This window comes from Trachemys scripta, chromosome 1 (genome assembly GCF_013100865.1).
Source record: "Trachemys scripta elegans isolate TJP31775 chromosome 1, CAS_Tse_1.0, whole genome shotgun sequence".
Taxonomy (NCBI): Eukaryota; Metazoa; Chordata; order Testudines; family Emydidae; genus Trachemys; species Trachemys scripta.
Genome location: NC_048298.1, coordinates 56,082,529 through 56,154,617, shown reverse-complemented (window position 1 = coordinate 56,154,617; position 72,089 = coordinate 56,082,529). Strand labels below are relative to the sequence as shown.

The window sequence follows — 72,089 nt, the reverse complement described above, 5'->3', positions numbered from 1 at the left end:
CTCAAAGCTGACATAATCACAGTTAAGTCACCTTTAAGTCACCTTTTGTAGCCCTAGATTAGTGGAGCTAACCAGGCACCAGCCTGGTCCCTGACATAAATCAGAGCAGATCAAAAGTTGCTCTAACTTACGTCAATTTGCCATGACCCCAAGAAATGTTCTGGCAGCTGGAAATAGCTAAACTGCAGAGTCATATCCACTTTCCCCCAGGAATGGCCCCTGTGCTGGAAGCCAAGAGGATGGCTGGCATAGAGTTGCTGCATTGGCTGTATGCCATTCAGGCATTTCCTTGCACAAGAGAAGTACCCATGTATCCTGTTAAACCAGCATTCCTCCTGTTTTGTGCCAGAAGAGTAGGGGCAAGAATATGGGCCAATATTACCAGGGCAACAGAGACAATAACAGCTCTTTATTTTCTTTGCCTATCAAGCTTTTGATAAGTCACTTAACGTTATGGAATTCAAGCCATCATGTGTGGAATGGCAAATAATGTCTTATTAAACATTACAAAGACAAAAATATTTGAGAATCATTGGATGGAACTTTTAACATATGTAGTTATGTGTCAAGCTACACTATTAATGGGATAAAAAGATTTTCTGTTACATCAATTTAGCTAGAAGACAGAGGTTTTGATATTGATATTTAAAAATTACACCCAGTATGGAGTTAGATGATGCTGATTTACTCCCCATGTTTATATGTGATTAAACATGATTTGGACTGATGGAAATATGTACCTTACTTAGTTTTTGGAAGGCAAACTGCGATGAAAATGATGATACACACAACAAGGATTTAATACTTACAGCCAGTTTCTTCACCAATTTGATTGATTAAATTACTGGCTCTTGACTTCTGTGGGATTAGCTTTCATACAGGACAAGACCCAAATGTGGATCTGTTTGCCCAGTTTTTTATTGTATTGAATAAATAAGTTGAGATAACTGGAAATTTAATTTAACTAAAATTACATTTTAAAATGGCGCAGTGATCAGTCACTGATTAATTTAAAAAATGAGTTATGCTTTGTTGCTTTTGGTGGAATTGCTGATTTACAGCAGCCAGCTAAGATGTAAATCCACTAAGCAGCTTGAAAGCCTTGCTCCACTGACTTCAATGGGGCCTAGATTTCACACTATAAGTGTACACTATTTTATGGTGGAATATGGTGGAGGTTCACTAGCTTTTTTATAGTATGGACCATAGCTTAATAGAAAAAATGTCTTTTCATAACTGCAGTGACCACATAGCCTCCTAATGGTGATTGAATAACATCCCTGTGGCAACTACAACAATTGCTTACTTGCAAAACTAATGCTAGGAAAGTACTGAATGTATTTAAAACTTCTTTTAATGAGACTTAGCAGATGGAAACAAAGAGAGCCAGCCCCATGTGCCCTCCCCCTCTCCACAAGCCACCAGGGAGTGCTCTGCAGATAACTGGTGGACCATGACCACAGTTCTGGAGCCACCAATATAAAAGATTTCTTGGCATGAGTTTGGGATGGTCGTGTTGCTCACAAGTGTGTTATATGGATCATCTCTACTGAATGTTTATATAATTTGATATCACATCATCATGTGTGCTGTACAGAGCATGCCACATTCTGCACAAGAACTATTTTACAAATTTAATAGGGTTTTAGCATTCAAGAATATATGCAAAATTGGGACAATCTATATTGATTGCGGGTTCCATAAACCTGTAAAGTCATTTTGGCATCTTAAATGAAATACCCATGCTACACAAAGGTACATATATGCCCATGTTTCCCAGATGAGAGCTTTGAGACTCCAGAATGTCAGATGCACCTTTAGCACTAATATCTACACACTGTTCAGCATTACCTTTAGAAACATCCCAGTGGATACAGTTTCCTTTACATTGTTTTCCAACCTTTTTTTATTTATAAAAGAGTACAAAAAATAAGGAAGTTGCTTATCCAAAGGGTGAGAAGAGACTGGAGCATTTTGTGGTATATAAACTAATCAAGTGAAAAGTAATTGAGATGCACTTGCTTTTCACAGGCTAGCAAAAATGTATCTCCGTGTGCTGGGGAAGAAGGGAGTGGGAAGTGCAAGGAGTTGTGAAGCATAAAGGTAGAACTATCTACAACAGAGGACTCCCCTACTGTGGGAGGGGGGGCTGTGACAGGATCCCTGGGATACAAACTGGAACTGTAGGACCACTGTGGCCCCTTAACTCTCCACCCTGGGCTGTCTCTCATGATGCTTTGCTAGTGACAAGCAGCAAATCCCTCCAGGTGCTGTGATCACTTGGTGACGAGCATGCAAAGATACACCAACCGCAGTTGCATGAATGCTCTCCAGGCCACTCATGAACTATACAGGGGAAGACACCAGCAAATCCCCCCAACCCCCAGCTTTGCATCCCAGAAATGTACCCTCTTACACCGCTCAAGACCTTCTCTTGAACAATGCAAACTCATTCATTAGTTCGCCGCTTCATCAAAGGATAGTGGACATGGACCAGCCTTTGTAATCTCAGCTGATTCCCCAAGCACTTGAGACAAACTCACTGGTAAGGATAAAACATTAAAATAAATGTATTAACTACAGAAAGATCGATTTTAAGTGATTATGTGGTAGGCATAAAGCTCAGCGATAGTTAACTACGAAAATTAAAAGTAAACAAGCATTATAAAACCTAAACGTTCAGACTAAGCAAGATTTGAATCAAACAGCTTTTCTCACCCCACTGGATGTTGCAGGTAGGTTACACTTCTTAATACACAGGCTGAATTTCTTTCTCAGCCTGGGACCAGTCTCCTCAGTTCAAAGTCTTTGTTTTCCCAGTGTTCTTGTTGCCTCCAGCATAGGTGGGGGAGAAGAGGAGAAGTCTCGATGCCACTGTCCCTTATTTTATACTCTCAATTCATGTCCCAGGGAAGATACTGGTCCAGACATGTCTCGGTGGGCCTTGCTGAGTCACAGAGTTAAGCAATCCTCATTGTGTGATGCTTGCGGAACCGTCTCTTACAGAATTGTAAATCTCTTGTTTACAATTTCCCTGCTGGTCAATAGCTCATGATGGTTGCTTAACGCCCGTTTGGGTGTGTGTCACTTTCTTTGTTGCCACTACAGAGCTAGCCGTGGACGTCTCCCAGACATACAACATATTCAATATCAACCATATAGCAGAATGACATAATTCCATATACAATGATGATACACATTTCTTGACAGAACACTGAGTTTCAGCAGATCATGAACTTTCATATGATACCTTGCAAGGCATGTGCCATATGAAATATCACACCCACATACCAATGATGAATGTGGGGGTTACAGGGTGCTACTTTGAGGTACAGTGTGTCAGAGGGGGAACTCTCAAGCTAAATGAAACAAAGGGATTGTAGCAGAGCTGAGAGCCCCCCAAAAAACAACATCAAGTACTGTATTTTTTATTTATTTATCAGTTGTCTTTTTGTGAACAAGTGATGTTGCTGTAGCAACTGCCTCTGAATAACTGCCCTTAATTTCTGAAATGGGCTTGTTTTGTTCATATTTTTCTCTAACTCAGAAAATCATTTTTGCCCAATAATAATTTTAATGACTGAGGCACTTTGTAATTAAGCAATCAAGACACTCTGCAACATGGAGGATGAAGAGCTGGGAGCAGCAGTGGAAAACCTGAAAGGGCTATTTCGTTAAGAGAGATCTGTTCTTTGCAACTAAAGCATTAAATATTTTGGGGTCAAAACAGCTTTTTTTCCTTCTGTATGGAATTCTTCCTGGTAAATCAAGAAGACAAAATTAATATTTTAGTTACTCATCTACATTTCTACATGTTCATGGTTGAAAAATAAGCAGAGGGCTTTTTAAAGACTCCTAGACTTTAAGGTCAGAAGGGACCATCATAATCATTTACTCTGACCTGCACATTGCAGGCCACAAAACCTCACCCACCCACTCCTGTAATAGATCCCTAATCTCTGACTGAGTTACTGAAGTCCTCAAATCATGATTTAAACACTTCAAGCTATAGAGACTCCACCATTTACACTACTTTAAATCTGCAAGTGACCCATTCTCCATGCTGCAGAGGAAGGTGAAAATCCCCTGGAGTCTTTGCCAATCTGACTTGAGGGGGGAAATTCTTTCCCAACCGCCAAATTCACTCAGTTTGATAATCTAAGGCCTGGTCTACACTGGGGGGAGGAGGGGATCGATCTAAGGTACACAACTTCAGCTACGAGAAAAGTGTAGCTGAAGTCGACGTATCTTAGATCAACTTAGATTGACTTACTTTGGGTCCTCGCGGTGCAGAATCGACGGCTGCCGCTCCCGTCAACTCCACTTCCGCCTCTCACAGCAATGGAGTTCCGGAGTCGACGGGGAGCACATTCGGGGATCGATTTATTGCGTCTAGATGAGACGGCAATAAATCGATCCCCGATAGATCGATCACTACCCGCCTATCCGGTGGGTAGTGTAGACGTACCCTAAAGTTTCAGTCCTACATCAGTATCTGTTAGCATGAGCCCTGGCACTCATGTGACATGGTCCTGATACAGGACTGGGGCATTACAGTTAACTAGACTTCACACAAGAGCAAAGGTCTACACAAGGCCACGATCCAAATCTCATTGAAGAGACTAGGTATCCCACTGATTGTAGTGGCAGTTGGATCAGGCAGAATCAGGTCTTTAAGCTGCCATTTTCTCTAATAATCACAAAAGGTTACAGTAGGCCAGGATGTTCAAAGGTATCTAGGGGAGTTCAGTGCCCAATTTATATTGAAAGGCATGTTTGGTTAGATGAAATTGCCTCGGGTGAAATGAAGCACTGTTTAGCAATTACTACTGAACCAATGATCCTAAAGCTAGGGTTTTCAAAGCGGCACTCAATTCCTATTGAAAACCAATCATGATTTTCATTACTTGCATGCTTAAAGTTAAATGTGAGTTTAAATGCTTTTCTAGATCAGGGCCAGAGTAATCAGCACCTGTGCCCAAGGAATGGACCTATGAAACACTGGCAGTTGATGTTGCCTGATCAGTTGATTGTATATGAATTATATTGACTGTTTAAGAATTCCCCGTTAACACTTTGAGGTTCTTGTCCCAAGATGAGGCCTAGTATTATTAAAATTACTATTCAGTTGGGAACCCCAATGTGCGGGGGGGGGATAGCTCAGTGGTTTGAGCATTGGCCTGCTAAATCCAGGGTTGTGAGCCCTATCCTTGAGGGGGCCACTTAGGGATCTGGGGCAAAATCAGTACTTGGTCCTGCTAGTGAAGGCAGGGGGCTGGACTCAATGACCTTTCAAGGTCCCTTCCAGTTCTAGGAGATAGGATATCTCCATTATAAAACAAAAACAAAAACAAAAAACCTCACACACTTAGGAAATCATACATTATATTTATATTAGTTTTTTTTAATACAGTCACAAACACTCTAAACCAGCAAGGTAGATGGAGATAATACAGAATGTATATGTGAATATCCATATACTCATACCATCCCTTGCAAAACAACCTAAAATGTTAGTCATTATCTTCCTCATCATCATCTCCTTTCTCATCATCATCACCATCACCACTGGTCATCATCCTGGCATCTTCTAAGGCACACAGGCCAGGATACAGCTTTTATCATGTGTTATACTGACACCACTATGCCTAGCACATATTCAGTAGGGGGTTCAGCCCATTTACCATATTTGTAGTTCTTCACCCACTAATGTTGGGATGCCTTTCTCCCATAGGTTATTAATCCTTTCCCCTCAAGCTTATTAGCATATATGTCAATTAGTTGCCATGGCATGCTTGTGGTCAGATATCTGGGATATCCCTAAATTAAAATACCCCAAGCTGGTATAAATTAGCATCTTGTGGTTATCTATCAGCAGTTTAGTTATGATCTAGGGTTACTCTTAGTTAGCTACTTCTGATAAGGCTTGGGAGCATTATGCCTTAATTAACCTAGTTTAGCTAGTATCTTACAGGTCTTGAGGTTTGTAGGCTCATTGCATTACTGCTTTAACTTATACCTGTGCCTTACCTAGCAAATATCTATATCTAAAGGCTACATGGCCTTCTGATCTCAGTGGATCCACTCCAATAGTGCAAGTAGTTACAAATATGGAATGCATTCCAAAACCATTACCTGCATGTCAAACTAGTCTTGGATAGAAATATCACCTAAAAGCCAGCTAAGCAACCTACTGTTTGTTATTTATTGTTTTTCAGACTGCCTGTAAGCACAATGTAATTTTTGTTATAACCTTATCTTAATTATTTTAGCAACATGTGTTATTACATTTGACACGAAATGAAATTATATTACCCAGGGAACTCAAACAAGTCTAATGAAACTTTCTGGCCTCAGAGAGACTACTCTAATTCAAAATCTCGTATAACCTGAGAAATATTGAACTGTAGCACTCAAATATTTGCTTTGGATCAAGAAAACTAGCAAGATTTACCTTTCTTCATTCAAAATTGTTTTCTCAGCTGTGTTAATTCTATGCTTATTTTAATAGGAGAAAGAGCAATATTTAAGGAATTGACTGACTGATTCAACAACAAAAAGAAGTCAGACTTCCAAGACCTTGCTAGGGCTTCTGTTTGAAGGCAACAAATGAATCAGACATTCACAACTAATACAGACTGTACACGTGTGACCATATCAAAACAGTTTAGAAATAGTGCTGCTAATGCAGAGTTCAGATGTTTAAATTAAATAAAAGCACCACACTACAGAAATATAAGTTCCCTACATAGGGAATAGAAATTTGACAATTGAGGGTGTGCTGATTTGTGTAATCTGTACAAAGAATGAATTCTTTATGAAAATTGTTGTACCATGGAATGCTTCTATGTCTATGTGTATCCACCCTGGCTGACAAGGCTATATGCATGTCTCTCCCAGAGTAGATTCAATGGAGAGTAGTCAACAACTACACTCTGACCACTCAATAGGTGCTGGGAGAAGCCACTTCCTCCAGCTTGCCTGTAGGGTGCTGGGGTTTGTATAGTGGACGATTATCAGCAGCAGACCAAAAGAACCAGCTCTTGGTGGTGGGACTCGACGGACTCACAGAGTTGCACGGCAAGTTTTGGGCAGGGAAGGGGAAGAGATGGGCACACTTTCATAACAAGGGACTTTGGTTTAATTGCAGGATCAATCAAGGCCAAAGCAAGCTGACCTGGAAAAAGAGAGGCTCTGTGATTGAAAAGACAAGCCAGACACTGCAGTAGAGGACTCTGACCCCAGACCAAAGCATGCTCTAGAGTGGTGAGGAAACAGAGACCAAGAAATTCATGTAGGGCTAATTATTTTTGTATAGATCTGTGTATTTCTCCTTTGATTAAGAGCAATGGTGGTTTAGAATCCTGTGCAAAGTCTGTATTTGTTGTGTGTTACAACTGCCACCTGCCCTTGAAGAGTTAACCTTTGGACCCAGAACCCCACACAACTGGAGTTCTGGGAGAGGGTGTGTTTAAGCTACAGTGGAGTCTGAGGGATCAGTACTGGTAACAGGGGAGGGGAAGTTGGACTGTGATGTCTTAGCTCTCAGAAGAGGGTGATTAGATGGAGGATCTGCGCACTCAGTAGGGGTCTTGGGGCATGGGACCCCAAACCAGGGGCAGTGCCTGTATTCAATTCAGACTTCAGAAACTTAAATAAAATGGCAGCCAGTGGTTCTTTCACAGTCTGGTTAGTGCCCAGGACAGGGAGCATTCAAGCAGATCTGTGGCAGAGGACTCTTCAGACAAAGGTATAACCAGATCCAATAGCTGGAAACTGAAGTTAGACAAATCAGACTTGAAATAAGATGCCAATTTTTAACAGTGAGGGTAATGAACCATTGGAACAACTTACCAAGGGCTGTGTTGGATTCCCCAACACTGGAAACTAGATTATCACAAGGGTCCCTTTTGGCCTTATAACTGAAGCTGTGAAAACTGACCTGGTGTGCAGGAATAGTTACTGTATTTGTGGTATTTTATATCATTAGTTTATTACAATGTTTTCAACATTATTATGAATTCTGAGATGCATAAATTATTTTTTGCGCATTAAATGAATTTAAGAGCTTATTCTTGATATCATGGATTCTTGAATCCTTAGAAAACAAACTAAAATAAAATTGCAAATTTTGTATCAATCAGGGGCAACATTCTTATCTCGCCTTACTTAATTTCAGCTACAAAACTTTAAAAAGCCTCATGGTATGAGTGGAGTGGCTGTTCAAAGTATTCTTTATGCTAGCAAATAAGAACTACATTTAATGACAGTTGAGGTTGTAGTGGGACACACTTCTCACACACAAAACCATAAAAGCGTGGAAATAAGAAGTGAAGAGGAAAGGCTTGTGCAGTGCTTTCCAGCTTTATATTGCATTTGACACTCTTGATAACACACTCCATAAGGCTTTCACCTCCAACAGATATCCAAAAGTAATTTGTAACCAAATGCAATACACACTCCAACGTCACCAAACTTGCTCTCTCACACAAAACCTTAACAGTGACCGCACATGCTCCTGTATCAGCTATATCAACAGATCAGTACATCGGACTGACACACAGTCCATGAATTTGAGAAAGTTATTTTGCCTCAACCATGCTGAGGTGACTGTGATGAAATTTCACAGTATGAAGGTAGAAAGAATGCACAAGTTCTTAAGTAATAAAAAATGTGTAAAGCCGAGTTCTGTAATGCAGTCTTAACTACAGCAGAGCTGCCACAACACCATAATATGTATAATTAGCCTAAAGTAGTTGTGTTGACTATTTGCCTGGCTAACAAAGTTCTCTTAGGTTGTGTCTACACTGGAGGCTTTCACAAAGAAAAATTCCCACCAATTTTGCTCATGCAGACAAGGCTCCAGGGGCTCATGGTATTTTTATCACTCAAGTAGGTTTAACTGATAACTCTGAAGTGCCCCTTACCTCATCCTGTCCCTTTTGGCACTGACTCAAAATGTCTCCACCACTATCCCCATAAAACCCAGCTTAGTCTCCAACTCTGTCTTTCTCCTATCCCTGCTCCCAGTACCCATTTCTCTCCTCACTACCCCTGTGCCCTGTCATCATCACCTACATTTTTCTGTCCAGCTGAAACTGTTGTGTGGCTATAGGTGCCACCACCAGTGTTAGATCTATATTATAGTCTGTAAAATCCTTGTGTTTTGAAATAATTAACGTGATTCACACCTGTCAAAGCTGGGCTGCCATCATTTTCCAGGAGAACTGGCCAAACCTTGCTCACTTATTCACTTAAGGTCAGATTTTGATGCCCTTACTCATGGTGAGCAGCATCTTACACCAGCAGTTGTCCCACTGAAATCAATGACACTTCTTATGGTAGGATCTGGTTCTGGCCGTTAAGCTGTCCCAGTGAAATCAGTGGAACTGTCTGTGTGAGAAATACCAGCAGAATCTGGACCAATACTGCTAAGTTGTTGTGTAGTGCTCAGATATACATTTTTTTAAACCAAGATGGGATGTTTTTTCTAAAAGATACGCTCTTGGGATTATTTGGGGGAAGTTCTATGGCCTGTGGTATACAGGAGGTCAGACTAGAAGATAACTGTCCCTTTTGGCCTTAGATTCTATGAATATTTTGAATGTCATATGCATCATAATGTATGTGGGTTTCTCATGTCGTTCAAAGGGGACAGAGACACAAATCCTGTACTCGGTTACAGGGTCAGTCCAGAGCAATTCCGCTGAGCCAAATCCAGCTCGTCTTACTCAATATCCTACAAAGTGGTGGCCCACGTTATAATAACAGCATGAATCTATTTTAATTAAAATTGTACTTTATTGGAGTTACTCCCAGTTGTAACCCATTGAACTGAAAAATGCATTTGGTGCCAAAATTCTTATATGATCGAACTAAGCAGTCTTCAGCCTCAGCCCACTCTCACTGATGCTGGTTACAAAACACCCCAGGAAAAAAATCCAAGATAGAAATCAGTGTTTTATTTATTTTGGCAATCCAAATGACTAACACTTTTCTAACCTAGCAGTTTTTATATTGAACATGGCCAAACCGTTCTCTTACTCAGTCTTTTTATTCATGAAGATCGAGCTATTTCTCCCTGAAGGTGTTTGAGAGTGACTTTTTTAATTAGAGAGGTTGAAAGATGAAAGTATTTATAGTGAAATAGACAATGAGTCTACTGATCAGCATGAGTGATGAGATATATATGAAAGTGAAAGGCAATGCGGTGCAGAATACAGCATCAGGCAGATTGTCAGATATTTCTATGGGCTTTAACAGGAACTTTCAACGTGGCAGATGTTTACTGTGTGTCAGAGGTACGTTACCTGCCCTGCTAAAATATCAGTAACATTTCTGCTCTAGTTTAAAAGAAGAGAATGAGATTATGCAAGTAAAAATGGCATCAGTGATTGTATCAAAACAATTCAATATATGTCAACAACAATGTTCTCCTCTCAGTTATGTAAGAAAGGAAACTGAGTTATTGTTCTCTTCTATTTATTAAGTGCCAAAAATGTGATTGGTGCTGTACATGACACAGAAGACACAGTCTCAGTCCTGAGTAACTTGTAATCTAATACAATTACCTTAGTTGCAGTGCAGGCATTTAATGTGGATTGGAAAAGAACAAGTTGCCCTAAATATTGCCACTTTGTACATGATAGGAGTCAGCCAGTACAGTCACACTGAAGTGTTTTGCCTGTATGAAAAGAAAAAAAAGGGTCCATTAAAGATGGTTGGGACCTTGTTAGCTAATAATACAGAAAAGTTTCTTATCTGTGACTAGAGTTCTTATATTGTCCCCCAACTTTATTTTTTAAGAACAGCATAAATATCAACCCAGCCAGCTGCTAGCCAAATGGAAGTGGATTAACATGCTGTGCTAAGTACAGTAATATGAATCCTTCCTGTTAGCACTAACAACCTGCATCCTGTACAAACTGTTTGCCTGTCAGTTTCAGGAGTTTCAAAAATCTATTGAAGCATAAAGTTGGAAGCTTTGTTGGAACTGTGATAAGAAGCAGGAAGATTGTCACACATTAATTATATCCACTACTAATTGTTCATCACTTGGGAAATAAACAATACTACTGTTCCTAATGAACAAGACATAAGAATGTTTAAACTGCAGATGGGAGTGTGGGCATAATCAGTTGCTCACAGAATGTTTGGAGAAGCTCAAGTCTGACAAGTGACTCTCTCATCCCATTATTTGTTCTTGCTGCTGCTGGTTTACGGTAATTGAACGAAACAAATCAGAGATGAAAGTTGTTTCTTGATGTGAATACTTCACTATTAATAAGTTATAAAACAAGCAGGCAGAGTTATACAAAATGGTGCTTTATTAAACACACCAAGCCGGATTCTGCCATCTTGACTCCTACGTGGGTATAGGGAGAGTCAACTGAGCCTGAGCATGTAATACTGGACCCACTGGGACTACTCATGGAATGAATGAACTAGTCAACATGAATAAGAGACTCAAACCCACTGTATGACCAGTATTTTCTCAGGCCTCTCACTGGCAGCAGGGTTTTTGTCTTACCTTAAACTACGCCAGGACTGCATCAACGCAGTATGCTTTGTTTTGTTATGTCTTTGTTATGTCTGATCATTTTCTGCTAGGATTGTTGAAAACAGGATCCACTTTTGAGGGTACAATTGATTAGAATAGTTTCTTCACTACTTTCACTCTTGGTTCCATTTTCCAAACAATTCAAATGATGCCAGGTGACATACAGTGGACTTCTCCAGTGCTACCAGAAGGAGATCAGCTACTGTTAAGAGTGATTGCTAGTAGTGTTGACATGCTGATTGGGGCATTTGTGGCAGGCACTTGTGAGACAATGTCTGAGTGAATTTTCTCTAAAACACTTCTGGGGCTGGGTATGATGGCTGGTGCTCATTGAAGTGTCACCTACTGATTAGGGGGTTAGGCCCTCCTTAATGTGGAGGGAGATTGGTAGGGGAGCCGGGGTTTTCTCACTCCATTCAGCTCTGGCCCAGGGTCCTTTAAGGGTTAACAAAGATCCAGCACCCAGGAGCATCTTAACGCTGCCCTCTGTGGGTCGCTTCCTACCACATACTTTACTGTCCAGGTTTTGCAGTCTATTGTGAACATGTAATAGAAAAGTTACTAACTGTACCTTCAGCCTGTCTGGGCCCAGCAGGTAGTCTCCTCTTCTCCAAGAGAAGGTTCTGCAGCACCCCTCTGAAGGTGCTTCCAGACCAGGTCCTTTTCCCTGACTTGTCAGACCCCTTCTGATCTGTCTGCCTTCCTTTAAAGCTCTACCTCTATCTGGACATGCTCTGTAGGTGTGGCTGGGTGGGGTCAACAAGCCCAGAGTTGCTTTTTAACCCCTTCAGTTCTAGTGCAGAGTTTATATGCCCTGTCACACTGGGCTTATGTTAATTCACCTGAAAGGAGAGCTGGTCACATTGTTTGGGGGGTTGGGGGGGGGAGGTCAACACATTTAATAAAAGTGGCTTTTCAACCAAAATGAATTGTTTAGTTGTTGTTGTTTTTTTAATTTTATTTTGTCTGGGTGAAAATATTCTGGGGTTTTTTTTTTCAACAAAAAAACTAGAAACACAAAAATTAAACCAAACAATAGTTTTTGGAAACTGAAACATTTTCAAATTTTAGGGTTTTTTTGGCTGAGAAACCAAAAATTTTTTTGGCAGTTTTAAAATAGTTTTTTAAATATTTACTACAAAAATAATTGGCATTTTTCAACCAGCTCCATTGTGCAGCTACGTGCAGTGTCCAAAGGCTTTGTGAAGATCAGCAGTTTAAATAATTATTTAACCAGCTTTATAAGCCAGAACTCATTCCCAACATCAGACTATAAAGATTCTGGCTGAGAAAAGTTCTCACAGAATAGCCTCAGTTGTGGATAGTGGCTTCCATCAACCAGTGGTTTTAGATCTATGAAGTTCTCTAATTTGCATAATGATTTCTTTATAGTCACCCTACTGCTCATCCAGACTGTATCAGTATCTCCTGATTCAATGCAATCGCTCCTCTGCAGGTTTAGTTTAATTCCAGACTGGGTCACACAATGCCATGGACTTTTGCTCCATGATGAACACCCCAACTCAGGCACCAGATCTACTTTTAGTTATTACTGTCTTTCCACAGTGTCCTCACTCTTGAAAAATATCCCTATACTTTAAAATCTCCTGTGTGGGGCTGGTTGAAAGTTTTCCATCAAAACTTTTTTGTGTGAAACAAAATGTTCAAGGAAAGCATATGCTTTCCAATGAAAAATTAAGTGTTGGTTTTTCTTTTCTTTCTTTTTCTTTTTAATTTTTGGTCCAACAATTGCTGAAAAACTTTTTGATGTTTCCCATAAAAAGTTAATATTTTCTACTGAAAGTGTTGACAAAATAACTTGTCTTCAATTTCATCAAAGTTTTCCATGGAAATTCTCCACATAAACACATGCTCTACTCCTATATTGCCTCCCTGTATTGCACATATGAAAGTCTGCTCTACCCCAGTAAGATCTATGTCCTGAACAGCTGTATACCCTCAGTAATAATACCTGTCTCTTATGTAACGCTTTTCAGCTGTACATCCCAAAGCACTTTACAAAGATCATTATCTCTGTTTTACAGATGGGAAAACTGATGCACAGGGAGGTGAGGTGACTGGCCCAAGATCTCACAGAAATGGATCCAAGATCTGAACCAAGGTCTCGAGTACCAATATGGTGCCCGTTCCACTAGGCTACACTGCCTCCGACTTGCCATTTCCTACCACAGGTTTCAATTGGTATCAGTTGGTTTTTGGGGTTGTTACTGTAAAATTACATTTTCCCACCAGCTGCACGGTATGTTAGTTGTTTTTTATCAGGCAGTGGTTTCTTGGTCTAATAGTTGCATCTGGGTCCAGTTCAGCCTAGGAAATTACACTGCTTGCCAACTGCCTGGCTGAAATATAATCACATGATTCCTTATTAAAGGGGGGTTTGGCATTGGTTAAAGTGCTAATGTAAGACTGAAGAGAGCTGGTTCCCTGTTCTACCACAGACTTGAGACCCTTGGATAAGTCTCTTATTCTCTCTATGCCTGTGTTCCCCATGTTATGAAGGGGATGGGGATCAATTGTTCTCCATGTTCACTGCAGGTAGGACAAGAAGTAATGGCCTTAATCTGCAGCAAGGGAGGTTTATGTTAGATATTAGGAAACACTTTCTAACTAGAAGGGTAGTTAAACTCTGGAATAGGCTTCCCAGGTAGGTTGTAGAATCCCCATCACTGGGGCTTTTTAGGAACTGGCTGGACAAACATCTGTCATGGATGGTCTAGGTTTATTGGTCCTACTTCAGTGCAGAGGACTGGACTTGATGACTTCTCAAAGTCCCTTCCAGCCATACATTTCTATTATTCTAACTGTAAAATGGGGTATTAGTACCGCCCTACTTCAAAGGGATACTGTGAGGATAACTACATTATGTCATTTTGGTTGTGAGTCACTCAGATACTACGGCAATGGGGACTATATACTTGCCTAAGATTGGAAGACATTATTGCCTGTGCTGATGTTGGGACTGTGTCCTATTAATTTCCTGCCCCAGCTGTCTGACCTCCATAGGCTTTTGTACTAAAGGAGAGAGTCAGAATAGTCTTTGCAATGTTAGATGTACTATTCCCTTCTCATAAGACTCATAAGACTTTGATGAGCCTGCTTCCTGAGTCACGTACTAATCAATAAGAGTAAGAGCAGCTGACCCTGACCTGCTCCAAGCCCAATATTACATTTTCTATTAAATATAAAGCTATATTTTTCAGATTTTTATAACCTAATCCATTTCTATAGACTTGCAAAGTACCACAGTAAGTGCTTTGTCATTGACTTCAATAGAAATAGAATTAGGCTTCTATTAAATTGCATGATAAATTTTCTTTCTATGGAAAAATACAGGATCTTGTAGTCACCCTAGGCATGAAACTCATATTTAAGTCAATGGGACTTCTGCACACAGGTCATTTGCTAGATCAAGCTTTATGATAATTCTTTTCTTATACATTAGGGGTTGTACCTACATAATTTGATCCTAAATCCTTTCATTCTAGTTTCATCTTTCATCTGCATGTATAGATTTAAATTGTAGACATTCTTCAATCTAGTCATAAAGTCTTATCGGAAATTGAAATGTAGGTTAGAGCTAGCTGGTATTGCACAAAGACATTATGTATTGCACCATATAAGTTAAATTACCACTAACATGCTGCACTTCTAAGCAGTTCCTTTTTGTTTATTATAAGACAGTTGAAATCGATGCCTTCACCAGTGTTACTTATGGTATGATACATTTTTGATAGGATCATTTGACTTGGACAGATCAAAAATACTGTCAAAGGTATTAAGTGTCAAAAGTTTTAATTTTTTAGATTTATGCAGCACCCAAATGTATGTTAGACACGTCACAAAACAAGCATCTGTAAAACTGTACAACAATCACTTTCTTCAATCTAAAGTATTGCTCTGCAATGGCTATGCAATTTCCGATGGACTTTTCTTTGTTTGGTTTTAAACACAAACCATTGTAACCTCTAGAACAGTAGCCATATCAAAAAGACTACAGATAACATGCACATGAAGCATCTAACCGCATCTTCAAAATAGTTATTGCCCCAAAGAAAAACCAACCCAGCATTCACAGCCTTGAGATTTGCCAACACCCTTGCCACAAACATTTATGAAAATACAGGACGCAATGTAGTCTTTAGACTGCATGCTCTTTGGGGTGGGGACTGCCTCTTTGTCATATATTTGTACAGTGCCTACCACAATGGAGCCTTGACTTCTAGACCCCACCATTGTACAAGCAAACAAAAGAGGTGACTGATGGAGAATTAAGTCTGCTGTAATTAATGCACAAACTTCCATTTATAATCTCCCCATTTCAGTTTCTGAGGCACTCACATTTCTAAACTAAACACTTCACTCTTGTATCACCCAGAAGGAGCCTGTAACCAGGAACGTGCACAGAAGAAATCTTTCGTGGGTGAATACTCACTTCGTCAGATGCATGTGACATGCATCCGTCAAAGTGGGTATTCACCCATGAAAGCCCATGCTCTGATACATCTGTTAGTCTGGTGCCACGGGCTCTTTGCTGCTTTTACAGATCCAGACTAACACAGCTACCCCTCTGATAGAAGAAATCTTGTGGACATGAGTTGCACAGAAACTATGTTTGAATTTGCAGAAGACACCAAGTGCCAGCTTCTCCCACATTGCAGGGAAAAGCTCATCTGCTCACTGAATTCCCACCTTTCTTTGTGAAAGCTAGGGTAGCTCTACCTCTTCTCATCATACTTGCTCAAAGATGGAACACTGAAACTAAGAAGGGGAGGACAGAGGATGTGGCACTCTATGGATATAACACCATCCCTTACAGAGCCCTGTAGTTCCACATTGAACTTCAGATGGGAGATAATACATCTCTGAACTGTAATACCTCTGACAGGTTCTCCTGTCTGGCTGCTACTGAGCACCCACAAAGAGAACTAGGGTTTATCTATACCTGGAGTTTATCTATCTCTGTAGCATCCCCAACCCTCCACCAACCTTTCTGATCAGAAAGAATGTTTCTGGAGATACTCGGTGGGGTGTAACTCATGAAGTTTTACTCCTTCTGACCCCTTCTGTGAGATTTTTCATTATCTAGATTCATTTTACATAGAATCATAGGGGGAGTTTTCGAGCTGGTCAGAAAATAGAAAAAAATCACAAAAAATCATGAAAATATTGTCCTTTTTTGTCAAAATTTCAAAATTTGAAATTTTCCAACCAGCGCTATTAATTCTGTTCGCAAAATGCTACCATCTGAGACCTTGTGCCACATATTTATATGGTATACTAGCAACATTGCAGAGTCAAATGGACTAAACCCCTGCCTCATTTATACCAGTGCACATCCATCGAAGTCAAAGGCAGTTCATCAGGATATAATTAAGATGAGATTTGGGCTCAAAAGGTTTAGTTGCAGGGAAGAAACTGCAGAATTCCTGTTCCTGGTTGTAGCTCTAGTAAGTATGAAAAATAGAAAGATATCAGCTCCCACAAGTCTTGATTGTAATGTACCTAGGAAAGATTACAAATTTAACTAAGATGCCAAGCTCATGGGTGAAGATATGTGTTTTATCTAAGGAAACTATTAATTTTAAATTGAACAGACCTTCGTTACCTCTTAATTTACCTGTCTTTTCAACCTTAATAGCTTCTATAGTGCTCCTGTAATTAGATAGCTTCTCTAAATATTCTCTGTCTTCTTCTTGAAGTTTAGGGAACTGAACTGTTTTGAGAGATTTGTTCTCTGCATGTTCCACTAAAAGTGGAAATATACATCTACCAGTAAAAGGGTATCTCTTGATTGTGTGTAAAAATAACCCCCAGAATTCCAATTTCTCCTAACAATATAGCTTAAGCTTGTTGTAGTATAATTTTGTTGGCCACCCATTTACCAGCTTTTTTCTCACTATCTTAATACAGATAAAACCAGAAAAATAGTTTCAGCCCTGTAATAAAACAAGATTTGAATTTCCATTCTTTACCCTTTGTGCTGGTTTTGTTTGTTTGTTTTGTTTTTAATCAGTGTAGTAACTGGGGTAGCTTTACTTTTCCCCATGGCTCTGTAAGTGTGCTCTCAACTGGAAACGGCTTCTAGGGTAAAAAAATCCATCCACCTTTGCCTTCGCAGCTACAGAGTACCCCTTGGCACTGGGACATGTATGCAAAGGAGAGATATAGCGAGGAGGTGCCCCACTGCCATAATGCAGAGCCCTGCTCTGCATAAGCTCACTGTAGAGCAGTATGCATGGGGGGTGCAGTGAGTATCAGTCAGACAGGGCATCTGGCTGGAATAGCCTCTGTGGAGCAGATTTGTATCTGCTCCACAGCCCTCAGGGAGGATTTCTCCTTCCCTCGCCCTCCACACATCTGTTCAGCTTGAAGTGCAGGGATCCTAAAGTAGAATTGTGTTATACACATGCTTTGAGAACTGCAGAGTGCACTATTCATGGGTTCTTATGAAGGGCACTTAGATAAAGCGGAGGGAGATGGTTACTTATTAGAAGCAAAACCTAGACCACCCGCAAAGTCTGACCTCTCTCTGTCCAAGTCCATGTGAGGTGGGAGGGTCCCAGAACTTGGGCGGTAGCCCGAGCCTGGAAGTCTACACTGCAATTAAACAGCCCCGGAGTCAGTTGGCATGGGCCAGCCACAGGTTTTTAATTCCAGTGTAGACATACCCTGTGTCACAATGAACCTCCTTGTGCTGTGCCAAACTAGGCAGAGCCGACTGCCAGGACTGGCTCTCTTACAGAAGTATCCTCACATTTCCCCTTTCCAAATAAACATAATACCCAATTGTATGTATACAAATAAAGAAACCTAATTGCTCACTAACAATTTTCTATTAGTCTTTGAGGGGCCCTGCGCAGTCTCATGGATTTGCGTGTCATCCCTACACTCTCTGCAGTGTAGGATGACCAGATAGCAAGTATGAAGAATCGGGATGGGGGTGAGAGGTAATAGGCCTCTATATAAAAAAGGCCCAAATATCAGGACTGTCCCTATAAAATTGGGGCATCTGGTCACCCTACTGCAGTGCGGTGCTCAGTGCCACCATGCTCACTGGTGCAGTCTGTTCTGTGGATTCCTCCATGCCACTTTCTGGTTCCGTCACTGAAGACTTGGACTCTGCCTTCTTTGCTATCTTCCTTCATCCTGAGATTTTATGGCGGGTATCTCCTGTTCTGTCTGCATGTCTGTTCCTCAGGAGTGACAACTTCATAGGACCTTCTGCCTTCTGGGTTTTTCCATCATATATACATACATGATCGTGTTGCTGCAAATGCTCAAGTTCTCATGACCCTCTGTCATAATAAACTTTATCTTTCTCAGTTTTCTCATACATAGTTGGATCATTTTTATCTGTATCTACAAAATTAGGCATTCTTGTTTTCAGTTTTCTGTTGAACAAATCGTCTGCTGGTGACAACCTATACTTTAAGGAGGCAGCCCTATAATTCAGCAATGCTAGGTAAGGGTCCAAGTTAGTCTTCTCTGCTTTTTTTTTGGCAGACTTTTGATTATTTTTATACCATTTTCCACTACAACATTAGACTGTGGATATCTAGGACTAGATGTAATGTGCTTAAACCCATACTTGTTAACAAATTGTCTGAACTTATATCCATCAGATTGTGGTCCATTATCTGACATTACCACTTCCGGTATACCATGTCTAGCAAAAATGGACTTCATGTGCATAATTACATGCTCTGCAGTAGTCTCTTCTAGCAAGGTTATTACTGGGACATGCGATAAATAATCCAAAACCAGCACAGTTTTTTCCAGTATATGTGAACAAATCAATGCCCACTTTATACCATGGAGCTGAAGTCACCCTGAGCTCTCTTACTTGACTAGATATGTATTTCTTGCATGTTTCATAAGCTCTAATGGTTTCTTCTATGTACGCATTCATTTGAGGCCACTATAAAACATCTCTAGCCCTCCTTTTACATTTTTCTATTCTCAAAGTGTCCATGTATTTAGCGTATCTATTTAACATATCTTTCTGTAATGTTTCTGGAACAATTAGTCTTGTGCCTTTGAACAGAATCCCATCCAGTACCAAAAGTTCTCCTTTAAACTGATAGTAAGGACTGGATATATAATGTCTAGGCCACCATGTGCACATAGCATTGATGACACTTTGCAATGTCTCATCCTCAGCTGTGGCTTTGGCAGTTACAGTCCACATTTTGTCAGACACTGGCCATGTGTTCCTTATGAGGTTTACATGCACAATATCCAAGTGTGGATGTTGTTCCTCTACAGTTCTATCAAAAGGTCTGGAAAGTGTGTCTGCCAGCACTAGGCCTTTCCAGGCTTGTGTACCATTTGTAAATCAGATAACTGTAAACTGAAAGAATAATCTTGGTATCCTAGGCAGGGGAATGTCTGCTTAACCTTTTTTTTTCCCCCCATAGCCACTAGAGGCTTGTGGCCAGCTATTACTGGTTTCCCATAAATAAAAACATGAAACTTTTTACATCCTTGAAACAGGGCGAAGGCCTCCTTTTTCTGTTTGAGCATACTGACACTCTGTTCTGGTTAGTGTCCTGGAAGCATATGCCCCAGGTCTCCAGTGTTCATCATACATTTGCATGAGTGCTGCTCCAATGCCTTCCTTGAAGGCATCTGTATACCACATTGTCTGGTGGTTTCTGTCATCATCTCTAAGGATTGGAGCCTCCTTTATTCATTTTATCATGTTTTCAAACTCCTTTTGATCATTGGTATCCCATGTCCATTGGTCATTTTACACAGGAGTACTCTCATGTTGCTGGTTTTATCAGCCACGTTAGGTACAATTTTCCCTACAATATTTACCATTCCTAGGATTTTTGTACCCTGTCTTTGTTGGAGCCAGCATATTGGTAATGTTCTGTCAGTCTTGCTCCCAGATGTGTTATTTCATTGACTCTAAATTTATATTTTTGTTGTTTTAGCTTTAACCCTGCTCAACAAGCCCTTTCTAGAGCACTTTGGAGCCCCCGGTCACATTCCTCCTTCTAGCATATGTGCTCATATCAAAACATCATCCATATGTACTTTGGTACCTTCAATACCATCAAATATCTGTGGTACTTTTCTGTGGAACACTTCAGATCGAGAACATCACCCCAAAGGAATTCTGCAAAACGCTGTATCTCCCAAAAGCTGTGTTAAAAGTGCAAAAATGTGGGCTACTTTTTTCTAAGGGAAACTGCCAAAATACAGCTGATGCATCTCGTGTTGGGAAATATTTGGCATCAGCCATTTCTCCAAAGATTTCTTCCCTTTTAGGTATAGGAAAATGTTCCCTTTCTTACATACTTATTAAGTTGCTTTGAGTCTAGACATAGGCAAAGGGTTCCATCTTTCTTTTCAACAATTACTAAAAAATGGAACCACTCTGTCAGTTCTACTTTCTCTTTTATGCCTAGCGCAACTAAATTGTCCAATTCCTCTTTGAGTTTCTGCCTAAGGACAAGAGGTACATTACTGGGGGCACATATTGTGGGACTATTGGGCTCAGTCGACTCTATCTTGTACTCTGTTGACAGTTCCAATCCCCTTGAAGCCATGTGGAATGTATGTGATCACCTACCCCTCTAAAGAGTACACTCTATGTATAAGGCTCAGGGGCTTACATCTTTTCAACCCTCGTAGTGGTAGTCTTTTCCCTTGCAGTTACAAACATTATCCTTTCCATATTGTCTTTCACCTTTAGTTCAATCAGCTCCCGACTGTAAGCGCTGAGCTTTCCCTGTTTTGTTTTGTCTTTTCACTGCGCTTGGCTTATCCTTAAAGGCCTGTATAATAGATTCGGACACCACCTTTGCTTGTGCACCAGTGTCCAACTTAGAAGTCACAAAGTTTCCATTTGTTTCTAAAGTAATAGTCCAGTCGCATGGTGATGCTGTTTCATGTACTGTGTAGTTCCTATGAAGAAGAATTCTTCATTGGTGCCTTTGCTGCTCTTTTCTTGGTATAGGGTGTGCATGCTTTATTTCTGTTTGCACGCATGATGTTCCTGTTTGCAAGCTCTTGCAAAAGCAATTAAGCTTTTTGCTGTTGTTGAAGCAGTTTTCCAAAAACAGGACATTGTTGTGGCCCAGGTCTGCCACTACACCATGTACAGCATTATGTTCTGCCTTCTACAAGCTCAATATGATAGGATTTTTTTTTCCAGATTTCTCTTTAGATTTCTCAAACCTATTTCGCTTCTTAATTTTTCTGTAGCTTAGAGGAGCTGTCAATCTGTCCACTGCCTCCGTGTATTGTTTTCCATCCAACAGCTCCCTTTTAGCCTGAATAATTTGATTCTGATTACCTTTTCTAAATTCTAGTCTGGATCTTCCAGCTGTCTCTTTCCGAGCTTTATGTCTCTGATCTCCATAACAATCTTGTCTCTAATTAAGGAATCTGTGAGCTCTCCATAATTACTTGATTGTCTCAGGAGTCTTAGATCAGTCACAATTTTTTTAATAGCCAAGAAGCACAGCTCGAGATGAAAAAAACTGAGACAGAGGTTGAACCGGAACTTCATGACAGTGTGGTTTGATCACTCTACTGGGTGTTTCTTGAGATTTCTTTTTTAAATCAGTGCATTTGTAATTGTTTGAAAAATACAGACACTAAGGGAATGGAGTGAGAGTTTATAATAGCATCTTGAGTGACTTTAGTTATGGTGAAAACACTGACCAATTCAGCATTATCTGTCAGGGAGGATTATGTACATTACATACAAAGTATGCGTCATGCGTCTGACGAAGTGGGTATTCACTCACGAAAGCTTATGCTCCAATACATCTGTTAGTCTTAAAGGTGCCACAGAACTCTCTGTTGCTTATTACATACAAAATATCTTTGAGTATGGAAGATGAAGTATTCTCACAATTTGAGTACTTATTTATTTGAATTAGGGGTAACTGAACTTTATGGCATTTAGGATTTTTAAAAGTGGAAGTACTGTCAGTACTTCATACTAGTTCTCTGAGAGAGGATGTCTCTTTAAGAAAGTCATGCTTGGGAGTCGGCTCTGCCTAGTCTGGCACAGTACAGAGCAACAGAGACTCTGGAAGAGAGCGGGTCAGACTTTGCAGAGAATCTAGGTCTTGATTCTAATAAATAACCGTCTCTGCTTTGTCTGAGTCTCCTTGATAAGAACCCATGTATATGACATGATATCAGTGGTGGGGTGAAGAGGACAGACTGGAAATGGAGCAGTTCTGAGCCCCAACAGAGCTCAAACTTTCCATCCATGCAGCAAAGAAATGGAAGAGTTTCAAGCAGCCATTCTTCTCTGCATGTTGACAAGTGGAGCCACTGAGAAGGCAGATAAAAAAGGTAGATATTTTCCTTAATATAGCTGGGTCAGAAGCACTAGATGTATATAATAGTCTACAGTTAAGCCAGGAAGAGGAGGATAGTTATGAGACAGCACTGGAAAATTTTGAGGAGTACTGCACTTCCAGAAAGAATGAGACTTTTGAAAGATATACATTCCATATGAGAGCTCAAAAAGAGAGAAAAAATTGAGTATAAATATGGCGATCAGCTAAACCCTGAGCATGTGGGCAAGACTCACCAGCCAGACACGCAGGAAAGAATTCTCTGTAGTAACTCAGATCCCACCCCATCTAACATCCCATCACGAGCCATTGGACATATTTACCGCTAATAGTCAAAGACCAATTAATTGCCAAAATTAGGCTATCCCATTATACCATCCTCTCCACAAACTTATCAAGCTTAGTCTTGAAGCCAGATATGTCTTTTGCCCCCACTACTACCCTTGGAAGGCCAGGGCCGCCCAGAGGGAGGGCAAGTGGGGCAATTTGCCGCAGGCCCTGGGCTCCGCAGGGGCCCCCACGAGAATGGCTGAGGCTTCTGCCCTGGCCCCGGCCCAACCCCGCCTCTGCCCCTCTCCCGGAGCCTCAGCACATCCAGGAGCGTCCCTGCCTCCAGCGGGGCCTGAGCTCCTCCCCGCTCAGAGCCGCATGGTAAGCGGGCGGGGCTGCAAGCTCCGAGTGGCGGGAGCTCAGGCCCCGCTGGAGCTCGCAGCCCCGCCCCCTTATCACGCAGCTCTGAGCAGGGAGGAGCTCAGGCCCCACTGGAGCCACACTGCAGCGCTGTCCAGGGATGCTCCTGGATGCCACACGCTGAGGGTCCGGGTGAGGGGGAAGCCGGGGGTAAGGGTCCGGGGCTGGGGGGGTTGGATAAAGGGCAGGGAGGGGGCAGAGGTTGGGGGGGCGGTCAAGGGACAGAGAATGGGGGGGTTGGATCGTGGGCATTCCGGGGGTCTGTCAGGACTTAGCGGGGGGGTGCATAGGGGTCAGGGCAGTCAGGGGACAGGGAGCAGGGGGTGTTGGTGGGGGTGAGGTCCCAGGGTGGTGGTTGGGGGGACTCTGGGGGATGGTGAGGGGACAAGGAGCAGGATGGGTCGGGGATTCTGAGGGGGGTGGGCAGTCAGGGAGCAGGAAGTGGGTGGGGGTCAGATAGGGAGCAGGGCCAGGCTGTTTGGGAGACACAGCCTTCCCTACCCTAAAGCTCATTCAGCAGTTTGAGGCTTGCAGAGGAGCCAAGCTGTTAGCTTTTCCATTAGGGCTGCCGTCCCTTTCACTTCTCAAATGCCAAATTATAGTCTATATTTAATTTCAGTGCCATAGGGAGATTCATGTCAGGGGAGGGTAGCTTCATTTAAAATTAGACACTGGGGGAGGGATCACATGAGAAGGACCTTTGGTCTGACCCAGTATGGCCGTTCTTATGTTCTAACCTAAATGAACCCAACGTTATGGAGACAGATGAGAGTCAAGGAAGCCAGCAGAGTATCAGAAACCTGGAAAAGTATCTGACTGGATGGGCTCAGGCGTTTGGTCACAAGCTGAGGTGGTTCAAAAGTTTTGGATTTTTTTTAAGCAGAATTTTTTTATTGTTTCTTTAAACAATCAAACACAGCAAGCAGCAAATATTTGGCCACACACTTCTGAAACCCCAAACCATATCCAGGTTTTGGCAGACTAATTTCAGCTTTTCAATTAAAAAAACCACAACAAATTTTGAAGGAAAGCAGACGTTGTCCGTGATTTTTTTTGCTTTTTAAAAACCCCTAGTTTTCGATCCAAAAAAAGTTTTGACGGAAAAATATTTGTCCAACCCTTTTAATGAGCTTTAGTGCCTTTCAGCACTAGCTGATGCTAAGAACCAGTGATACCTTGTAAAGAAGTTGTCTCAAAACTGGGTTTGTGCCGAGATGCGGAAGGTTTATTTTTCCCAGGGCCGCCCGTGGGGGGAGGGAGGAGAGCAAGTGGGGCAATTTGCCCTGGGCTCCGCAGGGGCCCACATGAGAATATAGTATTGTATAGTATTGCATTTTTTTTTTATGGAAGGGGCCCCCGAAATTGCTTTGCCCCAGGCCCCCTGAATCCTCTGGGCGGCCCTGTGGAAGGCTGTTCCTGATAATGCTACATCAATGAGCCACTCTCACATTTTTATGAGTTAAAGGATGTTGCTTTTTTAATTATGTTAAAAATGGGGGAGGGGAGACAGCTTTATCTTTTGAGTCAAATCAAGCTTTATATAGTACAATGTCATGTACTGCATTGTCAGTATCTATATAATCTTCAATCTTTACAATAGAATGCTGGTATTTATATTTTTTTCAAATAGCAGAGCTTTCAGTTTCTATTATGCACAAAAGCTTCTATCTTAATTATGTTTTGTTTCAGTTTAGCAGAAATACTTTTCATTTCACCTTTTCTGTCTATTCTTTACAGTTTCTTAGCATTCTTCAGAGTAGTCTCTCTAGTGTAGATCTGCCATGGCTGCAGGTCATTAAAAAATACCCTATTTAGGAATATTTTCACAGATAAAAAGGGAGTATGTGCCAAATGCAAACTGTGAAAAAAGAGATGTAAAACCAGGTCAGAATAAAACATTTTGAAAACTGCTCATCAGAAGTTTGCAAAGACTTAGAAAATGATGTGGACATATCATAACAATCTGGATCAACCAATGAGCTAATTCATTTTTGTTTTAAAGAATGTTTATGGAAGGCCTAGCATGTCTTTTTTATGAAATATACTACTAAATGAAAACTTAGATAATTGCCATGAAATTAACTGCCTGTCATAAACTTCTATTTTGGGGGGAGGATTATGAATTTCAAAAAGCTTCAGTGTTTAAAATTTGACTGGCATGTTATATTTGGGAGTATTCATTACTTATATTTTTAATGCTCCTTGATTTCTAAAATGATATTTTATTTTTCATTATAACCAAAAGCAAATCATAGATGAAAAGTAAAGTATTGCTAGTCATTTTAGGATTTTAAAATTTAAAAGTTTGAGAGGGTGTTTTTTGTTTGTTGTTTTTCATCTGTTTGGCATTTTGATAAAGATAAGGGTTTAACTAGAAGTAGAGAAACCTGATGATTTATTAAATATTTTCCCTACAAGGCTGGACCGATATAATTTATTCTATCAATCATTTTTCAACTGTGTTAAATTTAACTACAAGAGGGGAGGTCTTTCATAGACAGTTTCATTTTTTTTAAGTAGTGCACTGAATAGTACTGGGTGAGAGTACATATGATTGACTTTTTTTTTTCCATTTTGTTTCAGAGTCTAACTTAGACATAAGAGATTATGAATGTCCATCATCTGCAGTCTACCATCTACAACTTCAGAGTGATCTGTTGATACCACCAGCAGCACTGTGTGTAAACATATGTCTGACAGTATACTGCCTGTTTCCCAAAAAACAATCATTATCCAAAAAGAGCATGGATAACTTTGTAATCTAGTTCAGCAAATTCCAGCCACATTCCATAGATGGAAAGATTGCTCTGTTCATGTATGTAATGAACTCTCCCTTTTGGCTGGTTCAAAGCAAACATTTCATCAACACGGTGAAAGCATTCAAGTTATACTCCATGAAGGAGATCAGACATTGGTAGAAGGTTGCCGGAGACTGTATATGAGAAGGAAATAGAACAGTATGTGGAATACCTTGAAGGGAAAAGCAATAATCTGAATCTTGAGAGATGAACAATGTACACAAATACAGTAAATATTCATAGATTCATAGATTCCAAAGCCAGAATGGACCATTATGATCAACTAGTCTGACCTCCTGTATAACAGGACACAGAACATTTCCCAAATTAATTCCTAGAGCATATCTTTTAGAAAAATATCCAATCTTGATTCAAAAATGGTCAGTGTTGGACAATCCACCACCACCAAGTTGTCTGAATGGTTAATTACTCTCACTGTTAAAAACGTATCCCCTATTTCCAGTACGAATTTGTCTAGCTTCAACTTTCATCCATTAGATCAGTGGTTCTCAAACTTTTGTACTGGTGACCCCTTTCATGTAGCAAGCCTCTTGGTGTGCCCCCCCCCCAATAAATTAAAAACACTTTTTTATATATTTAACACCATTATAAATGCTGGAGGCGAAGCGGGGTTTGCGGTGGAGGCTGATAGCTCACAATCCCCCAGGTAATAACCCTGTGACCCCCTGAAGGGTCCCAACCCCCAGTTTGAGAACCCCTGCATTAGATCATGTTATACCTTTCTCTGCTAGATTGAACAGCCCGTTATTAAATATCTGTTCCCTATGCAGATACTTATAGACTGTACTCAAGTCACCCCTTAGCCTTCTCTTTGTTAAACTAAACAGATTGAGCTCCGTGAGTCCACCACTATAATCCATTCTAATCCTTTAATCATTCTCATAGCTCTTTTCTGAATCCTCTCCAATATAACATCATCCTTTTGAACTGCGAATACCAGAACTGGACACAATATTCCAGCAGTGTCGCACCAGTGCTAAATACAGGGATAAAATGACCTCTCCACTCCTACTTAGCATTCTCCTGTTCATGCATCCAAGGATTTCATCAGCCCCTTTGGCCATAACATTGCACGGGGAGCCTATGTTCAGCTGGTTATCCACTATGACCCACAAATCTTTTTCAGAGTCACTGCTTTCCAGGATAGAGTCTCCCATCCTGAAAGTGTGGCCTGCATTCTTTGTTCCTAGATTAATACATTTACATTTAACCATATTAAAATGCAGATTGTTTGCTTGCTGCTGTTTACCAAATGATCCAGATTGCTCTGTATCATCAACCTGTCCTCTTCATTATTTTCCACTCCCCCAATTTTTGTGTCATCTGCAAACTTTATTAGAGATTTTTTGGTTTTCTCCAGATCATTGATTAAAAAATGTTAAATAGCACAGGACCAAGAACCAATCTCTGTGGGACCCACTAGAAACACAGCCATTTACAATTACATTTTGAGACCTACCAATTAGCCAGGTTTTAATCTATTTAATGTGTGCCATGTTAATTTTATATCTTTCTAGTTTTTTGATCAAAATGTCATGTGGAACCAAGTCAAATGCTTTACAAAAGTCTAAGTGGGATTGTTTAGTCTCCAGAAGAGAAGAATGAAGGGGGATTTGATAGCAGCCTTCAACTACCTGAAGGGGGGTTCCAAAGAGGATGGAGCTCGGCTGTTCTCAGTGGTGGCAGATGACAGAACAAGGGCAATGGTCTCAAGTTGCAGTGGGGGAGGTCCAGGTTGGATATTAGGAAACACTATTTCACTAGGAGGTGGTGAAGCACTGGAATGCGTTACCTAGGGAGGTGGTGGAGTCTCCTTCCTTGGAGATTTTTGACAAAGCCCTGGCTGGGATGATTTAGTTGGGAATTGGGCCTGCTTTGAGCAGGGGGTTGGACTAGATGACCTCTTGAGGTCCCTTCCAACCCTGATATTCTATGATTCTATGATTCTAAGTAACCAAACTTGTAATCTCATTAAAAATTATATCGAGTTAGTTTGACAGAATCAGTGGTTTGAGCATTAGCCTGCTAAACCCAGAGTTGTGAGTTCAATCCTTGAGGGGGCCATTTAGGGATCTGGGGCAAAAAATCTGTCTGCAGATTGAAAAAATCTGTCTGCTTTGAGCAGGGGGTTGGATTAGATGACCTCCTGAGGTCCCGTCCAACCCTGATATTCTATGATTCTATTCTCCATAAATGCATGTTGACTTGCAATAATTATATTACCCTCCTTTAATTCTTTATTAGAAAAGTCCCATATCAGCCACTCCATTATTTTGCACAGAATTGATATCAGGCTGGCAAGCTCATAATTACCCAGGTTATCCCATTTACACATTTTTAAATATTGGCACAATAGCTTTCCTCAGTCTTCTGGAACTTCCTTGGTATTCTAATACTGATTGAAAAGCAACATTAATGGTCCAGTGAGCTCCTGGGCCAACTCTTTTAAAAATCTTGGATGCTGATTTATAAATGTCTAGCTTTAGTAGCTATGCTGTTTAACATCCTCCTGAAATACTTGTGGAATAGAAAGAGTCTTAACATATGAGATGACTTCATCATTTCCCCCCTCCCCCTAAATATAGAAGAGCAATAGTTATTGAACTATTCTGCCTTTTCCACATTATTATTGATAATTCTATCATTTCCATCTCATAATGGATCTGTGCAGTATTATTTTTGTTTCTAATGTACTTTAAAAACTCCTTATTGTCATTAACTCTGCTGGCCATAGATTTCTCCTTGGCTTTCTGTTTCCCTTATCAATTTTCTATAATTTCTACCTTCTGATTTATATTCATTACTGTCAACTTCCCCTTTCTTCCATTTTTTATATTTTTTTATAGCTGCCATCACTTTCCCTCTAATTCAGGTCGGGTTTATTTAACCTTCTTCCTCAATTGTGGCTTTTGGGGCATCTAGTAAAGTGTTCTTACACAATGCCAAATGATCATTCACATGTTTTGATTAAATTCTTCCTCCCAGCTGATTTGCTCATAATTGTTTTCAGCTTTGTGAAATTAGCCTTTTTGAACCACCAAACATGTGTTTATGTGAGAACATAAAATGGAGTTGTCTACCTTATAGAAACAGCATAATACCCATACAGCATAATAAAGCATGAAAGAAGTAATAGTAAAAGTTATTAGGAATTGTGAACAAAAAATCAGTGTTGTGCGTAGCTTTGTCACAGACAATGCTACAAATATAGCAAAGATGGAATAAATCTAGAAGAGGATGATGAAGTGAGCCTGTAATTTATAATACATAGATCCTCATTTGATGCATCTTTTAGCCAAAGACTTAGGTACTCCAAGAATAAGGGAAATTGTTGTTGAACCTGTAAAATACTCCTGTGATAATCACTTGGGTTCTGTTTCACTGAAGAATGACGGAGGATCAGAACTAATTCTCCCCCGAGATGTACAATGGTTGATTGTTTTCAGCTACTTATTAAAATCGGGCCTATCCTGATGACACTTTGTGTGGAAAATCATGACAAAATATAGATGGAACTATTGCAGCCACAGTAGTCAACATCAAACTAAAGAGAAATGTAGATGATACACTGAAGATACTGAAACTGATTTCCAAATCTTTGGAAAAAATACAGAAAGAGAGCTACTCTATTGTTAATACAAGATAGCTACTCTATTGCTAATGAAATTTGAAATTTGGAAAGGACTTTAAGAAACACTGCAGAAAGAAATGCTCAACCACAAAATTAAGCTGCAGGCAGTGAAGAAGCAGATGGATCAAGCACTCATTCTGCCTCCTTTTCTTGCAAATATTCTCATTCCCCAAAAGTACCAGGGTAACTGTCTAACTGCAGAAGAGGAAGATGCTGCTATGACATGGGCATCTAATAAGCATCCATTAATTATACCAACGATAATAAATTTCAAGGCTGGAGATAAACCATTCAAGCAATACTTGTTTGCTGCCAAAGTTTTAAAGAAGGTCAAACCACTGAACTGGTGGAAGTAATTGACTAAGCACCTGGAGCCAGAGTTTGTTGAAGTGCTAAACCATCTTTTGACAGTAGCCTTTTCCACAGGTGCAGAGAGAATATTTTCTCCATTTGAACTAGTTCATTCAAAGCTGAGAAACCAAATGAGAGCTGAAAAAGCAGGAAATCTTGTTTTTCCTCTTCCAATCTATGAATAACAATCAAGTGGGACAAGATGAGATCTATTAGTTCTAAAACCTTGAAGGACATGGTGGCTAGAAACAATCACTTCAATTCACTAACTACAGATAATACTTCTTTTGTTTAAAAAATCTGTTAGTTTTAAATGCAAAACATGTAGTGAGAAATTTACTCCCCATCCCCATGTATCCAGTACATTTAAGGTCGTTTTATTTAACTAATAAAAACAATTTTTAAATTCTGGTTTTGTGAATTTTTAATTGAATTCCTGCAAAACAAGATTAAAACCAATTATTTAAAGTTTTTCTAACTGCTGATTTAAATCACGATTAAATCTTGATTAAATTGGCGATTTAAATCATTGTATTTTAAATCAATCATGCTCATTATCATGCAGATTAAAAAATGGACATTATCTGCGATGAAAGGTTTACTTGAGACAATGAATCTCACTTTTCTTATGTGAGTATAGATTTAGACTTCTTTTTACAAATGTTAAAAGTAATTCGATAAACCACCTATTGCCATTAAAACATTTATTTTACATATAAAATGACATAATAGAAATGTCTGGAAACAGTATGTTGAATACCATTTGCAGTTTTCTAGCAATATTGTAAAAAGGCAAATTAATCATGCTTTTAATCATGGATTAACTAAAATGTGCCCCAGAATCTTTTGGGCTTCAATGTCAGCAGGTGATCAAATGCTCCAATTTGTTGGAGATTAATACAGTGACGTCAGCCATGGCCTTTTTCTAATTACACAAATAATGTACGCAGAAAATCCCTGGATTACATTTCTTTCTGAAATAAAGCAATCTAGTGTTATCTGGTGCACAGTAAACTTGAATCAAATTACATGCATATTAGACATATTAAGAAATATACATCATTTCAGAATCAAAAGTATTATCCATGCCTGAATGCTTGGGTTTTTCAAAAACGATCTGTACCTGGGCTTATATTTTTAAAGAAATCTAATCAGAGATAGCACAAAAAAAGAGTAATAGCTTTCTTATTATTATGTATTCCAGAAAAGAGTTCTTATTAACACAAGACCTAGACACTAAATTCCCAGCTAGAGATAGCTCAGTAACAACTAAATATGGGAATGACTAACTAAAGGAGCATGACCTTTTTTTATTGTTTTTGACAGGAAAAAAATGGGCCTTCTGCACAGAATAAGTTCATATCTCGTGTTTGGGTTCTTTATGCTTTCTCCATATTCCATGCTACTGGAGATCCATCTCTCAGGTTTACTTTACAAAGATAACAAGAACTGAGAGCTAGAAGTTAAAGCCAGACATATTCAATTTAGAAATAAGGCACACCTTTTTAACAGTAAGACTGATTAATCATTGGAACAAACTACCAAGGGAAGTGGTGGATTCTCCGTCTCTTGACATCTCCAGATCAAGACTGGATGCCTTTCTGGAACATATACAAGTTACTGTCTATACACTATGGCTTGTGCTATACAGGTGGCCAGAGTAGATGATCTAATGGCCCCTTCAAGCCTTAAAATCTATGAAGTGGTTAAGGGAATGTTGTAACATTGCTCCTGTTTCTTGTTCAGTCCCTTAAAGTCAATAGAGTGTTTTCCATTTACTTCCTTGGGCATTTGATCTGCCTTATGTGCATACCTATATTCTTGGAAGTTTACGATAGGGAGATAACTTTGCTGACAGGAAATATTAGCTTTAAAGTTGGGAAACTAATGACAAATAAATATTTAGTTACTGGATATTGAAAAAGGAAGGTAAGCTCTGTCTCAAAAACCCATTTCCCTTGCATTAAAGAGAAGCCTCACTGGTTTGGTTTAAAACAGCGGCTCTCAGCCTTTCCAGACTACTGTACCCCTTTCAAAAGTCTGATTTGTCTTGCGTACCCCCCAAGTTTCACCTCACGTAAAAACTACTTGCTTACAAAATCAGACATAAAAATACAAAAGTGTCACAGCATTCTATTACTGAAAAATTGCTCACTTTCTCATTTTTATCATATAATTATAAAATAAATCAATTGGAATATAAATATTGTAATTACATTTCAGTATGTAGAGCAGTATAAACAAATCGTTGTCTGTATGAAATTTTAGTTTGTATTGACTTTGCTAGAGCCACTAGGCAAATATCTGAGTTGATATACCCCCTGGAAGACTTCTGTGTACACCCAGGGGTACGTGAACCCTAGTTCAGAACACTGAGCTAAGTCCCCATTTCATACTCCACAAGGGAGACACTACTGCAAACCAAACCAAGTCACAAGGGGTGTCATTCTTACTCAAGCTATATTCAGGCCGTGACTTGCTGGGGTTCCCATCTTTTAACAATTTTTAAATTACTTGAGGTCAGTTCATTGGCCCAGAAAGAGGGGAATGTGAAATAGAGGCAGTGTTGCCTTGTAGATACAGCAGGACTGGATTAGACTGGAAATCAGGAAATTGAGTTTCTGTTCCTGGCTCTATCACTGACCTGCAGTGTGACCATGGGCAAGACATTTAATTTCTCTGTGCTTGAGTTTCCCCATCTGTAAAATGAAGACAATGATACTGACCCATCTTTGTAAAGCACTTTGAGATCTATGGATGAAAATTGCTATATAAGACCTAGGCAGCATTACTATTCTGATCACCGGATCTCTTCTAGTTTTTGGAAAGGACAAACATTGAGCTAAACAAATCACATAGTGGTTGAGATAAATGAAGGGCTGGATTCTTTTTCTCGCCCTTTTGATCCAGTAAATTGGAAGGAGTCCCAAATGTGTGCTGATGGAGGCAAAGTACTAGCACAGACACTGTGTATGGACATAAGGAGATCATCCATCAATGCCACTAGAGCAATCTCTGTGTCACATCTTACTCGTCAACCTGATTGTGAAGGGTGCAGGACATTTCCCTATAATAGTGATTTTGGCGATTGTTCACTCCATCTTTCTGTGTGATTTTTCCCATGAAGTAGAGGTTGATTGTAAGGCAATAGTTAATAGGACATTGGTGTCATCTGTGGGTTCTGGAGGACCAACTGGATATGGCATACTTAAGGCTGGCTGGTAGATTGGTTTCTGCAAAGAAGGTGTAAATGATCTGTGTTAGTAGTGGGCTTAGGTGGGCACTGGCTTTCCCCTACCATTAGAGGCACTGGGGCTGTTTCACGTGTAGTGATCAATAATTTCTTAGAGTTTCTAGGGTTTCCATTTTCATTATTGGGCCAAACTCTGTCAAAGAGGAGGTATGATCCTCTCTCCTTGCTTCATCTTGTTTCCTCATTGTGGTGAGTCTGTCCTGGATTTCCATGATCTTTCTGAAGATTAAATTAAGAGCTATCGCAAGTGGCATAGTGCTTGGATATAAGGCTGAATGAAGACAGCCTAGTGAGATCAATCATTTTGCTATTCAGAAAAGTCCTGCCAGTCAGGATTTTGCTGACCGGATGGCAGAGGAGACAGAGGTTTCTTGGGCTATGAATGTTTATGAAGCTACTTATGAAAATTAGATATGGAATTAAATGTTACATAGAACCATTCAATGTAGCTAAACAATGTGGAATGAGTGAGCACCTCTACCTGGGGCTATGTCCCCAATCCAGCAATGAGCTCTGTGAAGGAGGACCCCTGAATCCATACAGATCCATTAGGGCACCGATTCAGAATTCATTGCCGAAGGGGGTCCTGTATCTGAAACTTTTAATGAACTGTACTATTAATTATACTGAACAGGATCCAGATTAGACTTTTCCCACTTAAATGAAAAACAAAGAGTTAAGGGGAAATGTTGTTTTAGTTAATCCCACACACAGTGAACAATATTCATCGCTTTTAATTTTTTCAGAGAGGATCTTAGCATGCTTTGTTGTTGTTTTTGGTCCATGCAGACACTACTCCACGTTGATCTATTTGTAAACATAAAAATAACAAACACAAAAATAAAAATGATAATTTGCACAACCTATGACAAATTACTTAGTGCTGCTAATCCCACTCACCAGATGGTATAGAGCTATAATCAAAAGCAGTGCTGAGAGAAATACGGTCCACATTTGTACATTTTAATTATTTTCAGATGAAAGACAGATATAGCTGTTCTTATTTATCTAGAGGGCACATACAATAGGCTTTGTCATACAATCTCAAAACAAGAAAATACTACTAATCAAAATATTGCTCTAGGCTAGATTTTCAAATGCTGTACATTGATTTGTACAATGTGGGTGTGGATAGAGCTGCGGTTATGTGGGTTTTTTTTAATATTTATTATTTTTGACATTTTGTATTTTCTGTGATGCCGAGCCGGCTCCAGCATTTCTGCTGCCCCAAGCAAAAAAAGAAAAAAAAAGCTGCGATCATGATTGCGATCGGCGGCGGCAATTGGAAAAAAAAAAAAGCCGCGATCGGTGGCGGCAGTTCAGCAGCAGGTCCTTCGCTCCTAGAGGGAGTGAGGGACCTGCCACCCCCGAATTGCCGCAGGTGCCACCCCTCTCGCTGGGCCGCCCCAAACACCTGCTTGTTAAGCTGGTGCCTGGAGCCAGCCCTGCTGTGGTGTGCTTGGGCGGATATGATGATACACTGTTGAACTAATTTCACCAAGAACCTTGAGCGTTGCCAAGTTAAATGCCAGGTCTGCATGGGAGGCTAATAGAGAGCAAGAGTTCAGTGACAACATTGTGGTGACACAAGAACTAGACTAGTGAACACTGAGGGGGCTTGTGCACACTACCACTTATGTCAGTATAACTTATGTCACTCAGGGATGTGAATAAGTCACCCCCCTGAGCGACGTAAATTACACCAACCTAAGCTCTAGTCAGGACAGCACTATGTCGGTGGGAGATGATCTCTCCCATACAGCATCTTTACCAAACATGCTACAGCGGTACAGCTGCACCAATGCAGCTGCGCCAATGTAGCGCTTCTAGTGTAAACTAGCCCTGAGTATAATCTTCAGTTCCCATAGGGGAAATGAGTATTCTTGCCTCCTCATGATTAAATCAAACAAGAAGACAGAGAGCACATAGATAGTTACGTGAAAACAGAGGGCCTTGGGGGTAGAGAACAGAGCCCCAATCCTGTACCATGCCTATATGGAATGCCACTGAAGTCTAGGTCCAGCCTGGTGCAGCACTCTGCCAACAGGTAGGGTTGGGGCCTAATGTCTGTGACACTTGATGCAAAACAATGCCTAGATATTTGTTCAAGAAAAAATGCCCATTTTTATTACATTATGTTTCTATCACACACAAAAAAAGCTTTGTTAAAAGAACTCCGTTAAGGTTGCAAAGTCAAGCACTCAAAAGTTAGGAAATGTTAGATTTACAGTTGCCTGTGGATCCTTACTTCAGCCCCCTTGTATGTATGCATTATGAAACGGCCTTTAATTACATGATATACTATTTTTATTCTCATCATTCCACCCCACACATCACCCTGCCCTAGGTCCAGCTCTTCTCCCCGCTGCACTCAAATTAGGCAGCTAAGGGACAATTGGGCAATGAAAAGTTAGTTGTTGAGGAATGCTCAAGAACAGAAGGGTCTGGGTGATCAAAAATAGAGAAGATTAATTAATTACCAACATAAATTAACAACAAAAGCTAATTATTATAATCCTGGAGCAAAAAAATGAGCTATATTTAAACTCCAAAGGAAGATACTTGGACTTCAGACTGCTAATCTCATTCACATAATGTAGATGGTAAGAACCCTTCTAATAACATGCATGTGGATTTTATTGGCCTATTTGTGTTCATTAAAAGCAGCTGCTCTCAATGGCCAAGAGAAAATGAGCTTAAAGCAGTGGAAAGACAAACCTGATTGGTTATAACACAGCACTTTACCTCCCCTTGTGTTGTTTTTCTAGCTTCTTAAAAAGAGAAGCAGTTAGATGTCTGCCAGAAAAACATGGTCATTGCGGAGGGAACAGGGAATTGAACAAGTAATAAAAGCATCTTGTCTGATAAAAGCAGTTCTAGTTCCACAGGCGAGGTGCTGAGGAAAACTCTCCCTCTCTCTTATCAGCAGGTTGAGATAGCATTTTATTTTCACTGAAATGTATTTTTGTCTTTTTAAAATATTAAATTTGTTAATATATTCCAATAAAACAATATATCATTAAGCTGATTTTTAAAGTTTCCTTGAATTCTGCAGTGCATAGAGATAAAAAAATGTATACAAACAGCCAATGGTAGATCTGACATTCATGGCTATTTTATAAATCTCATCCTTTCTGCTACTCCCTGAAGTTAGTGGTGGAGAATTTTGGGTATCCTGCAAAAATCAAATGGTAAATTAGATACCATCATGCCCCTAGGCTGTATCAAATTTTGTATTTTAAATGTGTGACAGATGTGAAAAGTCTTAAGGACAGAAATAAATATAATCCAAGAAGGAAAACAGATACATGCATACATAAATAAAATAAGATGAGAGACCTGAAAACAGTGATAACAGATTAATGAGTTTACCTAAATGAATCGGGGACTCCACCCTTGCAATAGGATTTTTAAAGCATCTTGAACTGAACAGTTTGGAAGGTTCAAAGTTTCAGTTACTGGAATTACCCATGATGTTTTTTTAACTTCATTCATACTTCCCTATATAAATCTACAGTCTTCATATCTGTGAATCAATTAATTGTATTAGCCTCCCATATGACCCAATCTACCAATGCTGTTTAAGCTATGGGCTTGTCTACAGGGTGGAGTAATGAACTCTACAAGGGTGTGATTTCTAAAGCACACTAATGTGCTGCACATTAAATGGTCTGTGTAGACCAGACGTGGGCAAGCTACGGCCAGCGGGCCACATCCAGCCTGAGCCCCCAGCCGGGAAACCTAGTCCCAACCTCTCCCCCACTTTCCCCCCTCCCCCACAGCCACGCCGCTGCACGGGCCACGTTCTGGCCTCCCGCTCCCGCTGGGCAGGGTGGGGAACGCAGCTGGCTCTGGCCGGCTGTCGCGGCTGCGAGCTCCTGCTGCTGCTAAGGGGGCAGGGAGTGGGGGGGTTGGGTAAGGGAGCGGGGGATCCTAGGGGGCAGTCAGGGAGGAGGGGGCAGTTGGATGGGGTGGAGGTTCTGGGGGGGAGGTCAGGGGATGGGGAATAGGGAGGGTTGGGAGTGGGAGTCCCGGGGGGCCTGTCAGGGGGCGGGGATGTGAATAGGGGTCAGGAGGGCAGTCAGGGGACAGGGAGTGGAGGGGGTTGGATAAGGGGGTGGGATCCTGGGGGGCAGTTAGGAGCAGGGGGTCCCAGGAGGGGGTGGTCAGGGGATGAGGAGCAGAGGGCGGTTGAATAGGGGGTGGGGTTCGGGGGGGGCTCTTAGGGGGCAGGGGTGTGGATAGGGGTCGGGGCAGTCAGGGGACAGGGAGCAGAGGAGTTGGATGGGTTGGAGGTTTTGGGGGGGCAGTCAGGGGGTGGGAAGGGGTAGAGAGGCACAGCCTTCCCTACCCGGCCTTCCATAAAGTTCCACAACCCCGAGGTGGCCCTCGGGCCAAAAAGTTTGCCCATCCCTGGGTTAGAACCACGTTTTCAAAGGATGAGGCCAGAGCCAAATGATCCTTGGGCCCTTCCCTTTGCACTGCTATATAGGCTCCAAGGGACCTTAAACTAGTGCAACTGAGTGCACTCTTGAAGGGGCTCTCACCTACCTTGTGACTGTAATAGAAAGAGGGACCAAAATATAGGGCTAAATTACACGTGAACCAAACTCCACTCCTTGCTATGACCTTCACTGATCTCATTAGAGTTGCATGGGGGTATAAATGATGAAACTACAAGGTCATTACATTTGCTGTTCATCCATTGACCATGCTTGGCATTAAAAAACACAGCTCTATGCCCACAAAGTCAGTCCCTGGAAAGTGTTTTTCTTATATTCTTTTTTCAAAATGGCAAATTAAAGCTTAAAAATACATCTAAAACAAAATGGGCCATGTTCATCTCTGGTGATAACTCCAGCAAAGGCAATGCAGTTACACCGAGAATTAATTTTGACCAGTAACTGCCCTTACAAGCTAAGCATCTTACAGACATGCATGGTTTTCTTGTGCTGCTACAAAATGTTCAATGTGCTGCTTGAAAATTCCTTGCTAGGTGCTGAAAGAGACATTATTGTATATTCTATAATAAGTATTATGGACTATTTTACAACGGGGGCAAATTTAACATTTGCTAACATTAAGAAATGTTTGTAGACCCTTCAGTGGTAAAATGTATGACAATTGTAAAATTATTATTTTAGCAAAATGTATTTATTAAAACACATTAGAAGGGGATTTTTTTAAGTTTATAGGGGAATTATTATTGTTAATGTTCTTAGCACTGACAATGTATTTGACATTGTACCGTACCACAAAAAGAAGAATGTTTCCATCACTACTTTCAGTCTAATGGATCGTTCGGTATAGAGGCAAGAAGGCAGAGGCAGGATCCTGATGTTTTTGGAAGATGGAGACAGCTAGCAATAATTCCCTGCAACAAAAATTTCTACTGGGGAGGTGTTTGTCTAGATTTGGAACAGGATACAGTCATGTCCTAATTAATGGACTGTCAGCTTCACACTTTTTGTGTCCATATCTGATCAGCAATCAGGAAGGGAAAGGGCTGTTTTTCCCATCAGTAACATTTAATAAAAGAAAGACAATTATCCTACTTCATTCCAATTGCTCAAACCCAAAAGCATTCTTGTTAAAAACCTTCTTATGATTTAATGTGACATGAAGCATCAGATGAAGCTTCATGTTGTGCAACAGCACAATCATTAAGCTGCATCATGTCATAGGCTAGCTTGTCAAAATTAAACAAGAAACCAACAACTGAGAATTCATTATTGTCTAAATTGTTGTCAGACAGTTTGATACGTCCCTGGGTCATGATTTCTCCATGACATGTCATATTTCTACTTATAGTCAAATGGCCCAATTCTGTGAGCTTAGTGACTCAGCTCAGCTCCCACTGATTTCTGGAAGGTCCTCATCAATTTGCAGGTTTAGGCCCTAAAGTCTCAAATAGAAAAAATAAATGATATTTCGCACACTGAGAGGGAAAAAATATTTAGAGCTCCTTAATTTTTAGCCTCTCAGCTAAGGCCTGGGACCTACAGACCCGAAAATAGGTATCTCGGTGTCAACACTCCAGATTTGGGGTATAAACAGTGAAGCAGCTACAAACAATAATATCATTTTGCATTTCTATAGTATTTTCAAAGCCCTGCACAAACATTAATAAAACTGTGAATTGATCTGATCATTTTTAAGGAAATGCAGAAAAAATACATGCAAATATGTTACTGCTACATAAGATAACAGTCTATACTACTGATGGGCCAATCCAGCAATTTATATACTGCCAGAATCATTGACCTGAATAGGAGTTTTGCCTTCATGAGGAATTAAGGAACAAGTTCTTCAGTGCTGGGCGGGAGGAGGGGAGGGTATTATTATTTTATTTAAAGAAAGTTAATATTTTCCTGTAGTTATATTAGTGATATGATCAAATTAAATTTGGCATAAGATTTTATTTAATCTAAGGCAAATAGAAATGTTTGTTTCAGTTTAAACAAAAATTCCAATGAAGACAGTTCTCTTTAAATAAGCCCACAGCCCCCTACAATGTTTGTAACCCAAACACAGCAGAACTAAAAACCTGGAGATTAATTTTATTTCATTGATTCATTATCCAAGTTGAGAGAAATGCAAAAAGAAAACAAAGCCCATGAAAGATGACCTGGAAACTGGATTTTTATAATAATTCACTTCACTAATCTTGGCCTGCTCCAGAGCTCATTGATATCAATAGAAATACCACCCATCATACAGGTAAAGATATTTGTTTGTTTGTAACATGGATTTTAGGATGGCAGTGTTCCTTTAAACATTATATCTAGCCATAAACCATTACATAAAAAATCACTTCAGCTAGGTGCCCTTGGAAGAAAAGTTTGATTTACAATAGCTTTCATACACGAGCCTGCTAGCTGAGAATTATTTTATAAACTGTAAGCCAGGTTGACAATAAATTCACAATCTCTGTTATTTGCTAAACTAGCCACTGCTTTGTTTCAGTCTCTAAATTTAGAGTTCTTTAAATGATGATGGAAATTCAGTGATAAATATTACTGAACAATATTAAAATAGGCTGGAAACTGTTGAAAGAATTTTCTAAAGAGTATAAACTATAGCTGGAAAATTTGCCTCTTCTCTCCCCGATAGTGCTTTCCTATTTTAAGCTACTTTTCCACAGATCGCTTGTTTCAGGCATACTGAGTACATGGCAATACATTTTAGATAACCCCTTGTATCATTTGATAGGCTCTTTTGTTCTTAACAAAACCCTGTTTACTGTGGAGCCTTTCTTGATTTTGATCATTTAATTAACTGGAGAAATGTTTAATAAATCCACACACAATGCCTTTTAAATCTATTTTACATTATTAATACCCTGCAGTTCCATCTACTAAGGCACAATATTGGTGCATATTTCTCCATTTTGACATATACTGTCAGCTCTATTGGGTATTTACAGCATTTAAATAAAATCTTTCCCTGTTTATACACCCATGGTGGTGGGTCCTCATGAAAGCCAGGGATTTCAGAAGCAGAAAAGCATGTTCACAGTTGAGGATTATTTTCACACTGTGGGCCAGATTCATCTCTGGAGTAATTTAGGCTCCAGTTAAGTTACCGGAGGGATGAAATTGTCTTCTCTTTTTGTCCCACATCATTTAAGCAAAAGGATGTTCAGAGTGTTTTAGTCACCCTTTTCTCCACAGCTCCCCCCAAAATCCTGTCCATGTTTTGGATTTCCTGCCTCCTTTTTAAGAAGCCAGGGAGTGTGCAGTTTTCCCTGATGTAGTGTTTACAGCTGCTAAAATACTCTCTCCGCATACAGGACACCTTGGGACTCAGTGCAGTTTTATCTCATTTCCTTTACAGACACATCAACAGTCACAGTTAAGTGGTGTCAGCAGCAAAGCTCCCAGAGAGGCCTGTTGAAATCTGCCTCCTCGTCCCTTAAAAGGGGGCATGACCATGAAGAATGTCAAATGGGCATTAATCTACCTGCACAAATACTGAAGAGGCAACTGAAGATTCAATTAACAGATTTTATTAAAACCATAAGAACGGCCATATTGGGTCAGACCAATGGTCCATCTAGCCCAGTATCCTGTCTTCCGACAGTGGTCAGTGCCAGATGCGTCAGAGGGAGTGAACAGAACAGGGTAATTTATTGAGTGATCCATCACCTATCGTCCAGTCCCAGTTTCTAGCAATCAGAGGTTTAAGGACACCCAGAGCATGGGACTGCATTCCTGACCATCTTGGCTAATAGCCATTAATGAACCTATCCTCCATGAACTTATCTAATTCTTTTTCGAACCCAGTTATAGTTTTGTCCTTCACAACATCCCTGACAACGAGTTCCAAGGTTGACAGTGTGTTTTGTGAAGTACTTACTTTTGTTTGTTTTAAACCTGCTGCCTATTCATTTCATTGGGTGACCCCTGGTTCTTGTGGTATGTGAAGGGGTAAATAACACTTCCTTATTCACTTTTTCCATATCCATTCATGATTTTATAGACCTCTAGCATATCCCCCTATGACATTCCAGGGTACAATCCAGACCAGTGAGGGGCTATGTCACCACTTGCCCTGCAACCTAAGGTGCCTCACAGTGCTTTGCAGCTGTAACTCCCAACCTTGGCTCCTCACGAACAGCCAAACAGCATGCAGGTCACAACCTGAGCGCTGTGTACAGTCACTGCCCTCGTCTCCCAACTCTGACCCCAGCAGCCTGTCCTCAAACACCAACCACACTCTGGCTTCCAGCAGCCTTGGTTACTACTTGCAGAGTGACCTGAATGTACTCTCAGTCCCGGATTTTCCCCCAACGACGTTTGTCCTGCACTGTCCAGCCCTCTCCTGGATAGTTCAGATATATTAGGTCCATTGCCCCTCTAAGGGCATCAACATACAACAGTCTGCTACCTTAAATGGAGTTACCCAAACAATTCACAACCCTGGATTAGTTCTAATTAAAGAATAAAACAAGTGTATTTATTTACAAAGAGATAGATTTTAACTGAGTACAAGTAATGAGGCATAAAGTCAGGAAGGGTTATAAGAAAAATAAAGATAAAGCTCTTTCTAAACTTAACAAACTAGACTTGGTTCAAAGTGAACTTCCTTACCACATGGTTTCAGTACATTGCTGACCAAACTCTCAGGCTAGGAACTGCTCCCAAATTCCAGTGGCTGTTTCTTTTGTCTTTTAAGTGAAAAGAGAGAGAGATGGATAGGGAAAGATACCTTCGGTTGTTTTTGCTTTCTCTTTTATCGTTTATTCACCTTTTGAACTGCATTTACCTGAGAGAGACCCCTAGATAAAGTTCTTTCCAGCTGAAAGAAAGGAAACATAGGGTCTGGTGGGGGGAGAGGTTTCATGCTGTTGTTTGCTAAGAGCAGATATGTTTGTTCCAGCCCATCCCCCTTCCTTGCCAAAGAATGGCCACTTGATAGGTGAAGGCCCATCAACTTTGATGACACCTGACTCAGGCATCAACTTGTCCTTCATCTTTGAGAAACAGGTTTACTCATTCCCTGGACTTATCTGGAACACATATGTCAGTTATGATTTCAGCTTATGTTCATAACTTTACATACAATGTTGCTACATACATTTTACCATGATATTATTGAGCAGAAAGTTATTAGTTTCAAATGATACCTCACAGGGCATATTTTGTACAAAGATTATTACAGTAGTGTGTAGAGTGTGAATACAGGGGTGCCTTCAGTCACACACACACCCCTTAGTCATCTCTTTTCTAAATTGAACAGTCCCTATCCTCATATGGCCACTGTTCCATAGCCCTAATCATTTTTGTTGCGCTTCTCTGTACTTTTTCCAATTTCAACATCTTTTTTGAGATGGGACGACCAGAACTACACACAGTATTCAGATGTGGGCATGCCACGGATTTATGTGGCATTATGATATTTTCTGTCTTATTATCTATCCCTTTCCTAATGATTCCTAACATTCTCTTAGTTTTTTTGACAGCCTCTGCATATTGAGCAGATGTTTTCAGAGAACTATCCACGATGATTCCAACATCTCTTTTTTGAGTGGTAACAGCTAATTTAGACCCTGTCATTTTGTATGTATGGCTGGGATAATTACTTTGCATTTATCAACACTGAATTTCATCTGCCATTTTCTTCTCCAGTCATCCAGTTTTGTGAGATTCTCTTTGTGACTCGTACCAGTCTGCTTTGGACTTAACAATCTTGAGTGATTTTGTATCACCTGCAAACTTTGCCACCTCACTGTTTACCCCTTTTTCCAGATCATTTATGAATATGTTGAACAGAACTGGTCCCAATACAGATCCTTGAGGGACACTACTATTTACCTCTCTCCATTGTGAAAAATCACCATTTATTCCTACCTTTTATTTCCTATCTTTTAATCAGTTTCTGATCTATGACTGCTTACTTTGCTCAAGAGCCTTTGGTGAGGGACCTTATCTAAGGCTTTCTGAGAGTCCAAGTACACTATATCCACTGGATCACTCTTGTCCACTTATTTGTTGACACCAACAAAGAATTCTAATAGATTAGCAAGGCATGATTTCCCTTTACAAAAGCCATGTTGACTATTTCCCAATAAATCATGTTCATCTGCGTGTCTGAAAATTATGTTCTTTACTATAGTTTCAACCAATTTGCCTGGAACTGAAGATATAGGTTTTGAGCCTATAATTTCAGGATCACCTATGGAGCCTTTTAAAAAAAAAATAAGCATCACATTGGACAGCTACCAGTCATCTGATTGAAGTGATGGGTTCCATACCACAGTCAGTAAGTAGTTCTGCAATTTCATATCTGAGTTCCTTCAGAACTCTTGGATAAATACCATCTGGTCCTAATGACTTATTACTATTTAATTTATCAATTTGTTCCAAAATCTCCTTTATTGACACCTCAATCTGGGACACTTCTTCAGATTTGTCACCTCTTTCTAAGGAGGCCACAGCTTTGGGGGATGACTCAGCAGTGCTGCCTTTAGGACAGTGGTTTTCAACTGGGGTTCATGTACCAGGAGGGGTACATGAGCCCTTGTCAGGGGGCACGCAAGAAAAATCCTGTAATGGCAGACAATGCATTTTTATTTAGTACAGAGGTTTCCAAACTGTGGCATGCACCCCCTTAGGGGGGCATGCAGGAAAGTATGGGGGGGGGGGTGAGCAGTGATGCCAGGCAGATTGGGCCAGCCCCGGGTGGCAGGGCTCAGGCCAGCCTCGTGCCCCCTTTGAGTTATAATTTTGGGTTGTGCTCCTCTCCCAACCCAGACAGGCTGGGTGGCCTCCTGAGGTGTCAAAGGCTGGAGATTGCGGTCCCTCCCTCCAGGAGCCCCACTGCAGGGAGCAGGCCTGAGCCACCTGGCATCACAACGTGTCCCCCCCCACCTTCCTCCATGCCCCCATAGGGGGATATGCCCCACAGTTTGAAAAACTTGAGAAGCTGTTGCTAAACAGAAGGCAGAAATCTGGGAGTGGCAGGTGACCCATGAGCCTCCCCTCTCCCCCAGGTCACCATTGCCTAGCTCAGATTGGGGTATGCAGTAAACTACATTATTTAGAAAAGGGTAAGCGACCTAAAAAGTTTGAAAACCACTGCTTTAGGTTGTCCCCAGATGTCCCCATTTTATCGGGACTGTCCCAATTGTTAGGGGCTTTGTCTTATATCGCCGGATTAGTCCCCCAGTAACCCCACCCCACTCTCCCGCTTTTTCACACTTGCTCTCTGGTCACCCTAGCTGCCTTGTTCAGCTACTGCCGCGGCTTCAGTGAACTTATCCCCAGAGTCTGTTGAAGCCCCTGCCTGTGCCAGGGGGTAGGCTGAGAGGGGCTGGCGAGGAGATCAACCGTGGCCAGCAAGATGCAGCTGCATTAAGGCAGACAGCTGCCCTTTTCGTGTTTCCTCCTTGGTGCTTTGTGTACTGAAAGCCGCTGCCTCAGCGAGAGAGAAGCGCGCCCCAGCCCCGATCCCCAGCCCCCAGTCCAGCTAGCAGCAGCGGGGCTCCGGCTGACTCGGAGATTTTTACCGTCGTGACCACATGTACCCAGGGAACCAGAGGACCCCGGTCCCGGCGCATCTGCACCTAGCGAGACAGCAGGAGAGGAGGGAGCTGCGACGCCCCCCTCCGCGTGTGTCTATGCTAGCGCGGTGCTGCAATGCCTGCTCCCGGGACTAGTTTATTCAGGGGAGCCGTGGGCTGCAGGATCGGGCCGCTGTCCGGGTTTAAACTGCCCCATTCATTCCCTTTCCCAACACACCCTTAATGGGGGCACTAGCCTCAGCGCTCATGTTCCAAGCCCATGAGGCCAGGAGCCACCCCACGCCCCACTCCGCCCCCAGGCTCGCTGGGCTCCACGCACTTGACAGACCCGTGCCTTCATCTGTTCAGGTGCAACTTCGCTTCGCACTGGGAACGTCCCCCGCTCTCCCCTGTGAAATCCCTGCCGGGAGCTCCGACGACTCCCGTCCCCTGACGCGTGTCCCCGCCCCGCTATACCACAGCCCCCCTCGCGGCTCAAAGGAGGAGGAGCTGCCCCTCCTCCAGTGGAAACCAAGGGCCCGTTTCGCAGCTGTGCTACTGACTTCAGTGGGATCGGGCTCAGGATCGGGTCCGGGATGAGGGAGGCGGGGAAGAGAGAATAAAACCCCATCACCGCAGCAGCGCTGAACTCCTCGCTGCCACTTCAGCCACAGCCTCGTGGCTACCGCGGGCACCCGCGTCCCTCTTCCCGGCCACTGGCTACCCGCGGTGGGGCAGCTCCCTCCCCCCGCTGCTCTAACCAATCCCGCTGCCGGGGGGCGGAGGCGGCGGCTGGCTCCGCATTTGTTTGTCCCTGCGGTGCAGATGAAGGCAGGCGCCCGTTGCGAAGCGAAGAGGGACTCGCTGTGCGGCCAGAGCGCCCGGCTCCCGTTCCGGCTCCGCCTGTCCTCAAAGTTGGAGCAGGCTCGGGGCAAAGAGCATGCAGGGCTGGACGCCGCCGCAGAGCAAGGGCCAGCGCTCCCCACGCCTCCGGCGCCGCCCTGCCCCCTGCGATGAACGAGCGGCTGCTGCTCCTCCCCAGGAGGCTGCCTGGACCCCCAGGTAATCCGACTCCTACCCTGCCAAGTGCAGCCTCTGGCGGACCTCTCCAGATGCCCTTTGTGGCAGGGTAAATGGGAACTCTCGGGCCCTGGCCGTGCCCCGGCACCGGGCGGGTTCTGCGGGCAGAGGCATGAAGGCGATGGCAAAACCCGTCGATCTGGATGCATTGCTCCTGCTGGCCATGGCTGGAGTTAGCAGGCAGCCCCGGAGCAGCGCCTGGGTTCGCTCCCTCTTCAGGAGCACGCCCCAGAGCCGTGAGCCCGCCCGATAACAAGGAAGGCGCCCTTCCCTGCCAGCCGAATCCTTGCCCCGAGCAAAGCCAGGGCTCTGAACGGAGGGGGGCAGAGGTGGGGAGATACAGAGAAAGGGGAGAAAAGAATCGGAGAGGAAGGGACAGAGACGCAAAAATGAGGAGAGATGAAAGGAAAGGAGGGGAGAGAGACCTTAGACTGTGGTAAATTTGAGCATCACTGCATAGTGAGAAAAATAGTCTTCCCTAAGGGAGGGGGAAAGATAGACAAGGAGAAAGAGGGGGTTCCCCCCGGGAGTGAAAAAGTTCAACATTAAGGATCTTCCTAAACTGTGGTAATCACTCCTAACTCTTCAGTGAGGTTTAAAGCCACCACCTCTTTATATGCCATGGGGAATTTGTTAGTTTCATAAGAGATGTTAATTCTAAAACTTTGAGTATGTGCATGGGGGTAACCATTTTCTAAACCCCTCTACAGTAAATGATTTAAAATCCCCCCTAAAATAAATATTTAACTATGCTTTGGCCTTTAAGTAACAGAAGTGACAGCTAACAAGGAAACTAAACAATGCTATTTTGAGAATCAGTAATCTATGCATTTTTCATATTGTGAGCTAAGCCTGTTACAGAGCAGGAGATCCTGTCAGTTCAAATCACCCCACTCAGTCCTGATACTGCCCCTTCCCCAGAGCAACTTTAGAGCTTGGTTACATAGTAAAGTTTAGCTGTAGGAGGATGTTAAGGAGACACCACATAAAAGAGCTCTGCAGTTTAAAAAAAAAGTTAAAAACAGATGTTTGAATAATAAGTGAACATTTCCCCTAAAGTTTAGTTTAAATGATCAGAAAAGCCCGTGGAGACAGTGAGAATCCTAAACTGGGCTATATTTTGCAGAAAATGTCACAGCTTGGAGACTGACCGAAATCTGACACCACTACCAGTGGGCTGCAGTTTGCCATGGGGAAAGGCAGGTTTCCATTAATCTGATGATCTGCTTGGCAATTAAGGCCATAGTAGCAGGGTCTGTACTACAGAGAGCCTTGGGCATCAGCATTTTTTGCACCCATATAAACTGAGAAGAGCTGCAGAGATTGACTTCCTGTATATGATATTGCTAGTGTTTCTGTATCTAACCCAATCCAGGCTCTCTGGCACCCCCACCCTTTTGTTCACCCATCTCTCAGGCAGTTAGCTCATGTAAGCCAAATAAGCTATCTTTAGTAGAAAAAACATGTCTCGGGGAAACTCTCAGTCTTAAATGACACCCCAAGCACTATGCATACAGATGGAGAAAAGATGGCTTTACTTAGTCCCTTTGTGATGTGTTGCTATGCATGAGGTGGCACTCTGGGTAAGACTATTGGGCCAAATTCATCCCTAGTCTAATTCCAATGAGGTCTGTGAGGTGGCTGTCTCGATGGGTCAGATCTTCAGCCCCACTAAAGCCTCGTCTTCACTAAAACAGCATTTGTACCATGGAGTAACTAATGCATGTGAGCTATCCTCTGTAAAAACACAGTGGAGACAAGGCACTTTAGTTTTGCTGCGAGGTAAACTGGTGCTCACCTCGCCAGCTACCTTGAGGTAGAACTAAACTGCTTTGTCTCCATTGTCCCACAGTGGGATAGCTCACACATGTTAGTTACCCAAGCTTTTTTTTTTTTTTTTTTTTTTTTAGCAGTGACAAAGCTTAAGTCTGCTTAGTGTCACTATTGCTACAGCTGACTCTCCGCCACCACATCTTGAGGGTCACAGCAGCTAGGTGCCAGCTTGAGGCTGCACTAGGAAACGAACCGGTCACCAAACTGACCCCAGGATCAGCTTGATGCAAAGGTGATGTAAAGCTATTTTTACCACCCCAATGGGTCCTGCAAGTGCAGCTCAATCCTGTTCAAGCGTGTAGCCCAGTAGGCCTTAGCCATTCTGTAGTTCAGTAACAGTGTCCCCTCATCTCCCCATCACGTCACTCGTCCAGGTGCACACGATGCCTGGATAATCTAGCTCTGCTCTATCAAAGCTGCTGAGTGCAGCTGCTCACTGGAGATCTGAGTCAGTTAGTGTCTTTCCCACCCCAAAAGGTTAAATATTCCAAAACAGTCTTGTTTAAAAAAAAATCCTAACATAATCAGTTTGAAAGAAACAAAAAAACAAAAAATTTTACCTGCACTGCTCCATCAAAGGCAGAGCAAAAGCATGGAACTGAAAAAAACGGAGCTATGAGGTTCCTGGCAGAAACCCCAGAAGTTTCCCCATGACCAATATCCCCCATGAATGCAAGTGTATGTGACATTACACAGGGCTGGAGCCTTCCATAGAGAATGATCAATTTTCCAAGATTAATCAAAATATTTGGGGCTTGATTCCTCAAGAGGGCCAATGTGGAACCTTTGCAAAAACTGGGTCTTAAATATTTTTGTTCATCTAAATGGACTATTCCTAATTGATGGCTCTAACACTATGCACATGCAGGATCCCTAAATTTAGGATTTTAAAAGAATATTTGTACTTCATATAAGTAGGTTTATTTTAAAATAATACTTGTCTATTTTCAATAATCAAATCATTATACCTTGTGTGTGAGAAAAGGCTTGTTAAATTTAATCCAAAAAGTAATACAAGGAAGATGCTAATGTTAATACTTTTGCCTTCCCAGCAGCATTTCATTTCAGTTACTATTATGCTTAATTACTGGTACAGGTGGGATTAGACTGGGAGTCACACTCAGATGAGGTGCCAGGGGAGGGAGACTGGGACTAGGAACCAATAAGGGAAAGGGAACATGGGTGGGGGACAGAGGATGATTGGAGACCAGTGGTGGGGTGGGAGAGAGAGAGAGAGACAGGTAAGGTGAGGAGCCAGGAGGGGTGGAACTGGGATGTGGTGGGCAAGGAGACTGGGGACAAGGGAATGGAACTGGGAATGGTGGGCAAGAAGAACAGAACTGGGAGCAGGAGGGGAGGAAAGACTGGGACTGGCACAGGCAACTTGAATTCTGGCATTTTCTAACTTTTGAGTGCTTAACTCTGCAAACATAATAATGGCCCTCACATTTAATTTTTGTGTGTGTAATTATTTATTTAGAATTACAGTAATGCTAAACATTCCCGTCATAATTAGAGCCCCATTGTGCTAGGTGCTGGACAAATACATAGGAAGATGCAATACCTGCCCCAAAGAGCTTATAATCAAATTCAGTATTTAAGACTAGATATACAAATCTTCAAAAGCACCTAAATGACTTCACAGCCTATTGATTTAAAATTTGATTTTGAAAAATAAGACTTGCCTCCTAAGTTACTTAGGTGCTTTTGAAAACTTTATCCTGAATCTTCATTTATTTATATCAGTTTTCAAAAAGAAGGAAAAAACCCACTAGAAAACTTGGTACCTGACCAGTTAGAATTACAAAGTTCTAACATGGTTCCTCATCCCGTCACTAACAAAACACAAGCACTTACAAGCAAGGGAATGAGCAATATTATTGTTTGTACCATGCCCAAAGTTGCGCTCAGCTCTTCACACAACAGCTAGGTAGACACAATCCCCCTGCCTAGATTTTTCAATCTAGAATTTATTATTATTACTTGTACTGTGGTTAGCACCTTGGGACCCCAGTCACAGATCAAAGCCCTACTGTATTGGGCACTGTACAAATACATAACAACATGTATTTGTACATAACATGTAACCTGCCCTGAAGAGGTTCCAGTCAAAGTATAAAACAAGAGACAACAGGTGAATGCAGCAAACAGATGGGGAGCATATGGAGACAATCCAACAATTCTGGCAAACATTTAAAGCAGCAGCTATAGCATGCCAGCTGCCTACTTATTTGTCTAGACAATCATGTTTTAAGGAGGGAGAATACAGATGAGGAGAAGTTTGAGATGATATGTGGCAGCTCGTTTTGTGCACACAATTAGTGAACAAACATTTACGTTTAATTTTAAATAATTCACTTCTTTGTGGCAAAAGTGAGTTTTTAAGGAGGACTTGAGTGAGTCAAGAGAGGTGGTGTGCAAATTGGAGAGATTTTTCTAGGCATGGGAGGAAGCAGAGAAGACATGGAGACATTTATATGAGGACAAAGTGGTGTCAAGGTTTGTGCCATTAACTAGTTGAGGACATCTTAAATCTTACACTGATGACATACATGGCCTGATCTTCAGAGGTGCTGAGCACCCATTACCTCTAAAAACCAGACCAAAAATCTAAGACTGCGCCAGATCCCCAGCCGCTGTAAATAACTCCATTGAAATCAAAGGGACTGTTTGTGCCACCTGAGAATCTGGCCCATAATTCCTATCAAGTATACAGAAATGTGTATTTCATCAAGACACAGCCACCTTATCTCTATAAATACTATAATTTTAAATCAATAAACTCAAAATATAAACACGACACTTAATACCATATATTGTTATCCTCTAATGCAAATCCACATGCATTCTTCATTTTTTACCATCAATCATATTTTGTTAAATGTTTCCTACTAAATTACATATCCAACTTTATTGTGAAGCAGTTATGTGTACATAAATATTCGATTGTCAATGACAAATATTAGCTATAATATTTCCCACATAGCAATATCCCTTATAAAATATCTTAGCACTGAAATTAAAATTGTCTGGTGAAATGGCAGTGGATAGGGATGGAGGCATACATAGAGGCCTATGTATCTTATTGTTCACCCTTCCAAAACAGAATTAATTGCATCCAATTTAGAATATCTTAGGGATTCCAGTTATAGTTCAGATGGGAATTATTTTTAAATTCTCCAGTAGTATTCTCCAATGGTATTACACTAAAAAAACCCACTATGTGAAAAGAGTGTTAAGACTGCAAAGGTTGCAAAACCAACCACTGAAAAGTTAGGAAATGCAATCCATTGCAGCCTTACTGTCTTTAATTACATGATCACATACTGTTTTTCTGCGGCATCCCTGATTTCTGTGATGCACATTATGGATGGTGCTCACTGAATGAGCAGCTGCTGAATATTTCTTTTTATCCTCATCATTCAATGTGTGGCCTCATGCATTATTTACTCCACAACCATCCAAACCCTGTACTGAATACAAAATCATGTATTTCCTCATGGGCTTTTGTATGGTGCTCTGGTTATGGTATCATAGTTCTTTACAAAGACTGGTGAATTGATCTTCACAACACTCCTCTGAGGTGAGGGTTGTATTATCGTCTCCATTTTACATATAGGGGACTGAGGTAGTGTCAAAAGTGTCCACTGATGTTGGGTGTCCAATCTGAGAAACCTGAGGCCTGGTTTTTCAGAGTACTCAGTATTCTGTAGTAGTTTATATGTCTAGAGCAGAGCTGCCATTGACCTCAGTGCAGTTCTTAGTACTCAGCACTCCTGCAAATCAGACCCCATCTTGGTATCCAGAAAATGAGGAACACACAGTGGTCACCTATACAAATTTTAGTTTACATAACTTGCCTGACATCATTGGTACTCTCTGGCAGAGACAAGGATGCAGCAATTTTCCAGGACAACATTTAAGTGCCTTAACAACGAGGCCTTCTTTTCTCTTCCTGCCATCCCATGCCTCATTCACTACACACCTGCCACTTCGGCAACAAAGGAGGCAGGGCTCCTGCAGACAACAGCCTCCTGCCCTGCACAACCCTGATTCACTCACTCCATCTCGTGTAAGGTGGGGGTCTTGTGAAAAAAAAGTAGGATGTGATCATGTGATTAAACACTGTATCATAATGCATATGCACAAAGTGGCTAAATTAAGATTGCACAGGCAATGTTACTTCTGGCACTTTCTAGCTTTTAAGGGCTTGACTTGTGTCCCCTGCTCCTGTCTTGTGTCCCCTGCTCCTGCCCATGTTTCCTCCCACTCCTAACCTCTTTCTCCCTCCCTGCCATGGCTCCTCGCTCTGCTCCAAACCTTATCCCTTTCACTATTCCTATTATTCCCTTCCATCTTCTGCCCCTCCTCCCACTCCTGTTTCTAACCCTCCCACCCCATCAGGTTCCTATCCCTCTTCCCCCTGAGCTTCTGTCCCCCTCTTTTTTCCCCCTCCTCCCCACCACTTCCTTATCCCTCAGCCTTCAAGTCAGGCAGCTTCCTCCTTTGCCTCCATGCTGCCGGGGTGCCAGAAGGGGGAACACTGAGAGCACAGGAAGGACAGTCTCTCTGCTCTCAGTTCTTGTGGCCTGCAGCAGCAGTTGCTCAGATCCTGCTGCCAGAGATGGAGTTGTTCTGTGGGGACAGTGTACAGGCAGTCCAGTTCCTAGCTGTGAGAGGAAGCAGTATGCTCAATGCAGGTGGAATCTTGGAATAATTTAGCTGCTAACCTCTACACATATCTACTGAGCATGTGCAAACAGACTTTTTTTCAGGGGTTACAATATGGCCAAATTTGGGTGTGTTTTCGTGGAGATGGCATAAGGCACATTCCTGGCAGTAGGGTGACCTCCCTGCTAAATTTCAAGTTTCTGCTCCAAAGCATGGAGGCTCTAGAACATCACAATAAAATATCAGTCTTTTTTTTAAAACAAGAGCAAAACATCTTATTTTTCCTCCTAACCAAATTCTGAGAAACAGCTGAACCATTTTAGCTGAAACTCAAAAAAATACAACCTGAGGCAGATACCTCACATTGAACACTTCAGCCTGAACGGTTAGTGTGGCAAACAGAAAATAGGTTCTTATAATGGAAAGTACTGGGCAATCTTAACTACAAGTGTTGCTCCCTGCACTGTGTGCAGTAATTTATTAAAACAACAACAAATGGAATTCTCTTGGTATTTAAAACTAAATAGTGAATTAGAACATTATTGGTTTGGAAGTGGGTAACATTTCCTGATTGGGAAGAAACACCCATCAAAAACTGCTCCCCACTAGAGAAAAGAAGAGCACTGGTGTGGAGCAAGCCATTTATTTTTCTTGCATCAGAAGCTGCATCCCTGGACCAGGACTGGGAACATGGATGACAGTGAAATCCTTCAGAAATTGCATACTTACCTTGCCATTTCTTATAATATTCTCTCAACTGTCAGAAATTGCACGTACTGAGCTAGGAGGCTGAGAACAGGTAGTATTTTTTGAAGGGAGAGCAAAAAATGATAGGTCTGTAATATGAGAATTTGCAGGTGGGTTCAAAATCTAATGGATGCAAAAAAAAAAAGTTGATAATCATGGCCTAGGAAATAATGGATATGAAAACTAAACGTGAAATGGAAGGGATTCAGTCACTAAAAATGCTGCATTTGTTCAGAAGGTCTGCATAGGAAACCAAATGGGGTGTGAACATTATGTGTTAACATTCTGTACTTCTGTATTCCTCTTTTAACAGAGATTAGTGCAAGGCTAACTACATGTATAATCTGTGGCAAGGAGAACTGGGAGACGGCTAAGAGAGAGCCATAATGTCTTTAAGCTGCCAGACAATTTCTACTCGACTTGGTGTTCTTAAACTGAACGGCAAAGGACTGCTATGCCTTTTGGTCTTTACAATAAGTGTATGTGGCAGTGCCTCTGGCTTGTGTCCTACAGCCTGCATCTGTGCTAGTGACATTGTAAGCTGCACCAATAAGAACCTCTCTAGGGTGCCAGGAACTCTCTTCAAATTCATAAAAAGACTGGATCTGAGTTATAACAGAATTGCATTTTTGGAACCTGAATGGGTCCCAGTGCTTTTTGACAAATTGAATACTTTAATAATCAATCATAATAGTATTAGCAGTATTATCACTGGCAGCTTTTCCACAACTCCAAATTTAAAGTACCTAGACTTGTCATCCAACAACCTGAAGACACTGGGAAGCCCTTTATTTCAAGAGCTGAGAGTACTGGAAGTTCTCTTGCTTTACAACAATCAGATAACACAGATTGATTCTGCTGCCTTTGGAGGATTATACAAATTGCAGAAGCTGTACTTATGTTGTAACTCACTGTCACACTTCCCACTGGACTTGTATATTGGAAAACACAAACTTACAGAACTTGTATTATTAGACATTTCCTATAACCACATCCAGTCAGTACCCATTCAACGCATAAGTTTAGTGCCGGCCAAACAACTCAGTGGAATTTATCTTCATGGTAACCCATTTTACTGTGACTGTATTCTATACTCCATGCTAATTTATTGGTATCACAGACACTTCAACTCAGTTGTGGATTTCAAAAATGAGTATGCCTGTGTATTACGAGCTGATCCCAAAGGTTCCAATAAACTGCCTTTATTGCACGACAACTTTCTGAATTGCTCCGAAAGCACCATCAATGTGTCATTCCATGCCTTTGGGTTTATTCATGAGGCCCAAATTGGAGAAAGGCTGATTGTACACTGTGACAGCAAAATTAGTGATGCAGGAACATATTTCGTCTGGGTTAGCCCAGACAATAGATTACTGGAGCCAGATAAGGACACTGACAATTTTAAGGTGTTTCACAATGGGAGTCTAGAGATAATGGATCCCCAGCTGGAGGATTCTGGGCTGTATTCATGCATTGCAATAAATAAAAGAAGACTGTTAAATGAAACCATAGAGGTTAGAATTAATGTAAGCAATTTCACAGTGAACAGATCCCATGCTCATGAAGCATTTAACACTGCTTTCACCACCCTTGCTGCCTGTGTAGCCAGTATTATTTTGGTACTACTTTATCTCTATCTGACTCCATGTCCTTGTCAGTGTAAGACAAGAAGAAGAAAAAGGAAGCTGCCCCAAAGCAGTGCCCATTCATCCATCCTAAACTCCACTCCATCTCAGGATCCTCCAGCCGATGAGAAGAAATCCAGCAGTGGTAAGAGAGTGGTGTTCCTTGAGCCTGTGAATGAGCCAAAACAGGGGCAGAATGGGAAAGTGAGACTGTTTCCCAAAGAAACTGTCATAGCAGAGAGCATCTTGAAAACGACCCGAGCAAAATCTGACTCTGATTCCGTCAACTCAGTGTTCTCAGATACACCTTTCATGCCATCATCTTAGTTTGCTTTATAGTGTACAGTTAAATCTCTCAACTCCACCCTGCCTGTAGCAACCATCTGGAAAAAAATAATAAAATGTGGCAAAAAATTCAGCGTCAGTAGTCTTCAAGAACAGGTCCACCTACTCTTTCTGTGATTGGGATAACTAGCAAAGGGTATATCTTCACTGTAGAATTAACTCAGGCTCTAACCTGGGTGTTGCCCCAATCCCCCTCTGTCTACACTCAAAAACCTCTCACCTGAGTCTAGTGGTGCCATCAGCCCAGGCTAGCTGGCTTGTCTGGGGCTGTAGGCTCAAGAGCAAGTGCTGCTTTCACTGAGGTTAGTAACCCACCCACTTTGCATTGAGGACTCAGGCTAAATCCCCACCCGAGTGCTGGTAGTCTATTAATGCCTTCCCACAATTCCCCTCAACGTGCAGAAGGGCTGGGAAAGAATCATATAAAGCAGCTCAGCTTACTGCAGCACACATGGGATATGCCCATGGCCACCCTAGTGACACACACAGGTGAGTGCACCACCAGTGAGGAAACAGGGTATGTCTACACTGCAGAAAAGCCCCCACGGCAGTGAGTCTCAGAGATCTGGTCAGCTGACTTGGGCTTGTGCTATGGGGCTAAAAATAACAGTGTACAAACAGTGTAGATGCTCGCACTAAAGCTGCAGCCTGGGCCCTAAGGCCCTCTCTCACCGGAATGTTGACCGGGGCTCCGAGACTCACTACCTCACTGCAGTGTAGATGTACCCAGTAACTCAGGCATGGCTTTGGAGGGTGGCTGCTCACACCTGGGCTAGGCTAACCAGGCGCTTCAGACCTGGGAGGGCATCATCCGAGTTAACTTTGCAGTGAGGACTTACCCAAAGTGTTAACGTGAAGGTGGGGGACACTTTGCTATGTGTTTTCTAGATATCAGTTGTGGGGAGAACATGTTTGCTGTAGATGATACTGTCTTTTCAATCTGTGTGCTTATAAGAATCAGTATCTTAAATATATGGAGCTGGGTGTAAATTTGAATATCAGGGAACAGAACTGCAGTCAGCATGCCTCCAAACAGCCCTTATCAAACCTCTTTCCATCCTCTAAGCATTCAGTTTGTGGAGGAATAAATGAAGTTACACAAGCCAGAATATTCCAGAGCGTTTGTATGTTACCTTAATCATTTTGTATAGTAAATGTTTATGACCAGGCACAGAAAATCTGTTTACCTCTTACCATATGAAACATTTGACTAAATGGGGAGGGGGAAAATCCTCCTCACTTTTCTTATAATTAAATCCATGGAATTGCTCATGAAAGTAAGGTGAGCAGATTTGTCCAATCATGTATTGAATGTTTGGGATCCTGCATTCTTTACTCAAGCAGTTCAACACACTTTGAGTTCAGTAACAAAACTTCCATTGACATCAATGAGAGCAAGTCTGGGCCCAATGTTTAGCGGAGGGTTTTTTTCCCTCCCTTTTTCTAATTTTGTGTTGCACTTTGCTTTGTCCTTTCAAAGGCACAAAATGTTAATGTTCTCGTAAAATTTGCTTTTAAAGATTGTCAGAGAATCAACTATAACATTTGGGCCCAATCCTCTGAGGGGCAGTATACCCTCAACTTACTGGGCACGTCTACGCTGCAATCATGGAGCATGACTTTAGCTTGTGTAGACATATCTGAGCTAGTTTTCCACATACGCTTCAGCGTGGGTTAACTACATGAGTAATTACCCAGGGTCACGGCTCTGATACCAGAGCTAGCTAGATTAAAGCTAGCTTGGTTATGTCTACATGAGCTGCAATCATACTCTGGCATGGCAGTGTAGACACAGCGTTAGTCAGCAGCTCACAGGATAGGGCCCTTATTTTGAACCTTGTGTCTTTCCTATAGCTTGTTTCCCAAAACAATTTAGAGTTAATTACTAGGTAGCACACTGTATTGTAGTCCTTAAAATAATATTATAAAAACGTACACAGGGCTTTAACTATTTTCATTCTTTTCTAGTTTACTTACATTTCCATTGGGGTAGACTTTGCCACCCTTACTCACCCTGAGTAGTACCTAACTCTGAGAAGTCTCATTGAAATCAACAGGTCTCTTTAAGGTACTATACAATGTGAGTTTGATAGACCCTTGCCCACTGTATCTCCAAAGAGTACACTACATGGGAGAGAATTATCAAAGTTAGAGTCAAGGGGCTAAATTATGTAAGTGTTTGAACTTTGTTCCATTGATTCTAATTTTAATAATAATTTACTACTTTTGTGGCTTCCATGGAATGGCACCTGTTTACTCTAGACTGAATTTTGGCCTGTGATAGTCAAAAATATAACAACTAATTTTCTATGAAAAAAAATCAGGATGTATCTAGTTGTTTGACAGCCACTTATTTAGAAAACAAATTAAACCATGAAACAGTGTTGCTGTGATGTACACAATGTAGGAGGAAAAAAGGAGGAATTGGACAGCTGTTTGGAATCATTAGAATGTTTGCTTCCTTCAACACATGAAACCAAAATCAGATACATGATTATTTACATTCTTTTGTAGAGACTGAATAATGGGGATGTAGGTATAAAAGATCCAGTTTTTTACTTTGAACAACATATATTAAATAACTGCTCATATCTAAGATATAAGCCTTTTAGCGTCCTTTCCATATACATAGCTGTATTTTGTAATACTTTAGCTATATACTTTAAAACAAAATCAGTAGCCCTACATATACTATCTGTTAGTAAATAATTATGGGACCAATCTTGTTTCCACTGAAATCAACGGTAGATTTGTCATTGACCTTTATGAGAGGAAGATGTGCCCTTTAAGAATCTGTCTCTTGCTTGAGGATTTTTTGATTAGAAAGAAGATTGAAATAAGCCCCATGATTTGCCATATGTGCATGGACATATTCTGTACTGTACAAGAAGGCGCAAAGTGACTGAAACAGAGGATTGAATACAAAATGGTAAGACAGAAGGGGAAAGCCAGAGGTAAAGAGTATCTGATTTGTATGTATTTGGCCTATTTTTGTTAACTGAGTATTGCTAGAAAAGGCTGTACTTATTGGATATGGTGTTGCACATACAAATTGTACCTTAAAATATAGGTTTAATTTGCTTAGGTTACTAGCATGGGAGTGCGTGTGAATTTTTATAAAAGTGCTAATCGAGTCAAATCCAAAATAGATTGAAAAGCAAAACAGATTGCTACCACTCTCCATCCAAATAGCTGAATATCTAAAGCAATGTTTGACTGTGTGCGCTCACTTGCCTGTTCATAACACAATACTTGCACTTATACAATATGCTAAATTAACTATATGTACTTTAAAGCCATGTTTTAGTAAAGGGGAAACTGACCCTGCACCCTTACTCCTGGAGGGCTTATATCCCACTGCGGGGCATAAGAATTTGCAGAGTAAGACCCAAACTGTCAACCTGCTGTAACAGAGAGCGAATATAGTTCTAAGCATCAGATGTTTGTTGTAAATGTTAACTGTTCATATATTAGTGCCTGCTTTAAAATGCTCAGTTGTGTGATTATACATCTAAGAAACTGGATTAAGAATCTTTCCTAACAATGTAGCAATATTAACATTCTGGGTGAGGCCTATTATTTCCACATCTCACAACCTTGGAGTTAGTTAAATGGTTGCAGCTTTAATAGGAAGAAAAATTTTAAAGAAATCCTATCACTTCAATTTACTTTAATACTTACAATACAACAATAGTACCACACCTGCAAACCCTGCCTGCCTATCACAGATCATGAACTATCTATATAGTTGCTCCAATGCTCACTCAACACAATGAGCCACCCTGCATCTGAGGGGATCCAATATGCAATGGAGTATGTTCCCCTTGCATAAACAAGGAAACTATCCTCTTGTGTATACAAGTAAGTCCCAATGTACTATCTCTGGAGATAGCAAAATGCCCAGATCGAGGAGTTAGGATTATACCACACTAACGCCAATACCCCCGATCAAGTGATGAATAAGTTCCAGAGTTGTCCAGCTGAATCCATGACTGAATTGTCCATTAGCCGCAATCTCTCTTTTCCTAATATTGGATTAATATCGCCAACCACAATTAAAGAGCTAAATTATCCCTTTGATGCACAGTGGCCTTCCCATTGCCACAAAGGCTCCAGCCTGTGCACCACCTTTTGAAAGAGTACAACATGAGCCACTCCCACACAGGCCACATGACCCCAAATGAGTCTAGCATTGCCTCTGGGAGCCTAGCAGCAGCAACAGCATTAGACTCCTATTGCCCTCCCTATGGCCAGGGTACAAGCCTTGTGGGAAAGGCTTGTTTGTGCCCTCCTTTCACCCACACTCCCCTACAATTTGAACAGCTTAACAAGGCTTGGTCTAATCAAACCTTGAGCACGTAACTAACAATAAGTACATCTAGTTATTTCCCACCCCATACCTAGTCACAGCTCTGTTATTAACAAAGGCCCTAAACCAGCCAAGCTGAATGTTAAGAATGCGTTTATGTGCTTTACTGAATTAGTCTTTTTAGGTTCTGATGCTACATCCACCACTGATCATTTTAGGACTTAGCCTTCCTCCAGCCTCCCAAAACAGAAACAGACATCCAAAGAGGGGAGAAAAATCCACACAGTTTCATATTTTCTGACACTTACTGAGCAGGACGATGAAAACAAGGCAAACATCCCTCCCTTTAACCCCAGTCATGCACATTCTAATTAAAGGCCAGTAGAACAGGGAAACACTTCTGTGATACCTATGTAGCAATTGCCACCCGAGTATGGATTCTTTTAATAATTGCATTTTGAAGACTCCTAATGATAGCATTGCTGTACTGTAATCCCTAAGACTCGTCTTAGGGCTATATTGTGGCATAGCTGCAATTTTGCACTGTGGCCAGTACAGACATACGGCATCCACCAATACACTCTGGAGGATGCAGAGAGGAAGCATGACTGCTCTGCTATCCCTTATGAGGGTGTAGAATGCACGTGCCTATGTTGATAGCTAAAACCACTAGTCCCCTCTACACTCCCTTTGTACACCTCAGTGAAGTGGAATGGCTGCACTTGTAGCTGGCTCTTTGCCAGTTGGCCGGGAGAGATCTAGGTTGGCCCTAAGTATTTTCTGTGTAAAAACTGGCCTTACTGACGATAGAAAGTTATGTTGTTGCCAGATGTATGTAAAAGAGCAGGATGGGGTAACTAATTACTGTCTTAAATTTTAAAACTGCTGATATTTTCCAAGCTGTGTAAGTGGTAAGAGCTGGCATTAGTAAATGTCAGTTTCTAAGCAAGCAGAACATACACTTCATTTATAGGTGAACAGTTTAGACCACATAGAATTTTTTTCACCTTTCTGGTGAAAAATGATTGGATCATTTTATATATAGCTAAAGGGATTCTGAGTTCATGTATGAGTATCAGTTCATTTGTAAGATCTAGTTGACTGATTTTTTTCCCCTTCCACATTCCTAACATAAATATCTTTGGAAGGTGGGACTGACATGAAGGTATAAAAATGGTCCATCACAAAAATGGCATATAAACACTTCAAAGATTTGTTTCTGGAAATGTGAAATTAAATAGCATCCTGAAGTTTCTGGAAAGGTCTTATATTGTAAGCAAGATGATTATATTTTCCTGTCCTTATTTAATAGCTCTAATTTAAACAAATTATTATTATAACTGTAAATCCCTGTATTATATTTTCATGTGTGTGATATATAGTTTTTTTCTGTACAAACTTATTTTTTGTATTTCTTTGTAATTTACATTGACAGGAAATAAATATTTTCCCATTTAATCTTCCTGTTAGTCTTCACCTTTTAATGGATAAGACTTATAAATTCAGTTTGATTGCATGCAGCGGGGTTGTTACCAAACATCTTTGCAGCACTAAAAAGTTGGTTGCTGACTGAAACCTAGTCTACACACGAATTTGCACCTTTTTACTTAAAACTTACTTTTTACTTACTTTTACTACAAACCCCCAGGTGGACACTTATTGTGGTTTCAGAGTGGTTATTTCAGCTTAATTTAAACTTCTTTCTAAAAGTCACTTCTTAATTTGAACTGTCGCAACACTGTGTGTAGAAGAGCCCCGAGATGCAGTATGTTCCAGAAGACAATCCAGCAGCTCCCAAAAATCATTTCAGTAGAGAATGAGGGCTAGACTATGTTATTTAGGCCTTGTCTAGAATAGGAACAAGGGTGCTTTTTTTCATCCAATCAAGTTACTCAATCAAGCTAGTTTAACTTGACTGAAAACTCCACTTATCAACAGTGTAGACAATCACTGACTTCAGTGGAATTACTCCAGATTGGAACTAGTGTGCGAACACTAGTGAAAGTGTGCGTGTGTGTATGCACATGTACATGCTTGCATAGAGACAGCAGCAGGGCAGGGGGACAGGGGAGGTTGAGGGAAATGACTGCGGTCTCCATCCATAAGAGTTGGTTAATACCAGACCTTTACAGTTTTCCTGTTTCAGGGTTAATGGCCACCATTCTAAAGAATCTCTAGATGATAAATAGGAACAGACAAAAGACTAAATCCTCAGCAAAAAATAAATGAATAAAATAACCTGCACAGACATTGTTCACAATTAGGACTAGTTTTCACCAAACTCAGGATTTGTGTCCCTAATGCAGAACAGAGCCTTCAACTTTCAACCCTGTAGCTTTCATCAAACAAAACCTCTTTTCACAGAGGCTGAAATGTTTTAGCACTTTCTCTGATAATCAAGGTACTGCAGGTAATAATATACCACAGAGTAAAATAAATCAAATAAACTCTACTGTTGCCTGGAGCAGCTCAATTAGCCATTTTACACTTGCAGCTAAAGTGTTCGCAGTAAGGCCTGTCTATAGCAGACCTTTGTGCTCTTCCTTTTTCTGTATTGACAGTAGAATCTCTCAAAGCCAGCTGCTTTTTTTTTTTTCTTTTTATACTGAACATTTCAGAACAAATAATCTTTCAGCCTGTGATTATTTACCATATAGGTCCCTAATCCTTGGTAGAAAGGGAATGCAATGCTACTTCCCTCCTTAGTTTTAATGTCAGAATTAAGGTTTTTCATATTTTAGCCAATGGGGATAGTATTTCCACATGATGACCTTATTGTTATTAATATTACTATAATATTCAAATCCCCCAAGCAAGATCTGGGTCCTTTTGCACTAGGTGCTTTTCAAAGACTGTCATGAACATACAGCTAAGGGTAGCATAAAATCCCTCCTTTATCCATAAAGGGTTAAGAAGCTCAATAACCTGGTTGGCACCTGACCAAAAGGACCAATAAGGGGAGAAGATACTTTCAAATCTGTGGGGGAAGGTTTTTGCTCTGTGTTGTTGTTCTCTCTGAGACAAAGAGAGAGACCAAACAAGTAATCCAGCTCCTACTGAAATGACATCTAGTATTACAAAAACAGTAAGTAATAGCAAGAAAATAGGTTAGATTATCTTTTGTTTTAGCTTGTGGATTTTCCCTAGGTTAAGAGGGAGGTTTATTTCCCTTTTTGGGGGGAAGAGGGGTGTAACTTTAAAGTTTTGCCTAGAGGGAAATCCTCTGTTTAAAATCTTTTTGTTACCCTGTAAAGTTATCTTCCATCCTGATTTTACAGAGGTGATTCTTTTATCTTTTTTTAAATACACTTTTTTTAAGAACCTGATTGTTTTTCAGTGTCCTAAAGACCCAGGGGGATTGATCTGTGCTCACTTTATAACCAATTGGTTAGGCTATTAGTCTTAAGCCTCCCCAGGAAAGGGGGTGTAGGGGTTTGGGGGGATATTTTGGGGGAGGTAGGGCTCCAAGTGGCCCTCCCTAACTGTTTGTTTAAATCACTTGGTGGTGGCAGTGATACCAAGGGCAAGGAAGGAAGGAATTTGTGCTTTCGGGAAGTTTTTAACCTAAACTGCTAAAAATAAGCTTAGGGGGTCTTTCATGCGGGTCCCCACATCTGTACCCCAGCGTTCAGAGTGGGGAGGGAACCATGACAAAGACATAGGTAGACTTGGGACCATAACTTCAGTTAGTGTAAATTCATGTAGTTTCACTGACATCTATGATAACTTGAATACAAGTTCAAGTGTTTAGAAACACCTGTACAGTGGGTGCAGTTAAATTTCTACAGATTTGGGAGCTATCATCAATTCTGCTAGATCCCTCACCCACATTTTAAGAATAGTATAGGGAACACAGGTCAGTTTCTCCACTGGGCTATTATCAACGGTACTATGCCAATATACCCAGCAGAGGATGTGATCCTAGATCTCAAACCAGTAGAACTTTTCCAAAGAGAAGTGTGACCATTCTAATAACCATTCATTCCTAATGTTATATGGGGAAAAAAAAAAAAAGCTGCTCGTTGTGGGTTTTAAGTGTAAATGAGTATATTTTAATTATTGCCTGAAATCCCTTCTAGACCCATTTTCATTAAATTAACATTTCTGAAGGTGGGAAGGTAGTATTTGTAATTGCAACCTAAATATTTGTTTTGCTTAACAGACTTATGAAAAGAGAACCTTCCATTTTCCCCCCTTTTTTGGATGTGCTCTAGTTGAGGAGATATATTTGATTTAACTGAAGTTTTTAGTTGCACATGTTCTTTTATTTCCCCCACACCCTGTTTATTTTTATCATAGGTAAAAGACTTTGTACTATTTAAGTGAAATGTTCATGTTTCATTGTAGATAAGATTCAATCTATACGTTCTACAAACATAAGCTGATTTGCTTAGCTTACTGTAGTATATGTTGCTCCACAATGTGTTTTTTTATGCTGTTGTTGCCTTTGTGACATTTAAGCTTCCCAAAAGAATTTCCTCCCCACAGAAAAAAGAAAGTCAAAGTAGTATCTATGAAAGATCTGATAAGTCACAGGATGATTGAATGATTGTAGAAAAAACAGTCTTGTCCTTTAATATTCATACTTAATTACACTTCTGCAGAGGGCTTGAGCTTTCAGGTTGACCTACTTCAAAATCAGTTGAAAAAACAGCACATACCCTCCCTAAGATGAAGCAACTGCTTACTGGAAAAATAACAGTTTTCCCTTAAACCCAGAGGACCTATCATAATCCTTGACCATGACCATGCCGATTTGTCATGCCATTTTTTTTTTTTTTAAATCAAAAGTCACACTGCAGTCACAGTAAGATTAATAAAAAAGTCATAAGGGGAAATAGTGTAAAATCACAGGAGCATCATTTAAAGTGGGCAGAGGCCCCACAGGAGCAGGGGTGCTGGAACAGTTTGTATAGTGGGGGTGCTGAGAGCCATTGAACTAAACTGTAAACCCTGTATATAATGGAAACCACTTCAAGCCAGGAGGTGCAGCAGCACCCCTAGTTCCAGCACCTATGCACAGGCGTTAAGTCCTGCCCAGGGAGTTGGGAGGCCCTGTGTGTGAAGGAGGGAGGAGCTGGAGAGTGAGTGTGTCCTGCACTCACCCGGCAGGTTGAGGCAGCTCCCATCTCATGAGGCTTGGCCTGACTCCCTGCTCTGGGCATTGCAACCTGACACATGAGGTCACAGCACCACTTAAGTTTAGCCCAACTGCCCCTCCATCATGACAGGGGCATAGCTGGGCCCAATTTGAGTAAGTGGTGCTGCCTCTCCATCCACCAGGTCTCAACACCACTCACTCAAATTTGGCCCAGCTACCCAATCTCTCTCTCCCATTGACAGAGGAGCAGCTGTGCCAGACCTGCACAGCACTGTGACCCCATGCAACAGGTTGCACTTCCAAGAGCAGGGAGCTGGAACAGGAGCTGCCACTGCAGGGTGAGTCTATTCAAATCGCAGACAAAGAAAAGCCATGAGCAAACAGAAAAATCACAGTATCTGTGACATTTTTATCACCGTGACAACCTTGCAGCCCTAATCATAACTCAAGTCTGGAAATGGTACCTGGCTTGAGAAATTTTACTGGGGTACAGAATTTTTTAAATGGTCATTTATTCCCCTATGAGTTTTATAGCAGGTGTTAGCTTATTGTTGGGGTTACTACTGTGCATTGCAAACAAAGGAATAACTAATTTCCCCATCTGTAAAATGGAGATGACGCTTACCCCTTTTTTAAAGTGCTTTGAGATCTACGGATGAAAAGCACAATGTAAAAGCGAGGAATTGTTACTATTATTGAATACCCTTGTTCATTTTGGCCTGCACCAGCTAGCTGATGTTTTATAACAGTTTCATAATAAACAAAACCAGTAGTCGGAGGGTTTTGAAAAATTCCTCACCTTTAAGAATTATCCTTTGGTTTCTTATGTATAGTTAAAGTCTATCCTGTAATTACTGCATTATTTACATGTACCACAAAACATAAGCAAATGTCTCTATGTACTGTACAGTAATAGTGAATTAGGCTTGTGCAATACTATACTACAGTGTGCATGATTTGTGAAGTTACTGGCCATTACCACAGTTTTTAATTCAGGCATTACTCTTGCTGAAATCAGCATTATGTTTATATACGAGAATCACAGTCTATATTAATGACTATAGTTTGCCCAGCGCATATGTACTGCATTATTGTGCCAGATACATTTAATTATTCAAGCTGTTCCCCTGCCCCCTTTTTATTTTTTAAATAGTAAAAGAATCTGAGAGACCAGGTTCTGAAGGAAGTGTGAACCTGAGGCTCCGAGCAGGTGGCAGTTACTTATCTTCACAGAGGTGATAAACTCATCTATGAAGCTGTCCTTTGTAGACTGATAGGCCAGAAGGGACCACTGTGATCATCTAGTTTGACCTCCTGCATAACACAGGCGATAGGACTTCCCTGAATTAATTTCTAGTTCAACTAGAGCAGGGACCGGCAACCTTTGGCCCACGGCCCGTCAGGGAAATCCACTGGTGGGCCAGGATGGTTTGTTTACCTGCAGCGTCCGCAGGTTCAGCCAATCACAGCACCTACTGGCCACAGTTCGCTGTTCCAGGCCAATGGGGGCTGCAGGAAGCAGTGTGAGCTGAAGGATGTGCTGGCCGCCACTTCCTGCAGCCCTCATTGGCCTGGAACGGTGAACCTCAGCCAGTGGGAAGTGCGATTGGCCGAACCTGCGGATGCTGCAGGTAAAGAAACCTTCCTGGCCTGCCAGCGGATTTCCCTGCTGGGCCGCGTACCAAAGGTTGCCGATCCCCGAACTAGAGCATCTCTTTTAGAAGAACATCCAATCTTGATTTTGAAATGACCAGTAATGGAGAATCTACCACAACCCATGGTAAACTGTTCCAATGATTAGTTACCCTCACTGTTAAAAATTTGCACCTTATTTCCAGTCTGAATTTGTCCAGCTTCAACCTCCAGCCAGTGGATCTTGTTATACCTTTGTCTGCTAGATTGAAGAGTCCATTATCAAAATTTTGTTCCCCATGTAGGTACTTACAGACTGTGGCCCAAATCATCCCTTAACTTTCTCTAGTTTAAGAAATAGCTTGAGCTCCTTGAGTCTATCACTATAAAGCAGGTTTTCCAATCCTTTAATCAATCTCATGGCTCTTCTCTGAACCTGCTCCAATTTATCAACATCCTTCAACTGTGGACACCAGAACTCGGCACAGTATTCCAGAGCAATCACTAGTGCCGAACACAGAGGTACACGACAAGTCACCTCCTATGCTAGCCATACAATTGATTAAATTACAGTGTGTTATAAATGGGGCAGTTCCTTCTTGTAGCCAGAGGGAAGGTACTACCCAGGTGATAAAATAAAGTACAGGAGCCAGATGAAAGAACACCACAATTAGTTCCCGGGCCCCTTGTTGGAACATAGGCTTCTGAAAATATATATTAAATCTCAATATAGCCTTCATGTTTTTCAGCTGTGGAGGAAACAAAGATTTACTGTCTCAATAATGTTTGCAGGAATCACCCACCCTGGAAATAAGAAGTCAGTTTGCCATTGGCAAAAAGAAGGAACTCTGTTCATGGCATTTCATTGTCATCATGCGGTGCAGCCAGGCAGCTTGCTCTCAATAGGAAAATCATGCTAATATTAATCCATAATCTCCCTTGTAGGAGTCAACAGATCAATTGAAATGAAGTGTAGGCTCAAGTGGGTTTCCATGGGAATATCACCAGCCCCACCCCTACAAAAACTAAATAATTTTCCACGGAGTCCATTTAAAAAAATCTCATCACTGCATTAGGAGAGGTCAGGGAATTTTTCCCTGTCTCTTACAAAACCTCAGAACTTTCTTTCTGCCTAAAAGGAATATCATATTTTCCTCTTGAAAATTTTTATTCCCTGTTAGGAGTGTACTACAGTACACACGTCTAACTTTCATTCATTACTATTGTATTAAAATTGTCAAAAGATCTGAATGTTGGATTTCTGGGGTTTTAACTCAGTAAATGAGGGGTAGGGACATGGAACTGCATGCGCACCTCTGGAAACAATTTTCAGTTATTAGGAATCTAATAAAAGGATAGATGACAATCATCCTAAGTCCTATAAGTGCTCCTAATCTGAATAGGACAGATTTTACCAAAAAAAACATAACACACATTACCTCTGGCTATCAAAACAAACCCATGTGACAGAGTTCCACTTGTCAGAGCTGGAGTTCAGAGCTATGCGACATTTACGCCACAAAATCTGAGTATGCTGATGCTTTGCCTTACGTCAGGGTAAGTCATACCTTTCACTTGTAGTCAAAAGCATTCAGCCTTCCTCCAGCTCTGCAAATGAGTTTGACCGTGCTTATATAATCCTTTAAAAAGAGCTTGAATGCTCTGAGCCTCTGCTGCGGACATGCTGCGTGACCTTGAGCAATGCTAGATTAATACTCAACTATGAACAGCATTGTGAAGCTTTACTAATCAACATTTATATAGTTCTTTGACCTCCTGGGATGGAAGGCATGAAACATGTGCAAATTATTATTTTAGGGTCTTCCCAAATAGATGCTTGTTAATGATACATTGATAGCACAGAAACGTGGAGGTGTGACACGTGCCATGAAGACCTTGTTAAAGAAACTGTTTAATGGGTAACCAGCTAACAACTATATGAAAACTGTCTCTTCAACACCTCTGGAAGGACACTTGCTTTAGCTCACTCTGAAAATGCTGGCATAAGAAAAATTCACCTGTGCTTAACTATGACAACAATATTATTTTACATGTTTTCATTTTGTTTAACCCACTTCACATGCATTTTAAAAACTCATTCTCTCAATAGTCATATGCCGTTCACTGTAACAAGCATGCAGAATGGCTCTCAAAAAACAGCCATACAAGGAGAACCCGTAAGATCTAGGTCAGTGCTATGTAGCCACAGAACCATGCGGCTGATCAGCTGAGAATCGGGGCAGTTCACAGTTCTGGGCTGTCACAAACTATGCCGATTTTGGCAATGATGTTTTAAGCTTCTTGTTGTTGAGAAAGCACTGTCAGTGCTCATTGTTCATGGAATAACACTGGTGTATTAACAGTAATCTACTGAAGGGAAGCTTGATAAGGCATTGCTTTCTGCCAATAGCCTTTTACAGCCAAAAGAGTAAGAAAACCTCAGAGAGTGCCCCCATCTGTCCTGTGGGGGCTATTGTTTAAAGACTGCATGAAAATATGAACATAGCCAGAGTCATCCTTCCTATCAATAGGAGCCTCTCCTGTATTTCCTTTCTGCCTCATCTCTATGCCTGTTGGACATCCATTAGGGTTAGACTGTATGTTGTGATGCCCAGAAAGAGCCCCAATGAGAAACCGACTCGGGATACATTTCCCCTGCAATCAGACACCTACAGTTGGTCTGTGCCAGCTGACTCAGGCTAAGGGGCTCAGGGTCTGTTTAACTGCAGTGTAGAAGGTCGGGCTCAGGCTGCAGCCAAACTCTGGGACCCTCCCACCTTGCAGGAGCCTAGAGCCAAGCTCCAGCCCAAGCCCGAATGTCTACACCAGTGGTTCTCAAAGCCAGTCCATTGGTTGTTCAAGAAAAGCCCCTGGCGGGCCGGACCAGTTTGTTTACCTGCTGCGTCCGCGGTTTTGGCCGATCGCAGCTCCCACTGGCCACAGTTTGCCGCTCGAGGCCAGTGGGGGCTGTGGAAAGGGCAGCCAGCACATCCCTTGTCCCCCGCCGCTTCCTGCAGCCCCCATTGGCCTGGAACGGCAAACCGCAGTCAATGGGAGTCACGATCAGCCAAACCTGCGGATGCGGCAGGTAAACAAACCTGCCGGGCCCGCCAAGGGCTTTCCTTGAACAAGTGGCGGACTGACTTTGAGAACCACTGTTATAGAGTATAGCAGCAAAACTGGATCACTTTGGGCCATGGGCTGCAGGTGAAGCTTCCTCTTGGGGGGCTAGCCCCATGCCCCGCCTCTTCTGGCCAAGATCACGCCCCACTTGCTGCTCTCAGCCCCTCCCCTCCAGGACCCCAGCTGCAGCAGAAGGGGGTGGGAGGGCTGAGAGCTTGGCTACTCCCCTCCATGGCCCCAGCTGGGACCCAGCTCTCAGCCAGTCGGAATCACAGCACTACCCAATGGGCACCATCCGACCATGGCCCCACCCCTGTTCCACCCACAGCCCCACCCCATTCTGTCACTTTCCTCCAAGGCCCACCATCCATTCACTCCTTTCTGCCCTCTCCTCCTCTCCCCCCTGCTGTGGCCCCAAGATCAGAAAAATTGTGCCCCCTCCACAGCCCCAGGGCCATGGAAGTGAGCGAGAGTTCCTCCAGACCAGGGGCCATGCCTTGGGGGAGATTTTTCCAGGGGCCCCTAATTGGCTGGGGGACCCTGGGGCCTATGCTGTAATCTGCCACCCTCCCTCCCCCGTGGCGGCACAAGGTTTGGGAAGGCTTAGCCTCCTCCCCGCCTCCATTATGTGCCGTCTATGCTTTGGGCTGAACTCCAAGCTCATTACTCCCACTGGTAAACAGCTACTCACATGAGTAGGCCTATTGAATGCAATAAGAATGGTTTTCAGAAAGTGCTGAGCACCGTCCCGCTGAAATCAGGCTGATTTAAAAGCATCTCTAGTTGAACATGCAAGAAACCACACACTTCAACTATTACTTTCAGCAAACGTTTAAGAAAACTGGCATAACTGACCCTAGTCTGCTGTGTGACCTTGCACAAGTCACTTTCCCTTCACACACTTTGTCTTGTCTATTCTAATTGTAAGTTCTTTTGGGTCAGGGCCTGTCTTGCTACGTGTTTTTGTAGTCCTTACATAACTGGCCCCCCAACTGAGATCCCTTGCCACAGTCACAGTATAAAAACCTTGCCCAAATAGAAAAGTTATAGCAATATTCCGCTCTTCCAGGACTTAGAGTAAATGCCTGCTAATGTTGACAGTTTCTATAATAAAAGAACTAGCATCTGCACCGTAACAATTCTTCTGAAATGCTTGTGCCAATGGACATATCTGACAGTTCACTATCTCTGCAGCTTAATTATATTTTCCTAAATTAAAGTAGTTAGACTGTATTATGGGCTAATTGCCACATTTCATTTAAAAAGTGAAGTCTCTAACAAGCTGTACAAGAGCAAAAATATATTATACTAGTAGATATTTAGGATATGCTTCTCCTCTCACTTACAGCAGCATAAGTCAGAAGCAACCATGTAGCGGGGTGATCACCCACTCCAGCCCTGAAGGGGTTGGAAAAGCCCTGCAGAGGGCTGGGGCTGGGTAAAAAGGAGCAAAACCCCAGCTGACTGGGGAAGTGGCTGCAGCTCGGGCCATGCCCCAAACTGAGCCACTCAGCCTGATAAGGCATCCAGGGTAGTCAGAGCAGAGCAGTCTCCCTCTGACAGGAGAGAGAGACAAGCCTGGCTGCAGGGAGCTCACCCGGAGACCTAGAGCAAGGCAAGGCTGGGAAGCCTTAGGCCAGCAACTCCCCAGGCTGCAGGGCCTGGTCCTAGGCCCACATAGGTATTGGGGTTACAGAGGGGCAGCCTGAGGGTGGGTAAAGGCAGCCAGTCCAAACCCCTTGTTGCCGGTGATGATTGGCTGATAGACTGCAGTCTGCCCCAGGGCATGGGGGCTAGATGGTGACTGGCAGTAGCCATGACTGAGGCAACATCGGGATAAGGGGTGGGGGTTCCCCTGGGTGGGGAGACCCAGAGAGAGAGTGGGGTACTGCCAGGGGGGCAGCACCTAAGCCAAGGGCACTGGGGTCCAGGAGGGACACAGGGGGGGCGACAGGTGGATCACCAGC

At 41.7% G+C, this 72,089-nt stretch overlaps 1 protein-coding gene and 1 long non-coding RNA gene across 5 annotated transcripts; one reads left to right on the top strand and one right to left on the bottom strand.

Annotated features, from left to right (window-relative positions):
- Positions 1-31,144: 31,144 nt before the first annotated feature.
- Positions 31,145-46,368, bottom strand: LOC117877228. 3 transcript variants are annotated; one of them, XR_004645656.1, is made up of 4 exons: positions 46,220-46,368; positions 42,920-42,952; positions 42,745-42,821; positions 31,145-31,373 (listed from the first exon to the last, which is right to left on the bottom strand). It is a non-coding gene; the product is annotated as an uncharacterized LOC117877228 (long non-coding RNA). The 3 variants fall into 3 exon arrangements; XR_004645654.1 differs by lacking the exon at positions 42,920-42,952; XR_004645655.1 differs by lacking the exons at positions 31,145-31,373; positions 42,920-42,952 and adding an exon at positions 36,700-36,827.
- AMIGO2 (adhesion molecule with Ig like domain 2) lies at positions 46,365-61,711 on the top strand. 2 transcript variants are annotated; one of them, XM_034770099.1, is made up of 2 exons: positions 46,365-46,718; positions 54,301-61,711. In XM_034770099.1, exon 2 carries the CDS (start codon positions 54,374-54,376, stop codon positions 55,937-55,939), a length of 1,566 nt encoding a protein of 521 aa, XP_034625990.1. In that variant the 5' UTR covers positions 46,365-46,718; positions 54,301-54,373; the 3' UTR covers positions 55,940-61,711. The 2 variants fall into 2 exon arrangements, with proteins under 2 accessions (XP_034625990.1, XP_034625999.1); XM_034770108.1 differs by lacking the exon at positions 46,365-46,718 and adding an exon at positions 48,666-48,801.
- The last annotated feature ends 10,378 nt before the right edge of the window (positions 61,712-72,089 follow it).

Excerpts from the sequence above, each read along its gene's own strand:
- AMIGO2 (XM_034770099.1), top strand. The coding sequence starts at position 54,374 with ATGTCTTTAAGCTGCCAGACAATTTCTACTCGACTTGGTGTTCTTAAA.